A 72089-nucleotide genomic window follows, 5' to 3' on the forward strand; every position below is an offset into this window, starting at 1 on the left:
GAAGCTTTTTCTGCTGGCAATTTTGAGATCATGGAACGCTATTTCTGAGGCTTGTAAATATTGCTTGGTGGTTTGTAATACTTCAGTAATGTCTTGAGGCTTTCCGTTTCATTGCAATTGCTTTTACAGCAATAAATTGTTCAACAAAACACTGAATTTTATTAAACTGGCAAAATATGTGATAAAGAAAGCTAAACAAGCCCACAGTCAGCTGTGCCAAAAGCAAACAAGTGTTTTCTTTTAAATGCTAAAATAATGTGCAAATGAGGCTTGGCAAAACCAAAATGCAGAATAATTCCAAAACTGAAGTGTGTATAAAATTAAAGTTCAAGAGAAGAATAGTCACACCATCCAGCTGCAGTTCACTACAGAAGGGATTCATCATTCCACGTGTAAGGAAATCCTGAGCCATTTTTTTTCTATCCTTGGCTACAGCGTATTGTTCCTTCAATATGGTTGCTGAGCTGCTTCAGCACCCATGGAGTGACCATCAGGGCTCATCCCCTGGCCATCTGCAGCACCAGTGCCATATCCATGTTGATCGGCAGGCAGCTCACCCCACAAAATCCCATGTGCTTTCAGTGTGAAATGAAAAGAATTCTTTCAGTGTTTTGTTTTAAATTAAGTACATGCAGTTTCCCCTCCTTTCCCCTTGTGTCCTGTCTTGAGTATTACAAAGCTACAGTTCGCATTTTACGATTTTATCATGCCTACACATATCCGAGATAGGTAATTCAGAGGTGAATGCTGGAAGGCAAAGCACCTTGTTTTCTTCTTTTTCATACCAATAATACAGGAAGTCATAGAAACATTAACTCCATCCCCTAATGCAATCATTCTTATTTTGTCTGTTCTTAATACCCTTCAGTGACGAAGGCTCCATGATCTGCCCAAGCAGTCTTTTACAGCACATAATGATCTTCACCATTTTTCCTCCCTTGGTGTCCTATCTTGGTGGATAGCAATTTTCCTGTAAGCAGGACACAGTTATGGCTGATATAAAAGATCTCTTTCACTAGTCAGGGCTCCATTGCTGTCTTTCAAGCTGATCATCCTGTTGCAAACATAAATATTTAACAAATTCCTGGCTAGCAAAGCATGGTGGCACTTCACATCAGGGAAGACCTTTCTTCAAAGACACTCTTTTAAAAGTGAGGTGACTGCAAAATATACCCATGAACAAAGGGGGCATGATTATTTCCTTAACTCACTGATTACTAGAAGTATAAAAACTTGCAAATGTCACTTCTTTACAATGGTGTGAGAAAGAAAGAACATCACTGGGGTGAAGAAGTCTCTCAGGAACTTTTTGTTGAGAACTTTAATGACTCACTCCCTAAGAGAGAGAGAGATTTGCTAAAAGCATTGTTTCCTCTTTCCCATTTTCAGTGGCTGTAGCAAGGCTCAAGCAAGGACAGAAGATACTCCTCTAAGGAGAATTCATCTGACTAAACATAGACATTGTCAATGAAGACATCTGCAGCTGAGCTAGATCTCTCGATTCCCTTTACAGTTAATGGAAAGAAAAGAGTTGCTTTTAGGTTGTGATTTAGCTTATGCCTTGGACACCTACTTTTGGAAGAGATGCACCCCACAAATGTGTAATTTACTCCGCTGAGTATAAGCTGAACCTGAGATAAATAGCTTGTATATAGACATCTTGACTGTATGCATTTAAAGTGAGCCAAACCCTTCTGCTGCTGACTTTTAACATGAACAGTTTCCATGGAAGGAGTCATATTATTTGCAGGCAAAATCACAGCCTTGTTTTGATTAACTTTTTTTCCTGAAGCTGCAGTCCATTAACACTCACTCATGCAGATTGTAATGATGTATTGTATATTCTTTTAAAATCTTATGTAACAACTCTAGTGTGTAACAATGCCATGGTAATTAGAATCACAGTTTAGATTATTACGAGGCATTTTCTGCTTGACTGTGCTTTTAAAATGTTATTTCTCTCATTTGGCCGCCATGCTGCCAAGGATGTGGCAAGGTGGGGGAGATGTGTAAATCATCCACTGAAGTTTCTATCCCAAATCAAAGCTAGTGACACCCCAGGAAAGTCAGAATCCTCCTTAACTCTGTTTTTGTTATCAATCCATGAGAAAACTTTCTCCTCTTTTTGAAATTTTTCTTCCAAAATCAAGCAAAGAGGGCAGAAACTGAGACTGCACAGTAGCTCAGGGTACAGCTGAGCCTGCACTACCAAAAGCATCTGCAGAGAACCTCCCCAGGCCATCTCATGGAGCAGGTTCGGAGCACGCAGCTCTGTGCTTGCTGAGGGATACCTGCTATTGTAGTGTCCATTTTCCACCACTGCTCTTCTAGCCTGCTTCTGCCTCCAAAAAGAAGCCCCAGGCTGAAGAACTGGATGAAGCAAACAGTGAACTAGCAAGTATCTAATTCAGGTTTCTGTAGCAGGGTGTGTAGTCAAGGCATTCTTGGCCCTCTAATGAATTTCTTCTGATTCCTAGTTGAGCTATTTCATATGTTTAGTGTGCTCATGGCTCTGGTAGAAAAAAATGCAGCTGAGGAGGCTGCTGCCAATACTGATGTGCATCACTACTGCAATGGTGGTGCTTGGTGTAGCTCCTTCAGACACACCTCATCTTTTGGATACAGACTCTATTTTTCTAACCAGTGACTTGGACTGTGAGAACAATTGGTTGGACTGGTAAAACAGCAGCCAACTGGCAGTATGGAAACTCATAAAGGTTGGCCAAGCAGCCTGGAACAGTTAGTAAGAAAAATGAGGGGTTAAATGACAGATACATTATCATTATGCTTCTAAGAAGTCAAGGCAGGAGAAGGGCTGAAATACCTAGAAAATCAATGTTGAAGTTTGACACCTCACAAACCTACCCTAATTGCAGCAGGACGCGGCAGCGTATGTTGTAAGCCCCGCATAAAACAAAAGTGTGTGAATACCGAATAGCGATACGGCTAAAACCAGGAATAATGACTTTCGAACTGGACAATTAGATTGGGCGTGAATGGGGGTCAAGTCCTTTGTTTCGCTCTAGAAGTTTAGGTAAGTTACATCAGGTCCCTCTATTTTTATTTGCTCACCTCTAATACTGAGATGAGAAACACGTCAATGGAGGCTTCTTATTTTGCTCTGTATGAGGAGATGCCTTGCTCAAGGAACAGCACAGAAGTAATTTCTGCCTCTGCTGAAGTGAGAAAGGATCAGCTCAACAAGCTGTCACTGTCATTTTGCCTCGGCAGGTATGATAACCAGTCCCTGTTTCCACCCTGGTTTACCTTTCTTTTTAATGGTAGAAACACAAACCACTGTATCCATGAATAAAACATGCTGCCCTACAAAGGGATCATTTCCCCTCCAAGTCGAGTGAGTGTCCTGAGAAAATCATCTCAGGAACATCGCTAAAATAACGAGACATAGCTGAACACAAGGAGAGAACTTGGAAAAAGGAGCAAAGTTAATAAATAAGGACTGGGGAAAAGCACAAGAGAATTCTTTGTGAGACAGACATGTGGTTCAGAAATAAGATTTTTAAATGGTCAGGATGTCAAAAGGGCATTAAAAAAACATTCTGAGAGCAGACTTCAGCCTGGGGAGAGCGCTGTAATTCCCTTAACTTCAATACAATTTATTTCAAGTCAGTCAAAAAAGACCCCAGATGTATATGACACAGTACTGCAGCTATGAGGAGATGCGAAACCGGGCTGGGAGCTGGAGAGGTGAGCACAGGAGGGCACATCCCACCCTCTCAGCCGCAGCCTACGGGCATGTAGCTGCCCGCGGTGGCCTCCGCCACCCTTGAAGGCAGCACCCCAGGGACCTGCTGAGCTGCAGCCCCCCACCCCGAGCCCTCCCTCTGGCTCTTCCCCACCCGCTTCCCCTCCAGCCAATGGCTCGGGAGTGCTGGCACATCTGCTGCCCAAGGAGAGGAGCCCTCTCCGGTCCACTGCTCCTTGTCCTCATTTCTTGTGCAAGAGAGAAGTACTCGTCTTGGCAGGCACAGTTTAGAGTACCAAGCCGTAGAGGAAGTGCTGTTCAACTTAAGCAGATTGTTAACCTTGTCAATTCATCAATCATAGAATCATAGAATCATAGAATGGTTAGGGTTGGAAGGGACCTCAAAGATCATCTAGTTCCAACCCCCCTGCCATGGGCAGAGAAATCCTCCACTACACCAGGTTGCCCAAAGCCTCATCTAACCTGGCCTTGAACACTTCAGGGATGGGGCAGCCACAACTTCTCTGGGCAACCTGTTCCAGTGCCTCACCACCCTCAATGTAAAAAATTTCTTCCTTATATCTAACCTAAATCTATCCTCTTTCAGTTTAAATCCATTGCCCCTTGTCCTATCACTACACAACCTTGTAAAAAGTCCCTCTCCAGCTTTCCTGTAGGCCCCCTTTAGGTACTGGAAAGCTGCTATAAGATCGCCCCGGAGCCTTCTCTTCTCCAGGCTGAACAGCCCCAACTCTCTCAGCCTGTCTTCATAGCAGAGGTGCTCCAGCCCTGGAATCATCTTTGTGGCCCTTCTCTGGACTCGTTCCAGTAGCTCCATGTCCTTCTTATGTTGGGGACTCCAGAGCTGAACACAATATTCTAGTTGATTTATATTTCTTGTTTTCCCCAGCTTTCCGAAAGTGTCTCCTCTTTGTCTTTTTTCATGGCACGCCGAATGATGTAATTCTGGCGTGTTCTCCATTTGTGACTGTCAATAGCCAGGAAGATTTATAGCTCAAGAATACAACACTTCTCCAGCTACGGTCTCCTCTTGTCCTTCAGTCTGGTAGTCAGACAGAGGGAACTGATTTTAAGTTGACTGTAAACGCTAATGCTGAATTACAAATTCAAAATGTTACTGCTTTGTTACATGCGTTCCAGTATATAATAGTTTGTGCTAGTCAAAATGACAAGGAAAAAACCTCCAAATTTCTCAAGATGAGTTAAAAAATTTTTACTTGGTGTTTATTATTTGTGGTGATTTGCTGTGATAAAACTTAAAAACGTGTTAAAACATTCTCCTCTCTGTATTACTCCTCATAGTAATCCCTTAAAGCAAATTTCTTCATTTATTTGCTTACCTATTTTTCTTTCATGTTGGGAAATGTTAAACTTGATGTAAGAAAATATCTGGAGTTCCAACATTGATAAATGAATGCCGAGTAGGATCAAGCTCAAAGCAGCAACATTAAAGCATAGAGACCTTAAATCACATGATTCAAATTTCTTGAATTTTCTATATTTTTCGTCCACTAATTTACCTTCTGGGACTGAACTTTACCATCGCTACACAAGTTAGTAGTATCTGTGAACTTTCCATGAATAAAATGAAGTCTGTCCATACTCCTGCACAGTGGGAAAATCCATCTTAACTAGCAAATGAGCCATTTGGTTCACACGGAAGGCAAATTAAGACTTTATTCACTCACAGTATACACAGATCCTATATGAGTACATTCTTCCTTGCGCCACAACTGTTCCGGAGTTGTTTTCTCCTATCTCCTACCTAGTTGGAGGATGCCACCATTGTGACATTACTAAACTAACCTAAACATTACTGAACTAAAATAGATTCTAGACACATTCTAGAAACATCCTGTTAGGTGATGAGCCTAAATTTCTCTGTATGCCCCATATCTCATGCACAGCATAGACTTCCACATGTTGCTGTACTGATAAGCTGTAAATAAAATTCTTACATTCTTCTTCCTTGGTAGGTGTTACTTCTCTGAATTGTAATTCTGAATGAATTATTATTGAACTGACTGATGGGTTTCATAATATGAGAAAGATCTTTTAATAGGAAACTGAGTGAAAAAGGATATATTTTTTTTTAATTTCATTTGGTAATGTGTAGAACAAGCTTTGATACCTACAAAAAGCTTATGGTCAATTTTCTGCATTTTAAAATAGTTCCCTCAAAACACCTTGCATTTATCATTATTATGTGAGATTTGGATCACTACCTTTCTGGTTGGTTCCTGCAGAAGTGGCACAACAGCAAAACATGACAGATCCAGAAAAGAGATTTTGTATGACTATTGCCTTTTTAAAGCATTTTAAGCTTTATTAGCAAAACATTTTCAACTTTGAATTAAGCGATGGAGCTCCTTGGCAGTAGAAAACAGCTTTCAAAACCACTTGTTTAGTTTCCAAGAAGAAAAAGCTTAATACCAAAACCATTTCTGTTTCCAAGTATAACAGTATCTGGCACAACGGGATATTATAATTCCTGGCTCTTGGTGACTGTGGATGGTTTTCTCTTCCCCAATAAGAGCAGAGGAATGCAGTGGAAGGGTCAGTTTTGAGCTCGGCAGAACACAGCGCATGTGATTTTAGGCAAGTCATTCAAGACTATGTCGAAAAACGGCAGCAGGCAACACTCACAGTGCATAATTTCAGGATCCAGTCTCCTCTTACAGTGCAGGTGGAGGGCTACATGTCTTAGGAAGCAATCCAACATAACTGGGGAGCAGTCTAAATCTAGCTAGCTAGCAGAGATCAGAGTTATCACTGAGAACAGTAACTGGACCGAGCGCCTGTGAGGTACCATCGCCTGCCGAGAAAGCGAGCTGTGGACAGGTGCAGAAGCACAGAGATAGATGTCCAAGGAACCGAAAGCCTGAACCCCTTTCAAACACTTAAAACACACATTTCTCAAATTTCAGTTCCTTCAGCATTATGTAGCAGCTGACAGGGCTTTTAAAAGGATGAAAATTTTGGATTTATACGATTGAAAGTTCTGTCTGTGTCCCACATTAGGCGTTACAGCTAGCTCAGCAATCCAGCACCACTGAACTCCTGCAAGGTAACTTCTCATTTTACCTCAGCTGTTTCAGTGATACCCAGTAATGTGCAGAGCAGGTGTGTGCTAAATCCTTTTTGGATCTGCATTCATTCCTTTACCTGTAAAACAGGAGTAATAGTTCCCTACCCATAGGAATACCATGAGAATAAATACATAAATGTCTTTGGAGCTGTTCAGACAATGCCGACACCGGTGTTGTGCAATTAGCTGTAAGTACAGCTGTGCTATAAAAGGTCTAAACAATTCAGTGACATAGAAGATCAAAGACCACTTTTGAGGAAAGAAAAATTGGGCATACGAAGACTTTCTAGAGCACAATTTGAATTCCAGTTGAGGCCTTTTAGCTGTCAAAGTCATGTACCTACACCATAGATTGTATTAAGAATTAGTATTTTATTTTAGTTCAGAGGAAGCAACACAATAAGTACAGAAAGAGTTTTCTCGATACCAGGATACATTTGTTGATGGAGCTAGGGGATTAATTTTGAGCATGGAGTCTGAGGCATTTCCCAGATGAGATGTTGTCAGAGCTGAACATCAGACAAGTTACTTTCTGGTGATACTTTCTAAAAAACAGTTCCTTTAGCATACAGGATGCTCAAAATCCGTCGCCAGTTTTTTAACATCTTCAGTGGAGACACATTTACTTCTTAACAACTACACGGTACTGCAACCAGGAGCTTTCTCCACTAAGAAACCCTCCATCCCCGTGACTGGTGGTCAGCAGAAGCCACAGGGTTGGAGGCGCCCGCAGGGCTTCTCCGCCTCATCGCCAGAGATGTGCCGGCACGCGGGGTGGCGGGAGCAAACGCGGACAAACGGTTGGTTCGGGGCACGACACGCACCGGCAGCTCGCAAACGGAAACCAGCGTCCCGCAGCGTCCGGCAACCTCCAGTCCCCTCCCGCCCGCTCCGCCGGTGCGGGGCGGGACGGGGCGGGACGGCACGGGGCGACGGGACCCCGCGGCGGCGGCGGCGGCACCGGCGGGACTGCGCAGGCGCGCGGCGCGTGAGGCCGGCCGGGCGTCAGTCCCCGCCGCGGGACGCCGCCCGCGCTCCCGCCAATGACGGCCGGGGCCGTCACGGCGGCGCGTCACGTGGGCGGCCGCCAAGATGGCGAAGGTGTCGGAGATGTACGACGTGACTTGGGAAGGTAACGTCGCGGCCAGCCGGCGGCCTCCCGGACGGGGCTGAGCCCGAGCCCGAGCCCGAGCCCGAGACGACCGGCCGCCGGGGCGGCCGTGCCCGTGCCCGCACCCGCACCTGCGCGGCGGGCCCGGGGCCGGCCGGCGCCTGTGGCGGGGCAGCCGGTGCCGGGCGGTGGCGATACCCAGGCGGGACCGAGGGCTGGCGCAGGAGGTTAGGGCGAGGCGGCCGGCGGTTCTGGGAGCTGCCGGGCTCCGCGGGCTGTGGGTGGCCGGCCGGCGGGAGAAGCGGAGCCGGCGGCCTCTGCTCGGCCCCTCTGCTCGGCCCCACATCGCGCAGGGAGCAGAGGGGCCCCGTGCCCGTCCCCGGTGCGCGGTGCGGGGAGCTTCCCTGCGGGAGGGCTCTCTCCAAGCGCCGGCACGGGCGGGATCTTCCAGCCGCTGCCGCCGCTCTGTGGGGCCCGGCCCCCGCTTCCCCGGAGGACGAGGATGGGGTGTTCCTCCCACCCCTGCTTCCCGACTTCCCCAAAATACTAATACAGCGCTTAAAAGAGAAAACGGCCTCTTTGTTGGGACAGCAGTTGGTGTTAGTTCACCTCTTGAAGTGCCTGGTAATTAATTACCTGATGGTTTCCTAAAACTTGGTGATAAGCCTTTGTGGAGGAACTCCCAGAAGCTCTGAAGTGACATGAAAGTTTTCGACAATCCTGCTTCCTGGGTCTTTGTAGCTTTCATATGCTTGATCATAGTGGTTATTTTTCATAAAGCAGTACTTTTTGAGGTTCACCTGACATTCTCAAGGTTTCTTCTCTTGTGAGCAGTACGTGTTCTACTGTGAGTTCATACAGCACTTGAGCCCATTACAGCCTTCTATCAGGAGAAAATTAATGCTTCTCCATAATTTTGGCCATAAAGGGGGAATGTTTAGCTACATGATCCCATATGTTACAAACATTACGCGGTAGAGAAGATAATGCAGAGAGAAGCTGTGTGATCTTAGTTTTGTTTTTTTTTTTTTTTACTGCTTATCTGCAAAGAAATAATTAAGCAATAGAATAATTCCTCAAGCATAGGTTATTGATTAGTTTGGTTTTGTAGTATGGAGATAAGAGGAGGAACATCGCATGGGATGTATTTTAGCGGATGCCAGTAACGTGCCTATCAGAAATAGTGCCCATACTGTCTTTCCTGCACCTTTTTTTGTAGGAAGCTGAAGCAAAACAATGGAATTTGAAGTATTCACTTTTCAGCTCAAATGACATTAATCTCAGAAAATACTTCAGCTGGTATTGAAGAAAATAGTGCTGTAACTGAGCGAGTAAGGATGAAGAAGAGGGCTTTCTTGCCACCGTATATGGTGGTCGATTTGTAGGTAGTTTTGCTCTGATATTTGGTTGCATCGTTGTGATGTTATGAGACTGATTTAGCATTTTGGGAAAAGCTTGATTGCCCGTTCTTTTATATCTCTTGTGAGAAGGTATAGCAGTTGTGAAGCTCAGCTTGGACAGAGCAGGCAGCCCACTGTTCAGGAAGGGAAGTTGTATGGAGCATCACTGGTCTTACTGTTAGGCTTTCCCAGAAGTTACTCTAAATCAACTTGTGTAAAGAACTTTCCCAGGTTTTATTTTGCTTGAACATAAATTGTTACGAAACCCAGAGATTTCGTTGTTTGTTGTTGGTTTTTTTTTTTTCTCCTGATGTTTTCAAGTGTCAGTGATTGGAAAGAAATCAGATTTTTCACAGGATAGAGAACGCGCACTATAGATACGTTTCTGTACATTTAGCCCTAGATAGTTTTGGCAGAGAGTGTGACAGAGCTGGTGTCTTTATCCTCTAACGTAAAGGCCAGGTATAGGATGCTCAAGCTTACTGGTTTTGGACTTGGCAAATTCATTCTGAGGTGAACATCCTGCTCTTAGAAATAACCTCCATATTCTATTTCCAAGAGTTTTCTTGGACATTTGTGGCATTGTGCTAAGTGCATAGTTTTGCATGTGGATATGTTGAACGAGAAATTTTTGGAGACCGGCGGCTTAGAGTTTACGTCCAAATGAAAGAGTTGGAGTGTAGGGGAAGATCTGCCTTGGTACAAGGGGCTATCTCTGCTTTAGGAGCACACATTTAAAATATTAGATATTTCCCCCCCTATTTTAAGAGATGCAAAATTAAATGAAAATGAGTAGTCCTGCAACAGACCGTGCAAAGACTGTTCTCGGAGCAGGTGGCTTTTCTCTCTTCTCCATGTGTACTTTAACGTGTCACTGGTGCAATGAGGCTTTTCATGGGTGGGGGCATCCCAGCAGCGTTGTGACCTAGTCCCTAGCAAAGAACTGGAACACACTTCAAGGAATTTCATTTAGCTCATCTTGAATTTTTCTAAAATGCTTAATTTCTGTGAAACCAGGTGCATGGTTGGTATTTTTCTGAAAAATGTCCTTTATATACTCAGTCCTTTCTGAACAAGATGGTTTCTACTTACGTATTTCTCAAAGATGAAACTGTGATTGGAGTTTGGGGAAGAAGAATAATGTGAGACAAGTGAAATAGAGCTTGTACCTTGCTTCGCTTTTCACTCAGGTTCTTTGTGACAAGGGTGGGAGTTTAACCATAATTAAATTTTCTGTTAGGTAAATGTATTGTGCAGGTGGTTAGGAAAGATAACTGGAAGTACCTGTGTTTTCCACTGTTGGAGCTGTTGTCTTTATTTTCCTTTCTTTACTTCGTTACTGTGTCTCAGGCTTTAAAGTGTATTTTGAGATCTGTGGAGCAGGAAAGCCTTCCATTTAACTTCAAGGTCTTGATCAGTGGACTTGATCCAAATGTGGATTCAGGGTGCTGTGGTATTAAAAGAAATGCTGTTATGCAGATATGCGTAATATATTTTACAGCGTATTTATTTGAGGTGAAGGTGATATGTTGCTCCTTTTTTTGGTCACTGTCGCTAATTATCCTGTAGAAAATGGCATTATATTTTCTGCTTCCTTCATATTTGCAAGAATTAGAAACTACGTGGAGTGACAGGGAGTCAAGAATTATGTTATGTTGAAGGTAACATCTGCAGTGCCCAGCTGAGCTGTCTCTGCCGGCACCTCCAAGGTACCGGACAGGCATCGGGGTAAGGCTGGGGGTCTGGAAACCCACAGAGAGCAGTGGCAAGACGTTGCACTCCCTGTGGGTTTAGGTAAGCTTGTGGAATGGGTGGATTTGTGAGTTTTTTTGTTTGATTTATATTTTGCAAGATGAGACTGGGTGAGGCTGAGGTGCGGTGGAAGATCTGGTGTCTGTAACAGAAGAAAAATTATACAAATAGGCTTTAGAAAGATAATGGTTATGGGGTCCCTGGGTGACTGCTGGTGGCAGCAGCTGTTATATGTCAAGGTAACGTTTTCGAATATGCAATGTATGTCCCTACTGGTAAGGGTGACTGCCTTCATTTCATCAGGTGCTTTCAGATATCGAGGATTTGAAAACCATGATCCAACTAAACAATCGAAGTAAAAGTAATTATAAGAGGATTACTTCTGATCTGGTTGCTCAAGCCAAATTAACTGACGCCTTAGCAGACACACAAGTAAAACACAGGTTATTTCTTTTGGCTTCCTGTAGGCTGCTCCTGCTGCTCCCAATGTTTTTAGGGAACAGCAAACATTGTGGCAAGTGCATCTGCTTCTTTGAACTTTTAATGTTTTGATTTATATGTGCAAAGCTTGCTAATTTAAGAGAACCTGAGACTAAACCAGGTGTGTCGATTGCTTGGGACCAGCCTGTATATGTGACTGCAGTAATTGTAATTAAAATAGACATTTCCTTAACAATTTTTGTTCTAAAATTGGCAATTGCTACGGCCCAACATTGTATTATGTGCTGTATGTAGAGTTACTTCCAAGGCGTAAATTATTATTGGCTCACTCTTTTGATAGCTTTCTTAGTAAAATATTCATTAAGTTTGACAACATTGTAAAAAGCCTTGCGTAAGTTTTGCTGCAGTTTATAGCATTTTCTTTCTTCTTTTACTAAAATTCAGTATTTCTAGAACTAATGAGCCTATAAATGCTGTACTTCAGTGATGAATGGTAGATATGTGTTCTGTTAATATATAATTCAGACACTATTCCATTTGGAATCGCACTGGAAATGAGGCATTCATAATTTCCAAGTAAATGAGTGGGTAGAAAGCAGACAGTTTATTTATTTTTATGCGTTTAGCTTGTCAGCTTTTGTGAATGTTTGTGTTCTCTCACATTCTTGCTGTCTAACTTTGAATTTCCAGGGACCATCATGTGTCTAGAAACATTTAACTTTACCCAGGCATATGAAATGTGACACTGTGGTGGTTTTGGTTGAATTTCAAAATACAAAATGTAGCACAATAACAGTCTTATGAGTGATCCGAGATCACTTCAGGTAGATGGAAGAAAGTTCAGTGCTTAATTTTTTAACTGTCAGTTATGTTAACTATGCATTTTGAAGTGCAAGAAAAACTGACAATGTTTAGATCTATGGTTGTGTTTGTTTTTCCAGCTGTTATAAAGATTAAAAAGAAAAACATTGGCAACAGTTATAGTGGTACCTTCATATTGGTAAAGCCACTGTCTAGTAGTGAAAACTATTTTCCTTAAGTTTCCTCAAAATTTGTTCTTGTATATGGAACATCTATGTGTATATAAATGTATACGTGTGTATAAAATCACATTCTTAGCAATTTCCTGTTCCAGAGGACAAATAAAACCTAGGCTAGGTAGTGCGCTCTAGCTGACTTGAGGAGTATGCTCATGTGCTCTTGAAACAAAAATCCTAATGCTAAAAATAAAAAATAAACAGTCTTTTCTATCTTACCTAGATGAACAGGGATAACATTTACACCTGTGGGCACTTCCCTGGCCTAGAAAGCCTTCACTTCCATGTCTGGCTTTCTTGAGGCTCCTTTCCATAGGAGCGTGTAGACTCTTTCTGCAGTGGCAGTTCACAGCGTTTTGCTTACACCGATAAACATGAGCAGTGATTGAGTTGTCGTAGTTTTTCTAATACTTCAAGTGAAAATTTACTCACCTGGAGCAGAAGTGCAATTTTAGTATTGTTTGTAAATGTAAACGTGAAAGTACTTGGGAGAAATCTCTTGCGGCTTATTTTTCTTAACCATGGGTAATGTCCATTATTTTTTTTTATTTATTGGATAACTAAGTATAAGGTTTTTTTACTGCGTGTGTTACTAACTTGAGAGACTGCAAACTTAGAAGTTGAATCAATTTTATTAGAGCATGAACACAGTTTGTGTGATATGGTTTCAAAGATTTGGTACACCAAATCTTTGGTTCTCTTGTAGTTTTCTAATGTTAGTAGAAGTCACTTTCTTAGATCTATTGCTCTCTGAACCCGTTCTTCATATGCATATTTTCCAGAAATAAAATTCACATTCCATTACTATTTGGAAATCTCAAATTTTGTTTGTTATTTTTTTCTCTCCTTTGCCCTCAGATATGCGTGATAAAATGAGGAAATGGAGGGAAGAAAACTACCGAAACAGTGAACAAATAGTGGATGTTGGAGAAGAGTTAATTAATGAATATGCTTCTAAACTTGGAGATGACAGTGAGTAAACAATCATAATTTTTAAAACTTCTCTCATCTGATTTTGTTTTCTCTTTTTCAGCCTCTATTTTGTACTTTTGTGTTGCCTTTCCATGTCTACTGATGATGAAATATATATTACTTTTTGTCTAATAGGCTGCCAGAATTCCTAGATTTTATTTCTTTCCCAGATATAGGCTACAGTGAAAACATGGAAAAGTCACCTACTAGAACTGTTAGTTTGCGATATTATTAGTTGGACCATTATGTGAAAACTTGGTGTGAAACTGTTCCCTAGCTGTCATTTCATGGACAATCAGTAATGTAAAGCTATAGAGTGGGACTTCAAAGTAGAGGAATAAGACCTTTGGCTTCTTTTGTTTTTTGTTTTTAAGCTTAAACAAGAAAGCCCTAGTACAAATTAGAAAAACACATCCCTCTGGACTGGTTACTTGATTCTCTTACAAGTGTTCTTTTGCCTAGTATCTGACACTTACCTGTGCTAGGGTTAGAGTATCAAAGTAGCGGTTTAATCAAATGAGGAGAGCCATTTCATACACTATAAAATTATCTTATTCTTACATTTAGCATTTTTTAAAAAACATAATATAAATCATGGGTATATGTTATCTGCATTTTGTCTGTGTCTATGTATGTATTTTTACAAATGGAAAAAATGAATACATTATATAATAGAATATGTCTTAGATATAGTTCCAGTGGGAAAGAGAGATTACAGGCAAATTAATGCCTGTTTCTCTTCTTTTGTATACTTAGCAAGAAATAGTATTTTCTTTAAAAGATAGTGGAAATTCATATAATAGAAACTATTTTTAAAAATGAGAGGGCCTTTGTTATCTTTATTTTATATTTTTATTATGGAAGACACTTGCTTCTGTTTCAATTCTATGAAATATTGAGTGCACCTGATTGGATTCACAGGAGTTCAAAACACTTAGTACTTCCAGCACTCGTATTCCATATTTCGCTCCACTGTAACCTCTCTTTTCTGCAGCTTGTGGAGCTACACTGTTAAGTTCTTTACATTCAAGAGCTCGGTAAGCCTAGAATAGAAATAATGTAATCTGTCGTTACGTAGAGAAGTTGTTAAACTCCAGGAAGAAGACAACGTTTGTAGGACTTTCAGCAGTGAAACAGTTAAGGGAAGTTTGTTTTCTTTCTAGCTAAAATGGCTGCTCTTCAAGTCTGATGAGAGAGCAAGTCCTAATGGGGATCTGTTTAGAAGACTTCAGCTATAATGTTAGGAAAGGTAGAGAATTAGAGCTTTTGTGCCTTTGAAGATGTCAAAAGGTACTTTGTTTAAAAGCAATAAAATTGCTTAAATGCATTTTTAATTAATTCCAGCAGTTTCTTAAAATATCCCTGTTTCAGTAGTGATCCATGGGATTAGAAGAGGAAAAACATACAGACAGAATTAATTAATCTTATTTACATTGTAGGTGTTTCCCATTATCTTAAAAAAATAAATTATCTGCATTTAATGTCTCTTTTGTGTCCAGTTTGGATAATATATGAACAGGTGATGATTGCTGCTCTGGACTGCAGTCGAGATGATTTGGCATTGGTAAGTTTTCAAGTTGATTTTTTTCCCCTCAAACCTGAAGTTTTCTTCCTGGGTATCTCTTTCAGATAGTTCTTTGGACAGTCACAGGATGTTCTGAACTCCATAGCTTGGACTTATGGAGTATCTATCGAGAGATACACTGCTGGGAAGAAACTGCCACCACCCAGCTTCTCTAATGTGTAACTTTTGTTTAGACAGATCATGTCTCTTCCAATAGCCATGAAAATATTTACAGCTACTCTGGTATGGGCTAAATGTCAAGAATAATATTGAAATTGCCATATTGTACAGAGAGTGTTTGTTTATTGAAAACCTCTCCAATTATATTGGTTTTTTGAATGTTTTGAGGTAAAACATCCTGTCATGCATATCATATTATATGTCATGTTGGCCGTCATCAAAGAAAGTCATTGACATATTGGAGCAAGTCTTCAAGATGAATGAGGAGCTGGACTGCATAATGTGTAAGGAAAGGCTGCAAGGTCTGGGTTTGTTAAGTCTTGAGTAAGCTAAGAAAGGATTTTATTGCTATCTTTGAATATGTACTGTTGGGAAGGTGTAAAGAAGGTGGAGACCTTTTTTTTTGTAGACGTGCAGCGAAAAACAAGAGCGAGAGACGTAAACTGCAACAAAGGAAATTCCAATTAGATATTAGGAAAAAGTGTTTAACAATGGGGTTAGTGAGTACTTTGGGATAAATGGCACAGAGAAGCTGTAGAATCCCCTTTGGAGATGCTCAGAAGTGGATTGGGTTATGGCCTGGCACTCACTTGGAAACTGGCTCCGTTTTAAGTGCAGATTTGGAGCAGGTGATGTCCAAAGGTCCCTTTCAATCCAAATTATTCAGTGATTCTTGATAAAAACACTGTTAAAGGATATTTGAGCACAGCCAATTTGTATGCAATTTTTTTTGAATTATACAAATAACAATTTAGATAAAATGAGTTGATTTAGAACTGTAACACATGTTCACTGGATTAAAAAAAAAAACACGCCACCGAAACAAACAAACAAAAAAACCCCTAAGTTTAGCTAATCCTTTAAAGGCAGCAACTAAAGAAGACAAAAGTGTGTTTTACAGGCAAATTTTAATAATCTTTTCATCCGTCGATTACAAAATGCTGTGAAAAAAACATGATTATATCTTGCCCTCTGAAAGCCAGCAAGCTTGGGCTTGTTCTAAGTAAAAAGCAAGGTATTTTCAGGAGTCCAGGTCTTTAATGGAGATTACTCTTCCAGTGCCTTGTTCTCTGTCAGATGGCAAAATACCTCATAAAGTCTTTGAGCTTCATGTGATGTCACTTGGGTGAAACTTAATGGTCTGTGATATACAAAGGGTCAGAGTAAAGGATGTGGTTGGGAGAAGGGCAGTTTGAAAGTAGGCAGAACTAGACAAGTTTATCACGCGTCCCATATGTAGGTGGTAAAATGGAGAACACTGGAAAATACGGCACAACACTCTGAACTTGTGAACCCGCTGAACTTCCCTTTCTTTTCTTTTTCAGAAGAAAATACTGTTGTAGTATAGCTGTCTGTTTAAACAAAACCAAATAGACTTACTGTTTAAATAAATATATTTCTGTGTTCTGATGTCTATCTCAAACAGTTTTGGTCTTTATTTTCAGGGTCTTTTTAGGCAGACTTTCACAAAATTGTTGAGAGCGCCAGTGTTGAAAGATCAGTTGTGAAACACTATTTGTTTTTACTAACCCAGGCAGAGATTTCAAATTTCAGTTTCAGTGCTCTCTGAGGATTATTACTTGAGATGAGGGAGTGCAACATTTTATATGCACCTCAGAAAGCAGGTTAAAAGCTTAGAGAGAAACTTAGATTTCTTTTTTTTTTTTTTTTTTTAATTTGGTGGATTTATAATGAAGAAGTAGTTAATTCAAACTGTAGCTTTTTGCTACAGCTGTAGCCCTAAAGTGGACAAACAGGTTTGGAACTTCTGGGTTTTTAAGCAGTGAGCTTTTGACAGCCGTGATGCATTTTGCTTAGGGGGATAGGTCTCATCTGCTCCAAAGGAGGAGGCTGAGGTGATTTTCAGAGTCATTTATCTGACTTTTGTTTTTTTCTTTTTCTTTCCTCTTTTTCTTGCTGTTGTCCTCTCTGTCCTGCACGGAACGACCATGTGCAATGCATGCCTCTGCTGCAGTCAGCCAGTTCTTTCACACACGTGTTTGAGTGCAGTCACCTGCTGTTGGCAGGTGCTTGCACTACCAGTGTTTTATGTGCCGAAGTCCAGGTTTATATTTCTTTGCCTTTCTCAGACCTTTAACATTAAAAACTAACGTGATTAAAAAACTCAGAAAGCAAATTAACTGCAAATTGGCGTTTCACATACAAACGAGATTTGCTGTTGTAACTGCTGTGTTTCTGAGAGAATCTCGAAAGTGGATTATTGGCATAGTGCAGAACCAGTCGTCAGTAACACAAATGATTGTCGGGATTACAAGTTACATTTAAAAAAGGGGACATTCAGTGCTACTGAGTCCAGAACGTTTTTAAGATACAACTAGTGTAGTTCATTCATGCACTTCTGTTTTCTAAAGTGTTACTGTGAGCCTTGCTATATGAAATGCTGTTAATACTTGATTCACTGGAAACTAAGATGATCATGATGAAAATAGTCTTAAGAGAAGATAAGCATTACTTCTTTGATTACTGTTTCCTTTCTTCCTTCTCTATTTTTTTGCATCTGGGAGAGATGTGAATATTTCTCTTTGCTGTGCACTAGCAACCTGTTTATCTACAGAAACGGAGAGGGAACCTACTAATTTCTATTGACTTGCTTCTGTATTTTTGCTTCGACTAGTGGCTGTGATGAGATGGAACAGATTATGTAGATAGGCCTCTGCTAGAACCTTGAGTCTGAAGAACAAGTTTATAACCTGAGTCGTATAAATAAGTGCCTGGAAAAGGAGGATTCTGTGTGAAGCTTTTAATGTCATTAAAACCACTAGTCTTTTTGAGAGCTTGGGAACTGTCCTGCCTCCCACCATAATGAGTCAACTACAAACTTTGCAATGTTGTCTAGCCATGTTCATGATATGGTTAGAGTTAGTTTGTGCTGGGGAAGTTGTGACTCAGTCCCTCTATCAAACATACTTTTTTGCTAATCCAGAGAGATCTGCCTGTGATGAATTTCTTTTATCCAGCCCAGGTGTCTCATTGATTTCAGGAGTTAGAAGCTATGCCTCTTCTGCCAGCAGGCTCAACCCAAGCCAGTGACAAACATTTTCTTTGGATTTCAAAGTTTTATTTTAAAAATAAACACAGAGCATAGTATTAGCATAGTTTGTTCCATTGTGAAATAGCCATTTGTTAAAGAAATATCACTTAAGCTCTTACTGTCTTTATTATTTTTTTTACAATCTTATGTTGTTATGAGGCAACTAAGTAGACTTCAAGTTTTAATAGTATCAGAACTGTTTTAGAAGATTAGCTTAATTTTCTAGACAAATAACTATTTCCAAGAAGGTCTGACGATCAAATGACCTATATGAAAGACACTTCCTAGAATTAGTCTTCTACCAGACAAAGTTTCAGTTTCTGGGCTTCAAAGTACCAGTACGTTTTATTGCTTATTTCAAAATTTTTTTGCCTTTACTCAGAAGTGCCATTTCAAGTTGTTGAATTATCAGCCAAGGACTCTTTTTTTTTTTTTTTCTTCTCTTCCAGCTCCTGTGTAGATAATTATGTTCACAATAATATTTTTGGTTTTATTTGTATAGTTTTGTCTTCAGGAACTAAGGCGACAGTTTCCTGGGAGCCACAGAGTTAAACGGTTAACTGGAATGCGATTTGAAGCTATGGAAAGGTAAAGCATAAATTTTTTAAAGAAAAAGTACTTTCTGCCTGGAAAAGTGCTTGCTATTTCTTATAAAGGCATTCAGGCACTATAAAAACATGGCAGAGAAATGCTGGGCAGTTTCTTTATAGAAACTAATAGTGTGCATGATCATAATATAACGTTTAGACATTTTTATTGCATTTTTGCGTGTGCTATGCAGTGTTACATTTTTGCAATCTTCCTATCAAATCTCATAGATTAAAAAGATCTCTTACTCAACAGCATAAGTCATTATACAGTAAAACACAAGGCACTTTTTTGGCAAAGTCTGTGAGGTGTACATTTCATCTCACAGAGCTAGAGCAGCATATGAAAATCAGTGCCAGCGTTTTTTTGCCTTCATTGTTCTCCTGTGCTCCTAATTACTGCAGGATGCAGCTCTTTTCCCTTGTCTTCTGAGCGTGGATAAATCCAGTAGAACTTAAAAAGGATTAAATCTATAGAGGTCGTTATAGAAACAAATCAAAAAACACATGGAGTAGATTGGCAGAACCTAAAAATCAGACTGACTTTTTTGAAATATCCTGTAGAAGGTTTATAACATACTGAGTTTAACAGGAATTATTAAAAGAACAAACAGCTTGAAAGCTTACAGTTTTCCAAGATTAATGACCTCAGGGCTTGAGATTGACCTTTATTGTCCACCATTCTCCTCGGATACGTCTTTGTTATCGACATTCTGTTCTAAAGCACTTCTCTTCGGTATTGAGAAGGACTTCCAGCACCTTTGAATGCTAGAAAATCTGTTCCATGCCACATTTTGCATACAGAGGTGGTGAGATTTGTAGTTTTTGGGCCGTCTTGATATGAAGGAATTAGAAGTAAACCCTAAGTGCTTTCTTTTTTTAAAAAAAATATTTACTTAGCAGATGATCTTAATCCGTTACATTCTTGCAGAATTAACTTTGAAAATGTTATTTGATGAGAGTCACCAATGAATGTCCATCACTTGGATCAAAAAGAGTGGATAAGTGGACTTCACAACCACAGGGACAGTGTTGAGACAACTAGATGTTCCACATTTCACACTCATTTTATATCAAATACACATTCATGAAGAATTTTTTTAAACTTCTCTGACTACATTGAAGATGTTTTTACATGGAAACATTTGTGGGAGATGAGTACTGCAGAACATTATGTGTTATTTCAGCAATGAAGTGGAGCCACAGTTTTCAGAAAGTGCTCATAAAAATTCTTGACAAAATGCCTCTGTCAGGTTAGATCCTTGAGATTGGAATATCAGGGGAGCAGAGACATTAACGAAAGCTGAGGTTTCATCTTCATAGTTTTTCTCCAGAAGTCAGAGAAGAAAGAGGCTTCAGTTCTGGGTTGTCTTGAACGGGAACTCATCTGCAGGTGCTCTAAGCCACGCCCTGGAGAAGTCTGTCTCTCTCCACTGACTATAGATGAAGCCTAGGGAGACTTAGGCTGGAGGGATCACATTTTCAATTAAAGAAGTGAACTTCTTGTTAAATTCCAAGTGACTTCTATTATCTAGGAAGGATCTTCCCTTCCCCAGCAGGAAGGGGAAACAGTGAAGAATGTCCCCATAGACTGAGACATCTCTGTAGACTCTTACTGATCAAAATTCTTGAACTTCACCCTGTAAAGCTGGGATTATGGCCATCATGTTCAGTCTTGGAAAATACATTTAATAAAGTAGCAACTAACAGAGAACGTGAGTACAGCATTTTACAGCACGTCTGCTCAAGTCTGTAGCAGTCACTTACTCGTTTCTGCTTTTGTGCTTCCTTTCACGTATGTTCTCATACCTTATTGTAATTGGACTGGGCAGCTGAGCTGTGCTAATGTCAGTAGTGCTTAGGGAGCAGTGAGAGTATGTAAATGGGTGTCCGAGGTGTGAAGGGGATATGTAGCATCAAAATCAATCAGCACTACCTCTGAAAAACTACTTGTCAAACTGTACTAGAAGACACAAAGTATGCCCTAGTTATGTGGTGATAGCAAAACAACTGTAGAGTCAAATGTGGTTTGAATTGAATTATTTAATTTGTCCAGTTTGGGTCATGTACACAGCTGGCTGAAACAGATCTGTTTCCCAGAAGGTTTAAAGCATTTATAGCAGCTGGAGTAACCTGTTTCGAGCATACTTCAAATAGCAGAATTAATTAGTAAAGCCTATGTAGTGATGGTGGAAAAAATTTTCTTCCAGGATTTATGATATAGTCTAGGGGTGGATTCTTGTGTGAATCTCCCCAGTTTACTGTATGCAGCTGCTTACACTTTATAAAATCGTAATAGAGGAAACTTACAAGAAGTTTTAAATTACGGCAATGAAGTGAAAAGTCATTATTTTGGATGGCCTTTCAAATTTGGGGGCTTTTGTTTCTTGGGAGAGTTGGGATATGATGGTTGGACCTATTGGTATGGAAAAAGAGAGGACAGACAGGAGAGTAAGAAATCTGATGTAAAATATAGAAGTTGCTGCTGAAACAGTATTTCATGAAGCAATTACCATGTATTTTTTTTAACTTGGTGACACAAAATACTTGCGTTCATGTTTAGCACTCTCTCAAGAGAATTTTGTATGAATAATATTTGCTTAAATATATTCAGTATAAAAAGTGCAAGAGGATTATTATCTATTGGAAGGACAGTCAAGTAGTCAGGAGTTCTGTCTTAGCAGAAATAAATGCAAATGATTTCTTTGAACAGGTATGATGATGCTATCCAGTTATATGATAGAATTTTACAAGAAGATTCAACTAACACAGTAAGTTTAAAAGATTTTTCTGAACTGCAGTGGTTGGTTTTTTGGAATTGTGATTATATTTTGTGGGTTTTACTGTGGAAAAGCGTGTGTTTGTATTACTGTATTTGCTTCCTTTCGTTTCTTACTGTAATAATTTTAAAATAGTCAAATAATTAAATGTAATTGTTTAATAATTAATTATAATAATGGTTTAATAATTAAATGTAATTGTAATAATTGTTTCGTGATGAGAACACGTGATGAAATACCTGCGTAAACAGTGAATTTAGAAGACAGGATTGTAACTAGCAACCTTTCCAGCAGTCTTAGTAGGGTTTAGGTTGGGCCTTTCAGCTTTTCTATTTTCCCTGAATATTCCGTATTTGAAGGATCAATGTAGTCTGCTGTGTGTCTTCTGTCTTCTTAATGCTTAATCTTACTTACAGATTAAGTATGAATACACTTGAGAGATGCTTGAGTAGCAGTTATTTTGATTTACTGTCTGGGACACTTTACTAGCTTTTGAATCAAAATGCTGTAAAGCTTGCCAATCGTATAAAACAAAATCTGAGACAGACTGTACTTTTCTTTCAAGCATTTTTTGAATACTAGTTGTGTAAGCCACCTTGAGCTATTAGATGCCAAAATGAAAGTCTAGGGAAACTTGTAGCAATATATTTTCATGCCTTTTTTTTTTTTCCCCACAAGGAGAAAACTAGAAATATGAAGAAACTGTGGAGTTTCAAATTTTTATATCACATGTTGCAAAATCAGTTTGTTGTTGTGAATCATTGTCTGTTTGAGGATGTATGTTTGTCTGTGTTACTCGGTTTCAATGAACTGGTTCTCCTTATTGGGTATACTTCTATGTGAATGGAGTACTTGGGCTATGCATATGTTTTGGCAGTCTCATGTACATCTTCCTTGGTGCGTTTTGAACCTCTGCCTTTCTTCAGTCAGCTTATTTGCTGCAGTCTGCTATTCAGGAGGGGAAAACCCACAGAAACACAGATAACTGGAGTTAACTAAGGTATGCCAGAGCTGTGTATAGATGAAGTGCCATCATGTAAACTAAGGAAACCATTAAAAAACCTTCACAAAGCAAATTGAAAAAACAAACACATAACAACAGCAACTGAAACACACCAAACCAGCAAATTACTTTCAAGGCACCACATTTGAAAACATTAATACCAAGTTAAGCGCTTGGACACCAGTGGCAGATTAAAGTCTGGATCTTTTAGCAGTGATACAACTCATATGTTTTGTGCAAGGGTGAAAAGAACTATTTCAGTTCTTCACTCTTATTTTTCGCTCTCCCTAGAGCAGTACTACTTGAACTATGTTCTGCGAGACAAATGTAGGCGATCTGCAGATGGTCCTTTGAAAGTCTGTAGTGTTTTTGAGTAGAAGTTTGAACACAAGGTGCACAGCTGTCTGCAGTAAATGTTGGTGGATTTTATCAGTGTATGGCCCGAAGAGTTTGAGAGACGCTAAGTCTTCAGAGTCATGTTAAACCAAGATGGAACCCATCTACGGTGAAGCCACAACAATAGGTCACATAGGTGCTCGGTTTTTGACCTTTTGCTGAAGCCAGTGGAAAATGAGAGGATCATACTGCAGTGACTTCTGTGGACCACAGAATTTTGAAATGTGCATTTTTGGCAGTTTTACTCTTCAGCTGTCTCAACGTGGGTAACGTCATCTGAGTGGTTTGTTGGACAGTTTCATAAAACAAAATGATAGATTTAAATAAGTAATATGCATGACTATTACCTAATTTGGATTTCCTCCTTAACGAAATCATAAAAATCCATAAAATGGTAACATTTGGAAGCATAAGATGTAAATATTAGAACAGCTGCGTGATCTATTGGATTTCTTAAGATCTGAGAATAGAAGCGGAGAGTGTTAAATGCAAAGCAAAGGTTCCTTGCTATATAACTACAGAATAGGTTGGCTAAGCCTTGCATATGAAAAGTGAAAGTTTAATAGAAAGTTTTGATAAATTGTCATGTGCAGATTTCTGTGTCTTTTACCTGTTAATTATTTCCATGCACACATGTGGCTGCCGTAGGAAAATAAATAGTTCAGGATTTTAAGAAAGAAACTGTTGCTGAGTTTGTCTTGGCACTCACCTTACCTTATAGCAATTTCTTCTGGTCTGCTGACACATGGAGTTGCTTATATACATTAAACGTTTTGGCATGTGCTATAAGTGAAACATAGACATTTGTTCACACGAATCATGTAAAAATCATACTTTGCAGCGACTGACGGTTTCAAATAGAAGCATGGAAAAGCTTTTTCAAAAAATTATTTGTTTTAGACACCTAGCAGACTTTTCCATTATGAAAAGTGAACTTTGAGCTCAAATTATGTAATGGACATTTACACTTTTGGATGAGGTTTTGTTGCATGCAAGAGGATGAAATTAAGATAACAGTAATTATTTTATTTCATTTCATTTCTTGGGATAGAATTCAAAGTAGTCTTTGTTTTTAAAAGATGACTTGCTGAAAAAGATGATTCATTTAACAATGGAGCAATGTTAATGTTGTCACTTCAGAGATCTTGTTTCATTTTTCAAAGCATGTAGGTGTTGAGTAAGAGTCTATCCCTTCTCTAAAGAGTTTAACGTTAATGAATGAAATGTGACTCCTGTGAAAAGCACGAATCGTGTGCATTTTCATAGGATGAGAATGGGAATCTTTTCCATTCTCATCCATTTTGGTTGAAATTAAGGCTTATTAGGGCTGTAGCTGGCAGATTACTCTGTTATTAAGGCTGCATAATGTTTTCCATTGTAGGACCTTTTTTAGTAATTAAAATCTAATGTAGTATCCAATTGAAAATCTTTATACTGATGCTGAGCAGTGGCTGAGTTGTTTGTAGGTCTTCAGATAAAGTGCTTAGTCCGTTTCTCAGAGTGAAATAAGAGGGGCATTGTTTTTTTTTAGCAGGGTTGATAGAAAGGACTTTTTTGTTTGGTTTTGCTGTTAATGTATTTTATTGAGAAATCCTCATCCTGCTCTGCTTTGGAGAAAAGCCTTGGATACTAACAGGAAAAGAGCTCTTGATAGAATGCAGCTTTTATAATAATACAAGAAAAACACCCAAACTGGCTAAGTTACAGGCATTTGAAAATCTTCACTTCATGTTCTCAGTAGAGACTGCTGGAATTTTTATTAAGTACATCTTAAAATTCCATTTGCATTGGGCATAATCTGTCCCAGGCTACAGATACGAAGCAGGACTTCCTTGCAGTTGCTCCTCATGGCTGTAGGGCTATGGGAAAGGGGCAGAAAGTAGAGAAACTTGTTTGTTTCCTGAGTTGCACCCCAGTGATGAGCAGGAGAAGGGAGAAAAGCATCCAGAAGGAACTGAGCGAAAAAGAAGGAAGCAGAACTGTGAGGGCGAAAAGAAAGAGGGACAGGTAATGGAAGGTTAGGTGGTTAGTTAACAGGAGAGGTCAGGTCAGATGTAGGGGAACAGATGGCTTGAAGAGTGGGTAGGAGATTAGAACAGAGGGATTTGTATTAACATTGAAGTCTTGGGCGCTTTTTTTTTCCCTTAAAAAAAAAAGCTAAATTAAAAAAATCACATTTTGCCTTGAGGCATTTTTTTTCTACTGTCAGCTTTGAGGCCTCCTGATGAAATGTCTCTACTTCCCTGTAGTACCTGATGTATATTAGTTCTGTCAGTAACTGTTCTAACTCTAATAGTGAAGGCATATACCATTTGAATGCTGTGCGTAACCAAACCTGCAGTTCTGCAAGACGGAATTTCTGTTCTTTCACTAAAGAAAGCCCAGGTACATTTCAGACCTTCTGGAGGTAAGGCAGAATGCTCAAGGATGGTACTTAAAAAATGCCAGAATCTGCCTGCCCTTAAAATGACTGGTAGTCCTTTGAATTAAGTAGTTATTGTTTAGCGATATCCTATGTAAATTCAGCTAATACAACGGCTAAACTTTGATATAATCTTATAATATGAAACGTAATGCCACATTCAAACTCTAGGCCTTTTTAAATCACAAGTTGAGCTTCACAGTTTTCTCAGTATCTTTATTAGTGGTCTGAATAATTCGTTAGGGTTTACGTTTTGGATGGGTTGCTTGTGTGAAATTAAGTAGGAAATTTGCGCAGAATTGATGTATCTGTGTTTTCTATTTGATGTGAAAGTCTTCGTTTCTGGGAATGGGGCTCTTGCATAAGAACCTTACAAATGGAAGTGCTATATTGAATGTTTTTTTTCTCTCATTTGTCTCACAGCAATCATGTGAGGTGAAACAGTACTGACATTTTACATATGGAGAGCAAATGAAAGCCCAGCTCTGCAAAATTATTTAGGACTCGCTTCCTAAGCAGGCAGTTAGCTCTCTGATTTTGCTATTGATTTCAATTCTGTAATGAATATTAAATGAGGAAATTTTAAGCTATGTGTATGTATCAGATTAAGTTGAATGCCTTTTTGCATTGTTTTATCCAGGCAAAGACTTTGCTTTTGGGGAGTAATTTGAATGTAGACTCATCTCATCTAATTAAATAGCTAAGTATTTTTGTCATTCAGTCCATTCTGGAGGTGACCTGTCCAGGAGTGCAAAGAACATTCATGATAAGAAAGAAATTCAGTTCATGCGTTCAAGACTTAGGTTGGTGTCTAACGCACTCCACTGTCATCCTAGTGCATCTGCAGTTTCTCCTGATTCTTCAACTGAAACATCAAGAAGATTGCAAAGCACTTGGTCAATGCCAGGGGAAAGTGAGATAAGGCACAAAGTTACCTTAATTCTAATCCACACAAAATCTGATGTCTTTATTGGGACAATTCTTACGCTGTTTTTCTTGCCATTTTTTCAACTAAGCTTTTAATACAAGACACTGTATATGCTTGGTTAGCTTAGTGCATGTGGATAATCTTATTAACTTCATGGGTCTAGTAATATATTGTGTGAATGAAGAATTAAAAATAGAATTTTCAGAACAAGATAGTGTTCTGGGTGAAGCTGTTGTCTTTCAGGGTTTGTAAAATACTTCACAAACAACTCTGTTGTTTAAGGAAATGGGCAGGAACAAGTGTATCGTCAACAGCATGGTCATCTGTTCCTCAGCTCCTTCTCTCTGTCAAACAAGATAAGAATAACGAGCACTAAGTCTGAGTGTTGGATACCTATTTATCATCTGAACAGTGATAATTGTTTAAAACTCCTGTAGTAGCTGTGCATTCATTTTAAACAGACAAGAGACCTCCCATTAACTTCTTGCAGATTTGTGCATTTATCGACAGGACACTTTAACATTCAAAAAGGAAAATTGCTCACCAAATGAAGTGTCTACTAACGGAGGGGGTTTTCTCAGATAATCATAGAATCACAGAATGGATTGAGTTGGAAAGGACCTTAAAGATAACTGAGTTCCAACCTGTCTGACATGGGCAGGAACACCTTCCACTTGATCAGGTTGCTCAAAGCCTCATCCAACCTAGACTTGAACATTTCCAGGGATGGGGCATCCACAGCTTCTCTGGGCAACCTGTTCCAGTGCCTCACCACCCGCAGAGTGAAGAATTTCTTCCTTAGACCTGATTTAAATCTACATGCTCTCAATTTAAAGCCATTACTCTTTGTGCTATTACTACATGCCCTTGTAAAAAGTCCCTCTCCAGCTTTTTTGTAGGCCCCCTTTAAGTACTGGAAGGCTGCTAGAAGGTCTCCCCAGAGCCTTCTCCAGACTGAACAACCCAACTCTCTCAGCCTGTCTTCATAGGAGAAGCCCTCAGATCATCTTTGTGACGCTCCTCTGGACCCGTTCCAGCAGCTCCTTGTCCTTGTTATGTTGGGGTCCCCAGAGCTGAATGCAGTATTCCAGGTGGGGTCTCACGAGAGCAGAGTAGAGGGGCAGAATCACCTCCCTCGACCCTGCTGGCCACACTTCTTTGGATGCAGCCCAGGATACAGTTGGCTTTCTGGGCTGCCAGCGCACATTGCCGGCTCATGTTGAGCTTCTCATCAACCAACACTCCCAAGTCCTTTTCCTCATGGCTGCTTCAGTCCATTCTCCGCCCAGCCTGTACTTGTGCTTGGGATTGCCCCGACCCATGTACAGGACCTTGCACTTGGCCTTGTTGAACTTCATGAGGTTCGCGTGGACCCACTTCTCAAGCCTGTAAAGGTTCCTCTGGATGGCATCCCTTTGCTCTGGTGTGTTGACCACACCACACAGCTTGGTGTCATCAGGAAACTTGCTGAGGGGGGTGCACTCAATCCCACTGTCCATGTCTCCAACAAAGATGTTAATCAGCACTGGACCCAATACCTAACCCTGAGGATCACCATTCGCCACTGGTCTCTACTTGGACATCAAGCTGATGACCGCAAGTCTTTGAGTGCGACCATCCAGCCAATTCCTTATCCACCGAGTGGTCCACCCGTCCAATCCATGTCTCTCCAATTTAAAGACAAGGATGTTGTGCGGGACAGTGTCAAATGCTTTGGACAAGTCCAGGTAGATGACATCAGTTGCTCTTCTCTTATCCACCAACACTGTAACCTCGTCGTAGAAGGCCACCATATTTGTCAGGCACAATTTGCCCTTAGTGAAGCCACGTTGGCTGTCACCAATTGCGTCCTTATTTTCCTTGTGCCTTAGCCTAGTTTCTAGGAGGTTCTACTCCATGATCTCCTGGCCAGCTTTAATTGTATCCGAGCTTTAGCTTTCCTAACCTGATCGCTAGCTACTTGGAGAATTTCTCTGTATTTCTTCCAAGCTGCCCCTGTGCTTGTTTCAGCCCTCTGTAGGATTCCCTTTTGTGTTTGAGTTTGTCCAGGAGCTCCTTGTTCATTGATGCAGGCCTCCTGGTGTTTTTGCCTGATTGCTGCTTTGTTGGGATGCAGTGCTCCTGAGTTTGAAGGTGATCCTTGAACATTAACCCACTTTCTTGGCCCCCTCTTCTCTCCAGGGCCCTATCCCATGGTACTCTGCCGAGCAGATGCCTGAGGAGGCTAAAGTGTACTCTCCTAAAGGCCAGGGCAGCGAGCTTGCTGTGTGCTCTCCTTGCGCCCCTAAGGATCTTGAGAGCGTCACCATTTCATGGTGGGTGCAGCCAAGGCTGCCGTTGCGCTTCATGTTCCCCACCAGCCCCTCCTTGGTAAGAACAAAACACAGACACATCATGGACCTTATTAATCATGTTGCTAGCACTGCCAGGAAATACACAACTAGTTGTAAACTTAAGTTTGTTTGGTGGTAGTTTTAAAGGGAATTGAAAAAGATAGCTGGGCACTGTGTCTGATGCAGGGTGGAGTTAGGGAGAGGTGCGAAGAGCTGCAGCTGCCGCTTCAGATATTTCCCAGGGAGGCTGGATCATTAAGCTGGGGAAGCGCTACATGGATCCTAAAAAAATTCTTCTTTTGACAGTGAGAGCATCATTTACCTTTGCTAAGTTATTTCTGCTTCTTGTTGAATCATGATTGGTGAAGTGAGAGAGCAGAGTGTATTCCAGCATTTTTCCTGCATTTTACTTTAGTAAGTGTAGCACTTTTAAATGTTAGGAGAGATTTTGTCCCTTGAAATGAGAATCATCATAGAATCATAGAATGGTTAGGGTTGGAAGGGACCTCAAAGATCATCTAGTTCCAACACCCCTGCCATGGGCAGGGAACTTCTTAGGCAGCCCTGCCCTGGTGCTCAGGAGTGGGAGGCTGGGAGAGCATGAGGGACGTGTTGCCTGTTGCAGCCCTTAGCTGAAGGGAAATCATGGTGCTCTCCGAGAAATTCTCCCCTTTGGCTTTCCCGCACTGCCAAGGCAGTGATGGAAAGCATACCCCACGGTCGGTTGCTCTTTGGTCATGAAATACACACGTCTCAGAAAGGACAACGATGTTTATTGGATGCAGAAAAGGCGGATGCCGAGGGGACGCAGCTGCACCATGCTATTGTGTGGTTCTGGAGCAGCAGCAGGGCCAGCTGCACGGTCTCCTGCACCCGAGGGTATTGGCTCCAGAGAAGCGGTGGGTGCGGGAGCCTGCTGGGAGGCGGTGTCAGAGGGCCCCAAAGCTGCGTCCAGCCTCAGTCCACAGTCAGGCCCTGGAGCTTCTCCCTGCCTTTATTGGTGACTGGGCCCCGGAGACGCACCCGAACTCTGCCTGTGGGCATCCTCCGCAGCTGCGCCTGGCCTCTCTTCGCGGTCGGGCTGCTCAGGCCTGCTCCTGCCAGCCAAGGAGCGTCCGTGTCCATCCATGGGCTGACTGTACAGGTCGGAGCGTCGTTGCGGGTACCAGCTGCAGGCCCTCTCTGTGGCTGTTCTCCTGTGCAGGCTGACAAGCAAGGGCAGCCTGTAGGTGCCACCCTCTTGCACCGAGTGCAGCAGCACGTTGTGAGGCTGCCTGCGGACTGGGCAGTTCTGCAAACTCCTGTTCCTGTTCCACTGCTGGATGCAGGCAAAGCAAAAGCAGTGCATGCTGTTGGCCCTGTACGCTGCATTTTCGCTGCTTTCCAGGCAGACGGGGCACTGCGAGTGTGCTGGTTCCTCCGCTGGCCCTGCCTGGGGCTGGCCGCGGGCCCTCTCCGTGGCCAGGTAGGGGCCTGATGCAGCTCTCTGCCTCTGCCTGCGGTCAGGCCCCGGAGCTGCTCCCTGCCACTGTGCACGATGAGGCCCCAGAGCTCCTCCCTGCCTCTCCTCGGGATTGGTCCTGGGAGCTGCTCCCTGCCTCTGTGCACGGTCGTGCCCCGCAGCTGCACCCAGCCTCTCTTCGCGGTCGGGCTGCTCAGGCCTGCTCCTGCCAGCCAAGGAGTGTCCGTGTCCATCCATGGGCTGACTGTGCAGGTCGGAGCGTTGGTGCGGGTACCGGCTGTGGGCCCTCTCTGCGGCTGTTCTCCTGTGCAGGCTGACAAGCAAGGGCAGCCTGTAGGTGCCATCCTCTTGCACCGAGTGCAGCAGCATGTTGCGAGGCTGCCTGCGGACTGGGCAGTTCTGCAAACTCCTGTTCCACTGCTGGATGTGGGTAAAGCCGAAGTGGCGCATGCTGTTGGCCGCATACGCCGTGTTTCTGCTGCTTTCCAGGTGGATGGGCCACTGCGAGTGTGCTGGTTCCTCCGCTGGCCCTGCCTGGGGCTGGCCGCGGGCCCTCTCCGTGGCCAGGTAGGGGCCTGATGCAGCTCTCTGCCTCTGCCTGCGGTCAGGCCCCGGAGCTGCTCCCTGCCACTGTGCATGGTCGTGCCCCGCAGCTGCGCCCGGCCTCTCTTCGTGGTCAGGCTGCTCAGGCCTGCTCCTGCCAGCCAAGGAGCGTCCGTCCATGGGCCAACTGTGCAGGTCGGAGCGTTGGTGCGGGGACCGGCTGCGGGCCCTCTCCATGGCCATTCCCCTGTGCAGGCTGGTGGGTGAGGTGAGCCGGTGCTCCTCGTAGGTGCCATCCTCTCGCACCGAGTGCAGCAGCATGTTGCAAGGCTGCCTGCAGATTGGGCAGTTCTGGGAACTGCTGGTCCACTGCCGGATGCAGGCAAAGCAAAAGCTGTGCATGCAGTAGGCCACATAGGCTGCATTTTCAATGCTGTCCAGGCAGATGGGGCACTGGGAGTCTGCTGCTTCCTCTGCCGGCCCTGCCTGGGGCCGCTGGCTGCTGCTGCCGTCCCTGGCAGCAGAGCTGCTTTTCCCCATGTCTTCCTCCTTGCCCGACATTATGTCCTGCCAAGAGAGAAGTGCAGAGTGTTGGAGCATGTCTGATGGGGGGTTTGCTCTCAGCCGACCGCAGGGTGCATGGGTAGCAGAACCGGTGAAGGCACAGCATCGCAGAGCTGGCCTCCTCCCAGCTGTTCAGGGACATGGGACGGCGCTTCTCCAGCTCTGTGGCCAGGCTCTTCACGTGCTGGAGAAGAGAAGCCACTCACTCTCACCGGCATTGCAGCAACGGGTGTTGCGCAAGAACGGGAAGAGAGGCCACGATCGTGGGCCGGCCTCGGCAGAGGTGGAAGAAATACCCAGGTCCCTCAAGAAGGACACCCTCCCAGCTCCCCAGCATGAGGTTGCCCCACACAGCAGCTCACCTCTGTTACTGCGAGTGTGCTGCCTGCCTGTTCTGACTTCCTGAACCTGGCAGGGCCAGGGAAAATCCTAGGGAAATGGCTCTGGGGTCGGGCACTGAGAGTTGCAACAAACAACTTCCCGAGCACAACGCCAGCACCGAAGGCCTCACTCCCCACTCCAAACCTCGCGACCTCGCTCAGCTGGAGTGTGGGCGCAAAGTGGCCGGGTGAGGCTCAGCGCGCTAATGTAAGCGGCGAGGGATGCATGGTATCGATCCGTCGCTCGGTGATGTCACAGTGCGTCGCTGAGGGACGTCACAAAAGGCCATCCTGGCCCACGGCACTCGGCAGTGCTGCGGCCCTGGCAGCCGTGTCCGGGGTTACCACAGTGCCGCCGCCCACTCCATGCCCCCGTCTCTCGTCCTGTGCTCGGCATCGGTGTTTAGGCCGGTCACCAAGGCCTCGTCCGTGTCTTCCCAGAACCCTGTCAGGTGTACTCTGGCCGTGGCAGATATCTTCAGGCACGTACGGCAATAAGGTTCACATGAGAACACCTCACACCTCCCTCGGAGGCTGTAGGACAAAGTCCCACAGGCTCTCCCCATGCTCCAGTACTGACTGGATGACTATGATGACTTTGCCAATGTGTCAGTATTCTGGTTTACAGTTTGATTATTTACAGACTTCAGAAATTAAATGTATTCATGTGATGTGCATGCACGCACAAACCTTGCGTTATAGTATTAATATAAAATATAAATTAATATATACTATAAATCCTATCTTATACTGCAAGATTAAAGCTCCAGCTCTGAACTCTCCAAAAGTAGTAACTGTTGAGTAGAGTTGCCTGTACTTCCTAATTCACCACGTGCCTTTAAATGAATAGATGTTTTCCCTAGAGAGAAGTCATAACGTGACAGTAAAATGGGTGTAGTTGGCAGGATCGCCATGGATAAACTGCTGCGAAAACATAAGTGTGCATAACTACAGATTTCCCTGTCTCCTCAAAACGAATTGCTGATGTAGAATATGCTGCTTTAAAATCATAAGTTGAGACATTGAAATCATCACTAGCCTTTGAGAAAGAGACAAAAGAAAAACTGGGAAACCAGGTTGATAAAATTTTGGTTGAAAATGATAAACTTGTAGCTAAAAATAATCATCTTAAAAGTGGAGTGGATCACCTTAAAACTGCAGTGGACCACCTTAAAACTCCGCTTGCTGCCGTTCAGTGCAGCAAGAAGCAATTGTTGGAAAAACAATCCTCTGTTTCGGTCAAACAAGTCCGTAAGTCAGTACACTACACGGACACTGCGACTTAGGACGGGGACATTTGGAGTGATAGTGATGACAGTGAAATCATGGGGACCCCTGATCCCAACTCTCAGCCACTTCCTTTAAGACCTTTAGTCAAGACCGAAGCTGCTGTTGATAACAATGAAGAAATTCACACCACTGTGCATACAGTCCCCTGGTCTCCCACTGAATTGGCAAAATTAAAAGAAAAATCATGGAATCATAGAACGGTTTGGGTTGGAAGGGACTTCAAAGATCATTTAGTTCCAACCACCCTGCCATGGGCAGGGACACCCTCCACTCCACCAGGTTGCCCAAAGCCTCATCCAGCCTGGCCTTAAACACTTCCAGCGATGGGGCATCTCTACAGCTTCTCTGGGCAACCTGTTCCAGTGTCTCAGCACCCTCTGAGTGAAAAATTTCTTCCTTATATCTAGTCTAAATCTGCCCTCTTTCAGTTTAAATCCATTGCCCCTTGTCCTATCACTACACGCCCTTGTAAAAAGTCCCTCTCCAGCTTTCCTTTAGGCCCCCTGTAAGTACTGGAAGGCTGCAATAAGATCACCCCGGAGCCTTCTCTTCTCCAGGCAGAACAGCCCCAACTCTCTCAGCCTGTCCTCTTAGCAGAGGTGTTCCAGCCATCAGATCATCTTTGTGGCCCTCCTCTGGACTCGCTCCAGCAGCTCCATGTCCGTCTTATGTTGGGGTCTCCAGAGCTGAATGCAGTATTCCAGGAGTGTTTGAGAACATAAGAACAGCTATGCTGTTCCAAAAGTCCATTTTACTTGTCCTATTCTGACAGTGACCGATAGCAGATACCAGGAGAAGTGTGTAAGAACAAGGCAATCGTATGATATGGTCTGGTCTCTTCTGCCAGTTTCTATTCCTCTTCATGTTACGATTTTCCTGTGCCAGAGGCGGTAACCGTTTTTAATAGCTCTTAATGAAATTTCTGCATTGATTTTTTTTTAAAGGCTTTTTGAACTTGCATAAATTTTGTTGTGTGTGTCTACAACAACTTCCAAAAATGAAATTTCATCATTTATTCATGAATTGGGCAAATCTCTCCTCATTTTTTTTTCCCAAACCTTCAAGCTCACAATTTTATTTGATACCTTTATTTCATCTGTTGCAGCCAACAGTTTGTTTTCTATGCACACAATTGTTTTCTGTTCGCTTTATTTATGGTCACGATTTTAGGAATCTTTTTGCATTTTTCTTCTCTCTAAGCTAAGACTTCCTAATCTGTCTAGCAATTCTTGTTGCCATTCTGCGCCCTGAGACCCGGCTGCTGTTCTGAGTGTCCTTTCTGGGTTTTTTTTTCTATATTTGGATGAGGAAGCAGAGGACAGAACTGCAGTCAGTGTGAAAAATACAAGAGCATTTTTGAATTATACAGTGGCAAAATGATGCCACTGATGTGTTCTGTTTTGTATTCTTTTCTGATAATTCCAGCATCACAGCATTGTGCATTTTGGGTTTGCTTTTTAAGACCTCTTCTGAATGTTGAACTGACATTTTATAGAACTGTTTATTGCAACTCCAACCTCTCCTTCCTCACAGGGAAAATTCAGAGAGCTTTGCTGTGTAAAATAAGTTAGTAGTGTTTTACCCTATGTGCAACCCTTTATCTGGATTAAATTTCAGGGGCTGTTTTATCATACTGACGTTCACTGTTGTGAATGCTGTTGTTTGCAGTTGACTTTTGTTCTTTATACTTAAATAACTCACTATCTTCAATTAACTTTAGCACATCACTGTTAATTTCCTTGTCAGATCAGTTATGAAGATGCTGAGCAGTAGTTTTTAGTACAGGTGACTGATGTTCTTGGTGCAGAGAACTCACTGCTAGACAAGAACTCTTTCCTCCTCTGTTTTATATCTTTTGACTGACTTATTTATCCATGTGAAGACTTTCCCCTCTTTCTCCTACCCTGTGGCAACTTAGTTTCCTTCAGAGCTTTCTGCGAAGAGTAAAAGATCTTGTTGAAGTTATTTTTGAAGTCCAAGTTGACTTTTAAATGGGTCTTTATACATCCACACTTTTGGTTACCCCTTCAAAGAACTCCAGTAGATCTGGGAAGCCTTATTTTCCTCTGCATAAACCGTTCATACTTTTCTTTGGTGTATAGCATTTTTCATGTTTTTCGGTTCCAGGCTTTAACTTTTTAGCCTTTATGACTTCTACCAGTTTGCTTTGTGCTGGTGTTACCCTTTATGGGCTGTTGTTTATTGAATTCCCCCTAGAAGCCTTTTAAAAGTTATTTTGAGCATTGCTACTTAACGCTTTGACCTTATCCCTAAAGGAGCTGCTTCAACTCAGGAGCTCTGTGCCTGCATAGATTAATTTGCAAAACTTGGCCTGATTTAACTGCCTTCTATGGTTAACTATGAAAAAACTCTAAGTCTGGTAAGAGTACATTCATTATTGTGGTTGTATTCAGATTATGTGGTATTTTTTGACGTCTGTGTAATTCCTTCCCTTTATCTTTGTTGTTTATACTTCTGTTTTGATTTGCATATTGCAGTTTGAAGGAAATTATTTTAATGTGTCAAACTCTTAGATAAAATGCACATTTTCTAGAATGTTAAATACTTGATAAAAACCAATTTTAAAAATTGAAGAATTTAATTTTAAGGTGGAAAATAGAATTTGTTTCATGCTGCAGCAATTATACAGACATGAAATTGTTCCTTTCTTAGAGGTCCCTGAAAATTCTCCTACTAATACTTTCTTTGCAACCATGAAATTTAGAAAAATCTTAGACTCTCTCTTGGTATGTTTTAGTAATCAAACACAGAAGTTGATAAATGTTCAAATCCTCACTTCGCTTTGAGTCTACTTAATGCTAATTAAAAAGAATCATGACAAATGGAGGATTAGTTCTTGTGCCAGATTGGGGATTATTAGTCTTTAAAAGAAATAGCTTGGAAAGTTTCACTGTTTAATAAATATGTGACATACTGAAGTACCTTAGTCCATATGATAATGATTAAGGTATAAGTGTTTCTTTAAGATGGCATATATCTTTCCATTAAGAATGCTGGATTTACAGAATCTGCCAATAACCATTCCAGCGTTTTATTTTAAACACTGGAAAATTGATAGGGGGGAATTCCATGTCATAGGTTCTGCATGATCAAACACTGCAGATCTTGTTGCAGCACTGAAATTTTTGTCTTTTCCTTTTGATTTAAGGTGGAAGGAGAAAGGAGATTGTGTTCACTTTTGTATGAGGCTCGTTCTTAAAAATCTTACTTTTGTGATGTGAAGAGCTGAAATGTAGCTCTTGAACGTTACTTTTCTTTGTTAATAGAATTACTACAACTATTTCAGTATGCTTCAAAATAATCTCAAATCTTGTAGTTAAAAATATATTTCTCATGACAATTCTTAGTGGATTTGAAATTAATGATTGAACAGATTTGTACTCTGCATTCTGCAGTTTTTTGGTATCTTGCAGTAGGTCCCTTAAAAATGAGTTTATATTTTGATATGTGAGATTTTTACTAAACAAAGCCCTGAAACATAATAAAGAGTATGAAGTGGCCTGTTTTTCTTGTATCGGCTGATACTAAGGCAGATAATAAATTGGATGTATGAAATAAACGCTACGTAGAGCTTCTGTAGAATTGGTGGGTGTCTGCTTTTCCTGATAAATAACTAGTTTTTGTCTGTTAAAGTGATTGATAGTGTTGGCAGCGGTTCTGTGCAGTAAAATAGTTGGTTTAATTTGATGGAAATAAAGAAAATTTGATGCTATGTGTGTAAATTGTCGTTAGTTCTGCTGCTTTCCTCAGGATGCTCAGTAAGTATACTGAGTGTGAGCCCCAGCTCACTGTGGAGGAAGCTGATACTCACAGGGAGCTAGAAGGGGCTCAGAGACAATATAAATCAGAACAAGAATTAGAAGTTTACAGCACACAAAGTGGCCCATGTCCTGGTTTTACTGTAGACCTTTTAATATATGTTTTTCTTAAAGCATTGACTTGTGGAGTCATATTGAATTTCAGTTTTTATTAAAAAAAATAACCCGCCTAACTGAATCATGAATCTTCATTATTCACAGAACAGCTAGAAAGTCAGATGGGAGAGTAGTCTGTGAATATAAATAAAAGCAATAGTGGTTTGTCATAGTTTCTTTATTTTTTAGTCTTTCTTACCACTCTTAGGAATCACAGATCTGAATACTTCAGTTCTAAACACCTATGTATATGTCTCTTGGTAATGCATTCAGAATATGTGTGTTACAATTTTATTTGTGTGATTGAAAAATGTTAGTAATTACTTTAAAAAAAAACAAACTACATCCTCATTGACTTCTCCCCAGCGGTTTTAAAGAGACTTTCAAAAATGCTGTGCTACTATACATTTTGTTTATCGTTTGAATTTCAGTGCTGTTTTGAGTGTCTGAGCCTCTTTTTTATAAACTAAGAGTTCTCTGTAAATAAACTGACTTATCCTGGCACTTTTGAAGGTTTATTTAAGGGTGAGGAGAGTGCAGATTTCCAGCCCAGATGCTGCTTTATTTTTGGTGATAAGGAAGGTGGTTAAAAAAGGAAATTCTAACATCTACTTTTCTCAAATAAGAAAGAAAAAGTGTAGTTTTGAAGAAATACTGTGGGATTTAGTGCAGTTTGGAAGCAAATAAATCTCATCAAATGTATATGTAATTCATTTTACTCCTAAGTACTACCCTCAGAACATGTTAATTATGTGTAATCTTTTTATCCTCATTATTTGATTGTGTTAGATGTTGTGCTTGTTATAGGTAAGCATCAGTTTATGTTTGTGACTAGAACTAGTTGTTGCTTTTCCTAAATTCATGTCTTGAGGTTACAGTGATTTACATTACTTGGGAGCGCTGTGGTTAAGAAATAAAGCAACGATGGGGAAAATCTGTTTCCGGACTCTTTTGGAGGACTGACTTGCATGCGATTGAAGGAGTTGCATTAGGAATGAAAAAGGAGGGTGGCTTATGTAGACTGTTCCTGTTTGCCATTGCAAATTAAGTTGTCAGAGACATTGGCTGATTTTATATGTTAAACAGATGATTTCAGTTCTCAAGCGGTTTAGTTTTGATCAATTCAGTCTCTTGATTGTTTTTTCTTTAAATTGTGAAAATAACGACTGGATTTTTAATCCAAAAGCTACATTTTAAAGTAGGTAGTCTGTCATCTGCAAAAATAGCTTCTGTCTTCGTAAGCCGTAATTGCATGATGCGCTCCTTTGGCTGTGCACGCTGTTATCCCCACTTTCCCTTCTTTCAGTTTTCGGGCTCAGTGAGCAGGTCACTGGGCTGTGTATAATATCAGCCTTGGGTAATGAGTTTAACACTGCCCTGGTGTTCCCACCATAGCAAGGGTGCTGACCTGCTTTATGAAATGCTTTGAGACCTCTTCATAAAATCTGATAGAGAGCAATGGCAATGTTTGTTCGAGTTTTGTTTTGTTTTGTTTTGTTTTATTTAGTGGTAGTAGCAGTAGTACGGTGAGCCTGCGGGATCATTCTTTTTATATTAAAAAAAAAAAGAAAGTTTAACTGTGCTGTTACCTTTATTTTAAAAACTCAAAAATAAAATAATCACTGTGTATTATTGTTATAGTGACAAATGCGGTCAGCCGTTAAAATTTCCAGAGTTAGTTATGGCTTTTAGCCAGACGTCTCCCAGTAAAAGCAGAATGATGAATGTAACTTCACAGGTTGCAGTTTGACAAAGAAACAGTGGAAAACAGAATGACTGTGGGTAAACCCACCACATTGCCTGTGTCCTAATTTGTCTCTTGCTCTTTCTGATGAATTTTCTCTCTGCGTGTGCCTTGTGTTTAGCAGAAGAGTGAAATATTTTTTCCTCACTTGAGTCATTTTCACTGAATATTCATTGATAATATGTTTGTGCGGGAGGTGAAGGGGATGAACTCAAAGGAAAGAATAAAGCTTTCTAGCTATGCTCTTCTGGTAGCTTGAACTAGTTTACTTAAATTATGCACTCTCTTCTTCCAGAACCAAGAAATTTGTTCGAATGATCAAAGGATAAGAAATTATTTTTAAAAATAACGATGTTTGAAATACCGTAAAAATACAAGAACTCCTTCTGGGTGTAGGTGACTGTGACCTTAGGAAGGTACATCATGAACAAACTCATTTCAGAGCTATCTTCAATTCAGAGATTAAAATCGTTTAAGGTTTTGTTGAAGAGTTGTCCATTCCTGTGCTGTCAAGGCTTCTGTAAGGTGGTGCTCAGTCGTGTAACCTCTTTATAAGATATGAAATAGGGTGAGAGCTACGAGGGGAATAAGCAGTGGGACTTCGCTACCAGAAAAGTGTGCTTTTTTTTTTTCATTAATATTATCTCACGGAGAAATGGCATGTAGGGGGGTGTGTGTACATACAGACATATCATGCACACCGGACCATCTGTCTTCTCATGTCTGACTACAGTGGTTGTGATCACCAGGAGAACAGGGGTTATAGACAAGGCAGGAGGCTGATAGCGTTTGTTCTTTGAGGCATGTTGCACTGGAATTTGGTTTTACTTTTATTCTGTCGGATTCCCGACAGAATGGTGGGGAGGTGGGGGAAGGGCTCTTTACATTAGTGTTGGGTGATAGAACAAGAGGAAATGGGTATAAGCTTAGTCAGGGGAGATTCAGGTTGGATGTTAGGAAGTATTTCTTCTCTGAAAGGGTTGTCAGCCACTGGAATAGGCTGCCCAGGGAGGTGGTTGAGTCCCCATCCCTGGATGTGTTTAAGAATAGGGTGGATGATCTACTTGAGGATATGGTTTAATGGGGATTAGGGATGGTTGGACTCGATGATCTAAGGTCTTTTCCAACCTAGAAATCTATGAAATCTATGAAATCTATGAAATCCCGGTCTGGTGACTTTCAGGCTGGGTGAAGTGTAGTGCTGTTTGCTCCAAACTCTGTCAGACTGCTGGGAAGGTGTCCTTTGTTTTGAATTACACCTCAAGTGTATCTTGATTCTCAGTTCCTAGAGGTCTGAAAACTGCTTTTAGAGAACTGTAACCAACATACTTCAGAAACTGGAATATTGGATTGAAGTACAGAATAATCAAGTGTTAAAATTCTGTGTTTCTTTTCTCCTGGTGGTCTGTAACAACTTTTATGGAGTTCAAAATCTAAATACATTATTATTCATATAAATCATTCTCGTTTGTATTTAAATATATTTTTCACCCACATAACAAAGTATTGCTCAGTTTTGCCATTAAAATGGCTATTTTGTGTTCCCTTTATGTTGAAGAACCTACTTTGCACTCTAAGAACGACGAGAAACTTGTTTATGAAATTGATGTGTATTCAATGTTAATTAAAGATGGCATTCAGCACTCCAACAAGAATCTTTAAAAGTGACTGAAAGCCATGTTTTTACAGTGGCAACCAAGATGCATCTGTAGGATTCTCCTAAGACTCAGTCACCATCTCTCCTCTATAGTCATGGATCTTGTGAATGACAAGGTGGGGGTCTTTGAAATGGCTGAAGATTAGCATCCCCTGCTGTTTTGTAATTATCAGAATCTGGACAGTCATTTATTTGAATGAAATAATGCATACAGTTTGTGCCTCCAAAGAAAAGCATACATCATGTGATTGTAAGCAGAGGTTTTCAGTCTCTCAGTGGGATGTCATAGGGTATGTTTATAAACTTCAACCTAGCAGTTGCTCTGCAGTGGAATTCCACTGGTATTGAGATAATAATTTGCACAGTCAAATTGCTTTCTTTACAAAAACCCAGGGAATTATGAGACCCTAATCCTTTATTAATGTCAACCCATAGGCAGCAAGAAAGCGTAAGATTGCCATTCGAAAAGCCCAGGGGAAAAATCTTGAGGCCATCCGAGAGCTGAATGAGTATCTGGAACAGTGAGTGTCTTACAAGAATACAGATTGTGTTTTGCTATTCCAGTAAATCTTTTTAATTAAAATGGAATTTGCATTTGATTTACGCTTTTGCTTCCGTGCTGATCATTTGCAGAATCCCTTGAACATTCTTTCTTTTTTCCCTTTTTTCCTCTTTTGTCTTCTCTGTACAGATTTGTTGGAGACCAAGAAGCTTGGCATGAACTTGCAGAACTTTACATCAATGAACATGAGTAAGTTGTTTGCAAAGTCCACATAAAAACTGTTAAATTGAAACCTACTCTGTGTAAGTCAAAGATCTGAGTGATTTTTTTTTTTTTAAGGACTAGTGTTAGAAAGTATGCTGTCTCGTTTCCAATACAACAAGCGTCAAAATGAAATAATAACCGACCTTACTTGACTACCAAATGCTTTAAGAAAGGCATTTGTTTTTAAAACAGAAACAGTTTATTAATTACCTGTATGTTTCCGTTATTTTTTTAAATCAGATATTTTAAGAGAAGTGGTTTAAGTGTAGCAGGGAACAGCACTTATTTCCCATGATTTTTCATTGAAGTGATGTTTTTTACTAGTTATAAATTTTAAATTCTTTACTTCTAAAATCAGTTGAGCACGACAACTGATATTCTGATTTTCTTCTAGCCTACCTCTGCAAGAACTTTTATTAACCTTTAAAAAAAACAAACAAAACAAAACATGGATCCAGAGTTAGAGGCATCTGGTCGCCTGGGTACAAAACCCAATGCAATCAAGAATGCTGAGTGTTGTAGTAACTTGCTTATTGGATATTTAATGTTTTTGTTAGGTTTTTTTTTATTGCTTTAGTGACAGGAGGAAATCCCAGTGTGAGAGGATTAGCTCAAAGCCTTAGTGCAAGTTTTCTAATATCACAGCATTAATTCTAACCTCCACCCAAAGGCGTATCTTTTTTCCCTCTTCTTTAGTTCTTCAGCCCAGCCTGAATTATATCACATTGTTTCCTTCCTTCCTTTCTAGAGAGTAGTAAAAGAGTCAAATTCTCAAGGAAGAAATAGTCATTCTCACTGTGATGAAAAAATTGTTCCCCCATCACCTCTCCTTCCATTTCGTTCTCAAAATAATTATTAAACTCTTCGAAATGCTGACTTAAGGAATAATCTAGAATTTTGATATCCAGATTTCCATTTGTTTTGGGATATTTGCCAGCCACTTTTCCAAGAAAATAGCTTTTTTATAAAAAAAAAAAAAAAGGTTAGAAAGATATTTAAGCTTGTCAAATCTGTCGGTACAAAAGTGATGATAGCGTGATGCAAACATACGTATTCCATTACTGGTGGGGTTTTTTGCTATAATCTTTATTACAAAATTGTGTAATAAAACCTGAGAAAGAAATTGCTTTTGCTTGTATTTTTCTTGGTCTGTAATTCCAATAAAATATAATATGTAGAACTTTCTCCAGTTCATTGAAAAAATTGCCTGTGCTCACTGTACTTTTATGAGCGTCATTATTATTACTATTTTGATGATTAAATGGGGAAAAAAACCAAAATCTTGGCTAAAAAGCAACTGAAAGTTAATTTTAAAAAAAGGAAACAATTAATCAGCTTATTTGTTTTATCGATGTCACAAATTTAGTCTCACCTGGGAAGTCACCATGCTGTTACCATTGTTCATTAACACACCTAGATGTACGAGGTTTATATAGTCCTCAGTTCTGTGCTGTGTTCCATTGCGAGGAGTGTGGCCTCTGCTTCTGGAGAATGAGGTGGCCATCCTTTTATCTGCAAATTAATGTTTGAAATACTTAAGCAACTATCATAACGTGCAGAAAACCACAACATACTCATTTTAAGAAGTAAGGTTTTACAGATTATATGGTTTAAAATTGTCTCATAATTGCTAAATTGCTTTTACTCTGATATAAATATCTACCCACACTGTCATTGTAAGCATTCCAAAGTCTCTGAATTTTGGAATCCTATCATGTGAACTCTGTGCAACAGTGCAATCACATATCTCTAGAAGATGCAAATTCTGCAGGAAACCCTATTAGTTTAAAGATTGTGAAGCTGATTTGTGTAATTAAATAAGCCTACATTTTGAGTTTGACTTCTCAATTCTTTCTGAAAGCTTTCATTTAAAGAACAAGTACTAGCCTTTTCTTTTTCAATAACAAGTTTTTGCCCATTTGGACTAGTATGATGCTATTTTTGCGTATAGATTGGAACTGTTAAGATTTTTAGAACTGTTCTTAGTATGTGTTTTTGATCTCACTTCTGTGGTTGACTGAGCAGATAAAGTTAACTGACAGTGTAAGTGCTTTGGTCTGTAGCTTGGTTTGTGAATCCTCAGGTAGCTGAGTTTTCTTGTAGAAAAAAATGGACTGTTTTGTAGTCTGAGTTAAATGTCTTTATAGTACCTAGTGCCTGTTTCTACTCATCACTTCTGTTGATAAGAAATGACACTTATTAATGAGTATATTAAGTGCTTTCCATGAGCTGTTCCATATATACCTAGACCATTAAATGTTATATATTTTTTCGCTATGATGTAAAAATAAGTAGCATGAGGTTTCAAGCATCATTTAAAAATAAAACTTTTTTCTCAATGGTGAATAATTTGAAGTTGTGGGGAGGAAAGTAAGACTTCTTTTATTGTTCTGTAAAGAAGCTGAAACAAAGAGCTGTATACACTTGTTTCATTTGTCACTGTTTTTTATACTCCTCAGCTATGCAAAGGCAGCCTTCTGCTTAGAGGAGCTTATGATGACTAATCCACACAACCATTTATATTGTCAGCAATATGCTGAAGTAAGTATTTTCAGAAAAATCAATTCTATTTGGATACATATTCTGGTTTTATGTTACTGAAGTGGTGAAAAATGGAATAAAAGTGGTTTCTTTAATTTTTCCCAGGGAGATTTAAGAGAGTACACAGAGAATGTTAACATCTCGTAGAGCTTAACATGTTAAGAAAACTGTGCTTTGTTACTCGGTGTGACTAAGCTAAATGTAGGAGTAAGGGCAGGAATTATTAAAGATAAAAATTTGTTTTTAAAGGAGCTATTCTTGTTGAAGTGTTTATGCACTTTTCAAATTAAGTGCATGAGAAGTTAAACTTTTCCACAACAATGCTGTCTAGGAGGTTCTGATATATTGCCTGTTATTGTGGAGCCAGATCTTGAAATCCACAAAGAAAGTTTTGCCTGAAAGAGCACTGCGAGGAGGGGGGGCCCTTGGAAGTTTTAGCTCAAGGTTTTTAGCTTTTTACACCCTTTTTTCAGATGTATATTATTTTTTTCCTAAATTATACTGTTAACTGCTTAGAATTGATTTAATTTAATTTATTTTGTTAATGTGAATAAAATTAAATTAACATTAGAACTTAAAAATCTAAATAGCTTTCTGGTAGAAAGACTGTGAAGCATGTCTTCTAGTATTTGTCTCTGTTGATCTAATAACAGGCAAAATGAATAAAAAAACAATGGAGTAATCTTCTAAACATTGTGCACTATTTTGCAGTTGTATAGATAATGAAAGGCATTGTATCGTTTTGTGTACTGTTGTAATGCTGTGCTGAAGAAGTATAGAGTTAGTATGGATTTATGGCAGTCAGAATTTAGCTTTAGATTTTTAGGTTCTGTTACTTTTTCGTAAGAGATGATCTCAATGTTCTAAGTATATATAGGACTAATGGCTTTAAACTGTAAGAGGGGAGATTTAGATTAGCTCTAAGGAAGAAATTCTTCACTCTGAGGGTGGTGAGGCACTGGAACAGTTTGGCCAGAGGAGCTGTGGATGCCTCATCCTTGGAGGTGTTCAAGGCCAGGTTAGATGAGGCTTTGAGCAACCTGATGTAATGGAAAGTGTCCCTACCCAATGGCAGGGGGGTTGGAACTAGGTGATCTTTAAGGTGCTTTCCAACCCATGGCTTTAAACTGAAAGAGGGCAGAGTTAGGTTAGATATAAGAAAGAAATTCTTTACATTGAGGGTGGTGAGGTACTGGAACAGGTTGCCCAGAGAAGTTGTGGATGCTCCATCCCTGGAGGTGTTCAAGGCCAGGTTGGATGAGGCTTTGGGCAACCTGGTGTAGTGGAGGATTTCCCTGCCCATGGCAGGGGTTTGGAACTAGATGATCTTTGAGGTCCCTTCCAACCCTAACCATTCTATGATTCTATGATTCTATAGGTGAAAAATAATCACTTTTTATTCTTGTAGCAATAAATTAATTAAATTAATGCTGACTTTTTTTCTCCTATAGTTAAATATTTTAAAATTTCTATATTGAAATGAGCTTGGATTTCTCCCAAGCCAGTATTTGGCCTTTGATAGGACTCGCCTGATTTGAAATACTGTGTGAAACAAACCTGAAAGGCAGTTTCATAATATGTTTGCTTCAAGAGTGAATGCCTGAGGTATGGATGACGTGCAATTCTTAGGAGCTTGTAATTTTTACAGATTAAATACACTCAAGGGGGGCTTGAAAACCTTGAACTATCAAGGAAGTATTTTGCACAAGCGCTGAAGCTTAACAACAGAAATATGAGAGCTTTGTTTGGACTTTACATGGTAAGCATGATTATATCTTTTTCATGTTATCATTTTGAATGTGTTTTTATGCATATATATTATCCTTTACCATTTTCTATTTTTTTGTGTGGATTTTTTCTTTTGGTTTAACTTAATAGCTCAGATTATCAACACTATTTTTAAATACAGAGTATGGACAATTTTATGCCAGTAAGTACTCCTTACATGAAATTCTTTTAACCTTTAAGTCTTGCCTGCGTTTTTTCAAAGAATTACAATTATTGACACATGAAGGTAACTTCTTGAAAAAGCACTGAAGTCATACTCCTCTCTGTGGGATGGTGAGCTGCTGAAGAGTACCAGCATAGTATGACGGCTTCTTTTTTTCCTTTTTTTTTTTTATTTTTTAACCAGCCTGCATTTTTTTATTTGTTTTCTTGCTCACTCCAGTTTCTATATACAATTTTTTAATTTGCATTTCAAAATTAGTCTTTAGCTTGAGCGTGTCCATTACTACAGTAACTGCAGGTCGCACGTACTGGCAGCAATTCTTCAGTTTCTCCAAAGGTATGGAGGCCTCTATTGAAGATCTTCCTTTAGATCTTAAATCTTAGATCTTTTAAAAAAATCTCTTTAGATCTGGACTAAACCAGAAAGGTTCCATATATTTAAAAAAAAAAAAAAATTCTAGGCCACCTTTTTGTCTCTTGGGAGGGGCAGTTTACAGAAATGCATCAGGCAGGTAACTTTGAGACTTCCTATAAATACCAGGCAATAGACACTTCCTTTCAAGGACTTGTTAGGCATCGCCTTTAAGACTCAAAGAGACTTGTATCTAATCTTCTTAGCCCATCTGCAGAGATTCTTGGGTTGGTGATTGTATGTTCAAGGAGGAGAAAGGACTGGCTCCTTGCTGTTCCTTAGGTCATTTAGCTTTTTAGGAGTAAGTTTTGTAGCACGTCTGTTCGTTGGCTTAAACTGATTTTTAAGGTGTGTATACATCAGACTTCTGCATTGATTCTGAAACAGGCCTGAGGGTTTATTATGGCCAGTCTTGGCTTGTCCTCTATCAAATCTTACATCCTGCCTGTTATTTTTTTTCAGTCTGTAAAGTAGAATTAGAGCCTGTTACCTATGATCATCTAGCTGGCAACCTTGAGCTAATATGACCCAAGCATTTGAGAAACTTTTTGATTTGGCAGTGCCTGAAAGTCACACACAATAACTCTGATTTGCATAATGCAAGTTCCTTGCTGCAAAAAATGCATGTATGGTGTGCTTCAGTTCCTCAGTTTTCCTCGGCTGGCTGCTGCCACGTTTCACTAGATGGTTTTTGCAAGCACAGCTTGCCATCGCTGCCTCTGTATCTACCCTTTGGCTCCTAATTTCTTTGCAATGCTGTTTCCAGGCTTTAGGATCTGGTCCTGCTGTGGCTGCTGCTTTTGTACTTGACAGACATGCCTAGTGTTTGTAGTCCCCAAAGAACGTCCATAACTCTGGTAAATTCTCCACAAAGGCTTTCAGCCATATCTGCTGAGGAAACTGGTCAGTACTTCATCGAATTCAGGAAACCAGAGAGAATGATGCCTCATTGTAGGACCCTGACCCTGTACTAGATCACAAATTCAGTTCATGCAGGCGTGACTTCAGAGAATGCTTTCCTGCATTTGTGAAGGCTGCTTCTTTGACAATCCCACTCTCCTCCCACTTTTGGAGGTAGTTTCAGGAAGGAAGGGAACATTCTTTGAGTTTGAAGTGTAGCATGGAGGTGTTTGCTTCCCCGCTCCTTTTTAAAGCCTTCTCTGGAGGATCTTCATTGATGGGTGAGAGTAAGGTTCTGTGGTTCTTTGCATTCAAGTACTTTTGCACTCATAAAGATGTTCTGGGAGGGAGTAGCAATGATTCTCTGTGAAGTGGACTTATTTATATAAGTGGAAAAGTCTCTGAGATGAGTTTCATTCTTAAATAATATTTTTTATTTTTTCAGGTGAAGATGGGCATAGTTTATTTGTTTTCTGATGCCACAGGAAAAAATGTCATGTTTTTAGTGGCAGTTTGGACATCCAAGTGATGTGTGTTTTATATCAACTCTTGTAACAAATAGAATGGGGAAAACTAATAATAACTCTCACTTTAGGAAAAGCTGATCATATCCAGGTTTGATTCCTAACTCAGTACAGAACTGAACTGAAGTCTAGTTTAGCTTTAATTAGAAAAAAAAAAAACCAAAAGTTTAGCTAATTCTTAGTTGGATGCTATTTACCAGTAACTGTTTTTATTTTTTCTGTTTTTCCACTATCACTGTGCGTGGGCCTCTGAATGCAAAGGTGTTGAACGCTCTCAGTTTATTTCATGCATATGTATTTTATAGTGACACTATTTTTGTTTTTGTATTCCTAGTCTGCCAGTCATATTGCTTCCAATCCAAAAGCAAGTGCAAAAATGAAAAAAGATAATATGAAGTATGCCAGCTGGGCAGCTAACCAAATAAATAGAGCATACCAGGTTAGTACATCATTCTTTTACGATACTCTTAAAGAACATGTTCTTTTCTGCACTTCTGTTGACTGCTGTTCAAGAGGTTAGATGCGACATTTAAATCAGCATAATTTGCTTGGATTTTTTGCCTTCTGCTTCTGTTTGATTCCCTTGAGCCCTTAATTAATACAATGTTGATCTTTTACAGTTATTGATTAGTATTCTTTACTTATTAGCTTTGAACAGATTTTTTTTCTACTAGCATTAGCCAAATGTGCACTAGTGTAATGTTGACCTCCAAGACTCGGTTCTGCAGCTAAGTATTTTAATAAAACTTGATGTATCTTAATTCCTACAGTCACTTGGTCATCTACTTCTGTTTTACTAGAAAACAAACTGAAATTCTAGAATTTTGTTTTCCTTTAGTTTATTCTGACCTTTCAAAATCATATTTAATGGTGTTCCTAATAATTACCTTAGTAATTGTGAGTGAAGTTGGTTTTGTGTAGTTTTGTAGAAAAATGCCCATTGAATTGTGAAAATGTAGATTTTGTAGGCCATAATCAAAGCTTACTGAAGTCATTAGGAGGCTTTTCAGCTATTTGAAAAGTTATGCATAAATACCTGTATTTGCCTTTGTATTGTAAGCCTTTATGACGTAAAACAAGTCTTGGCTGTGGAATGGTGGCATACCAAGATTAAGGCCTAGAAATAGGCATCTCATGGTTCTAAATATAATGAAAGCTTAATTATGACAGTTTGTAGTTACTTGACTCACAGCCAGATAAACTTGCCTTTTTTTTTTCTTTTTTCCTGTCCACATGGCTTTCTGTTAACGTCACATTATCTTTAATAAAATATGACTTACATTGGGAGTGGTGGTAGTGTTGCGGGAGGTTCTTGGGGTGTGAAGTTTTTTTGGTGGTTTGGTTTTGTTTGGTGGTGTTTTTTTTTCACTGGAAGGTGCAGTTTCACTCTTTCTGTGAAGCTCTTTTGGATCCTACGTTAAGCATTTTTGGTTAATGCTTACCAGGACAGATCACGTTAACACAACTAACATATATTTAAAACGCACATCATAATTTCTTTGTGACTTCATACTTTTGTGGTATGTTGCATACTTCAGCTGCTCTTTTTAGCTGCTTGGGACATGAAGTGATGAGTGCTCTATCTGACTGGAGTGGTAAGGGGGAATTTAGCTATACAGAAAACATAAGTGCTGAAGCTAGCGTTTGGTGAGCAAATGGCGTGAACACCCCTTTCCTCTTCACAGAAGTACCACAAGAAGCTGTAGTGACTGGAGTTGGACAGGACTGCCCCAGCCCAGCCCTGCTGAGCTTGTTACATGGCTGCAGAAGGGTTTGGCCACTCCAGTGTGTGTCACAGGCTTACAACATCCAGCTGCTACAGCAAATAGTGTTTGGTGATGTAGTAGGTGGCAGTTTCCCCTATGAGTCAGTATTGATTTGTTGCTCCCTCAGCATGTTGAACGGTTGGAAATTGTCATCTTTTGGACCTAAGCATGAAACCTTGGTTGCTTGTGCCAGTGGAAGCCCTTAGAGCGTTCTTCCATTAGTGGAAGGTTGCCTAGCCAGGTTTTAAGCTAGATACTTATATTACGTCTATAAATCCTCCCCACTTTCCTTGCATTATCCGAAGCGCTTTGTGAAGTGTAATAAGAGCCTTAAGAGCCTGTTGAGTTTGGCATTGACTTATTTTATTGGTTGGACCTTCTTATACTGTTAAAGGTGATTTTTCCTGTGGTCATGTTCTAGAGAATAAGATGCATTTAGAATCCTAACTTGGGTGCCTAGACAGATTATACGAATTTGTAACTTTAAAATATGAAATTACTAATTCAAAAAGTTACTTTCGAACAATTGTCTTCAGTGAGATCTTTCCCCATTTTCAGTCTGGATTTGAACTTGAATTACCAGCAGTTTGAGAGAGCTGGCGGATGTCATTGCCAAACCCCTGTCCATTATCTTTGGACAGTCTTGGCTCACTGGGGAAGTTCCGCTGGACTGGAGGCTGGCGGATGTTACCCCCATTTACAAAAAAGGGCGGAAGGAGGATCCGGGGAACTACAGGCCTGTCAGTTTGACCTCGGTAATGGGCAAAGTCATGGAACAGGTTATCTTGAGTGCTATTAATGAGCACATACAGGTTAACCGGGTGATCAGGCCCAGTCAACATGGGTTTATGAAAGGCAGGTCTTGCCAATCAAACCTGATCACCTTCTATGACAGGGTGACCCGCCTGGTTGACGAGGGAAGGGCTGTGGATGTAGTTTTCCTTGACCTCAGTAAAGCCTTTGATACAGTCTCTCATAATGTTCTGGTTGAGAAACTGGTAACTGCTGGCCTGGATAGGCACACCCTCCTTTGGGTTAAAAACTGGCTGGATGGCCGGGCCCAAAGAGTGGTGGTAAATGGGGCTAAATCCGGCTGGAGGCCGGTCACCAGTGGGGTTCCCCAGGGCTCAGTGCTGGGTCCAGTTCTGTTTAACATCTTTATCAATGACCTGGATGAGGGGATTGAATGTACCCTCAGTAAATTTGCGGACGACACCAAGGTGGGAGGCTGTGTCGATCTGCTTGAGGGTAGGGAGGCCCTTCAGAGGGATTTGAACAGACTGGATCGTTGGGCTGAGGCCAATGGCATGAGCTTTAATAAGGCCAAGTGCAGAGTCCTTCACTTGGGGTATAAAAACCCCAAGCATCGCTATAGGCTCAGGGAAGAGTGGCTGGAGTGCTGCCTGGCGGAGAAGGACCTGGGGGTGGTGGTTGACTACCGGCTTGATATGAGCCAGCAGTGTGCCCAGGTGGCCAAAAAGGCCAATGGGATACTGGCGTGTATCAAGAATAGTGTGACCAGCAGGAATAGGGAAGTGATCCTGCCCCTGTACTCGGCACTGGTGAGGCCGCACCTGGAATGTTGTGTCCCGTTTTGGGCCCCTCGCTTTAAGAGAGATATTGAGCTCCTGGAGCGAGTCCAAAGAAGGGCGACCAAACTGGTCAAGGGGCTGGAAAATAAAACTTATGAGGAGCGGCTGAGGGAGTTGGGGCTGTTTAGCCTGGAGAAGAGGAGGCTGAGGGGAGACCTGATTACAGCCTACAAATACTTGAGAACAGATGGTGGGAAGGTAGGGGAAGGGCTCTTTACATTAGTGTTGGGTGATGGAACAAGAGGAAATGGGTATAAGCTTAGTCAGGGGAGATTCAGGTTGGATGTTAGGAAGTATTTCTTCTCTGAAAGGGTTGTCAGCCACTGGAATAGGCTGCCCAGGGAGGTGGTTGAGTCCCCATCCCTGGATGTGTTTAAGAATAGGGTGGATGATCTACTTGGGGATATGGTTTAATGGGGATTAGGGATGGTTGGACTCGATGATCTCTAAGGTCTTTTCCAACCTAGAAATCTATGAAATCTATGAGTAATTTTGGAAAACTGCCTTTATTTTTTCAAATTGAGCACTGGCTATAGTTGCATTTTATTTTTTTCATATGCAGTTTATTTGAAATCTTTTCACTGGTCCCCTTCTTTCAATCTATTCTCTCATTCAGGCAGTTTGCTTTGGCACTTGATTTTTGCTTTTCCTGAGTGTTCTTTTATGAAATCAGAGGAACTTTTTAGTTTATTGTTATTTAAAGAAAACAATCTTTTGATGTAAAAAGAAAATCTTACTTTCACCACTGTTGGTTAGATTGTACAGCAGTTTCATTACAGGAAAATATGGTGATAAAGAATAGTTGAATTAAATAATTTTAATTCAAAAAAAGGTCAAACTTAAATTCAAAGCACAGGTCTTTGATGCTCCATCTGGTCAGTATACTGATTTTAATGTTAAATATGTAACCCTCTGTGCTGGTTGGTTAGTCCTTCTCATCTGTGCCTAATCTAGGAGAAATGTAAACTTTTGAAGGAAGACAGAAAGTTTTTGTAGCTAGGGCTGCTGCATGGAGCTGGAATTCCTGGCTGCTAACACATGCTCTGAAAAAAAAAGGTCATTATTCTCTAGGCCACTTAAATTTAATTGACCCGGTGAATAAAATAAAAAAACAAACAAATAAAATTTAATCTTTAATTTCAGATGCTAGAGAAGTACTTATTATTCAAATAATTATTATAAGTTTATTATGATTATAAGTTTAGTTTTGCCTTATCACTGAGAAGGGAAACTGGATTATTCTGTCTGTGCAGACCCTGTTAAGAACGTGTGTCTGTTCTGACCGAGGACATGAGTCACAGTTACTTTAACATCGAAACAAAATATGGCAACCTAGTGCTCTTCAATTAGGTAATTGGTTTAGCATGTCCTCTGGTAGAAGCGTTTCAGCAGAGGCAGGCAAGTTTGATTAATGCTCACAAAAATCTTTAATGTGATCCTACTCGTAGTAATTTTCCAGATACATGCTTCCCGGGTACATTGCTAAATTCTTCTGTGTTAGCAATCCACATGTTATTTATGGTTGGAGAGGTGATTTTGTTACAAACCATTTGGGAAACAGAAAATTAAATCATGATTTTAAGAAATGGATTCCGGCTCAATCAGTCAAATTACTGTGTAATGACAGAATAGACAAAATAATTGTTCGTCAGGGCAAATTTGAAGTGATTACATTTCCAAGTATACTTCTGTTTGTTATGACGCAGAGTTTGGTTTTATTTGTTCAGCTTAAAGTAGACGTCAGTATCATGAAGGCAACCGCTCTTGAAATTAGCAAGTAACATTTTTTAAACTAATGTCTTATGTCAGTTTTACTTTCAGTGTCCCTGAAGAGAAGTAAAATAAGTAAAATTCATCTCATTTTGAAGCTTTACTCTGCATACTTTCTGTGTGTCTTGCCAAGTGTGCTTTTTGACCACAGTATATTCAGGCTTCTGCACTTTTTAATGAAATCTCTGAATGCTTTGAACTTGAAACAATTTTTTAGTCGAGGATTTTGAGTTCTGTTTTTTCATTTGCTTGTTTTTATCTGCTTGAGACTGTTCTTGCTTAGTGTGATCAAATAAACGATATTATATTAAGTCAGATCTAAGCAAAAGTTAGTTCTTTCACCTAGGAGAGTGTAAAGAAATCTGATTTTCCTGTGAAGTTGACGATGGCAGGTCACTGGAAACTGCACAACCTGAATAATGAGTTTATACATACTGCTAGAGTCAAAACATGACACATCAGTTCATCATCTGGAAATATGAAATAGGAAAATGTGGTGTTTTCAGTATGTCTCAACTATAAAGTGTTGTCACAATAAACAACATTTCATTTTCCTAACTATTTAATGTGAAATAGCTTTTCATTTACTGTGCTAAAACTATAAGAACTCGGTACTGATTGGGAATCTCAATGTTAGATTGTAGCCTGGGGGTCAAAAGCAGGTTAACAGGTTCTGCAGCTTGTTGCTGGTGTGATATTACCTGGGTTTGATGACTTAATCTTTCTTAACAGATCATGAAGGGTTTGCTAAATTAAGTTAATTACAAGAGAGAAGGGACACATTATAAATCAAGGACTAACTGTGCAAGACATCAGTGGTATTTGAAATAAAAAACATGAAATTGAAAATTTATTGAGTGTTTAGATGTTAACATTTAGGTAAAGAATAGGCTATTTTACTAGCAGCAAGGTATAGTTACTACTTCTGTAATTTCTTTACCACCCCTCACAACCCGAAATGCAAAACTTTTTAATGCAGGTGTATTAAAAATGGTTAAGAGTTTCATTTGACTAAAGACCAACCTAGTGAATAAATCTACTGTGTTAGATGTGGCTGATGAGTGATGGGAATCATAAGTACAGCCAGAAAAACTCTTTTGAGTTCAATGTAGGGTGATAAACATTTCCTACCCTTCTACCCCTTCCTTTCCCAAACTTGACTGCATGTGTCTTAGAGAATGTAAAGCCATAAGTAGTATTTATTAAGCTGTGTCTTTCTCTGTCATCAAGACAGACGTTTCAAATGCTTTCTGAAATTGCTGTTGTAATGGGAGGTTGCAATCAAATACAAGGGCATTACTCGCAGTTACTTTGAACCATAAAACATAATTATATATGACTGGATTATTTTATAGTAGATTTTGGTAAGTAGAAATTTCTCTGTCTCGCTGTAACAAAAATAGAAAGTAGATTAGCTTCAATAACGGGTCCAAATCTTGCCACCATTTAAATTATGAACATAATCTAATTTGGATCACACAAAAAATTCAAGTCTGGAATAAAAAATGATGTTAAACTTTGTGGAGCAAACAAAACAACAGGAAGATCCCTATTCAGATAAAGGCTAAATTTGAAAGTAGGGTATTTATAAGTGCTGAGTATTCAGATTCAGAGCAAATGAGTAAAATTAAGGAGTTCCATTGTATTTTTCATTACTTATTAGAGGAAGCTATTAGATGTAGCTTGTATTCTAGTAAAAATGTTGAGTTTCAGTGAAACAATAAAGAGGCTGTGCTTTTAGGTTTGTAGTAATTAGAGTAAATTTTTGGTACTTGCTGTTTAGGACTGTTATTTATACAGGCCCTGTGCACAGAATTTCTGATCTACAACAAATAATAATCCTTTTTTGTTTTTGTTTAGTTTGCAGGTCGCAGTAAGAAAGAAACTAAATACTCTTTGAAGGCAGTGGAGGACATGTTGGAGACTCTGCAAATCACTCAATCTTAGGTTGGCATAGAGATCAAATATGAAATTTTCCAATTCCATGACCAACCTATAATGACCTATGGGTTATGTTACTCTAGTGCTGTTAAAAGTTGATTTTGTACTGATTAATTTGCTATCTAAAATAATGCTTTATGAAAATTAAAATGTCTATTTATTGCTGCTATGAGATGAATACCCACTGAAATGAATAATGTACCACAAAGACAATATAAAGAAATGATGTGCTGCACATCAGTCTCTTGAGATTTTTGTATTTACAGTACCTGCTTTTAAGCCATAATTTGTAGAAATAAACTTGTTAAATGATTAAAAAAAAGACAGTGATTTTTTTCAACTTTTAAATGGAAATTGTGAATTTATGTATGTAGACGAGTAACGTATGTTAGAAATTTTTCTCGTTTGCGTATTTAAGAGTAAAAGCATGCTACAGATGTACACTTTCTGGTAAATATATGCCACACAGCAAGGAGTGATTATGAATACACTTTATTACAGAAAAAACTTGATGCTAATGGTTTTATTAATCAGTTGATGGCCAGTACTGTCGAAATGGAAAAAAGTTATTCGTGTACTTTTTTTGAGAGGGGCCTTTGTACTGGCTTAAGGCCAAAGACATTCTTTGCTGTGGCTTTGTGAGCAAATGCTTCCATGTCCATGTAGTTCTCCAATCAGTGTATGTATGTGCACTTCTTCTATTCCTTCTGTGTGTCCTTTGTTGTACATATGTTCCACATCATGAAGTTCAAAACCGTCTGAACGCAGGGCTGCATGCTGGTCCATGCTAATTTTGTACCTACAGTATGGGTCCCCCTTCACTGTGGTGTGAGCTATGGTATATTAGCTTCTCTGCAGTAACCAAGTGTCATGGCACCGTAAGGATGAGATAACTTGTTCAACTGCTTTGTATTTACTGGAGGATAGAAGTGGGTTTATGCTGTTAGCATGAAGCATCTAGTACACTGTAAATCTGTATCTTGTTTGTATTTTAGACACTTGTTTATTTACTCAGATAATTAGTCAAACACCCTATTTCATGAATTTTGCAGTTCTGATCATTCTGAATGTTGTTCAGATGTGTACTGTGGCAATTCAGGTGCACAGCTATTATTTATTACAGCTTCAGTAAGATTGCATTACAGCAGCAACGTACTCTAATAAAAAAATTAATTTAAAAAAAAATAAAAAATAATAATAAAATAATAATAAAAAAATTTAATTTTATTAAATTCTAATAAAAATGCTGCAGTGTCTTTTTGATGACTGTGTGACCAGCATCCAACCTGATTTGAGTCTCAGATTTTATACTACCTACTCTAAATAGATGGGTAGGTTAAAGGCTGTATATTAAAATGTCCTTTTTATGACCCTGAACTTGATGTAATAAACGAAAGCTGAGCTCCTGCTTAAAAGCAAAGCAGCATCAAAAACTTCATAGAATGGTTTGAGTTGGAAGGGACCTTAAAGATCATCTAGTTCCAACTCCCCTGCCATGGGCAGGGACACCTTCCACTACATCAGGTTGCTCAAAGCCTCATCCAACCTGATCTTGAACAACTTCAGGGATGGGGCATCCACAACTTCTCTGGGCAACCTGTTCCAGTGCCTCACCACCCTCACACTTCCCCTGTGAATTCAAAGCTTGAAAAAGTGTTTAACTGAACTGGTTGTTGCCTGAGATTGTGCCATTAAGAAACATGTAAGATCTCATTCGTGTTATCCACAAAGTGGGTTGGAGTATGATAGTGAGACGGGATGGGTGCCATGCCATGAGAATTAATTGTATCTGTAATCTTAAATTAACTTAATTCAGTACTGTTGAAATATAAAACTGCAAATACTGCATAGTATTAGATTAAATCACCCAATTTTAACTTGGGGAAATGGTGCAGATCCTTTTATAATAGTCATTTACAAACTGGCCTCAGAACGGTATTTGCAGATACGTTTCAGGTGGAAAACCAAGAAAATCTCGTAGGTGAACCTGTGTATTTCTTTTGAGCTTTATAGTCTTTTATTGTATGAGTGTGCCATCTAGAGTTTTAAACCCTCATTAGTCTTTTTCTGTTTTACCTACATCTCAAATAACTTGGTTGCATTCTAAAATTAAACATGCTGGGAAGCTGTACTGTAGACTAAAATTACTTAGTGATGCATAACATTTTACCTCCAAGGTATTAAAGAACAACAGTGCAGCATTCTCATGCAGCAGGCATCTATGCTGCTGGAAAGCGTCCTATATAATGTTTTATTCAGAGGCAACTTTTAACATAACAATGCCAGACTTGGGCATATAATATATCAGTTTCTCTCTAAGGAAGTTTGTTCTGTTTCTTGTTTTCAGTGATTTGATGACAAATTTAATCTCCTTTGGCTGCTTAGAACCTTCTAGTGTTCACTACTAGCATTTTTTTGACATTACTATTTAGGACTCTGATTTGTGCTTGTATTTTTGGCATAATTCCCACATAGTAGAGCTTACAAATTGGCCTAGCACATATTTCTGACAAATTTGTATTTACTTCAAAGATGAAATAAATTACTTCTATGAAAATGCATGGGCAGTCTTTGATAGAACTATTGAATTGCAGCAATGGAAATTCAGGGTGTTTTCCATATGCAAATGAAAAAAAAAATATAAAAAATCCTGAGTCTGCAGGAGAAGTAACTATGAAATGCCCTGCAGTCTCAGCAAGGGTACAAAAGAGAAGCTGTGATATAATGTGATCTTTATAAAAGTCATTTTCCAGTTCTAGTAAATGATTTTGTAATATGTCACTGGCACTGTCTTGCATTAAAGAATAGGTTTTCAAAGAATGGATTACTTAGTTAACAAATGAACTTGATTATGTTCTGTATTGTGCTCTTGACAGTGACAAATGCTGCACAAAAATATTACTATCAAGCATGCAGTCTCCTCTTTTCAAAATAAAAGGCTAAGTTTTGATACTGCTTCAGTGTACCGCAAAAACTTGAGACCTTTGCAATGCCAAACTGTAGCGATGACTTGAATATTTATTTGTTCCAGCCACACTTTGATAATAGGCTTGATAGGGAGAGCTTAATGGTGGTACCTGTTGAGGTAAAGGCCATTGAAGAGCCAGTAAAACCTGTGATTCTGCCTTTGCAATACAAGTTAGTGGTGACTTCTTAAAAACCTTTTCTCTAAACGTTATACAGTTCATATTCTGTACTTGCAAAAAGCACATCTTGTTTAGAATATATCCCTAAATCTCTTCGGTTCAGTGCCCAGAATATCTTGCAGTTGCTATTGGAAACTCTGTTATTAGTCAATGGAGGACTTCCTCTTGGCAGTGCTGTATTTGTGGTGGCATCCATGTTTGCTAGTCGCTGCGTTTACAGTGGAACTTGTACTTCAGCCAGCTTTAGAAGGGAGGGGAAAAGGAAAGCAAATTAAACTTGACTTACTGGCATGGATTTGTTAGCTTCTTGTTACTTGCACCCTCATCTTCCAAGAACTCCAACTGTAGCTGTAGTCAGGTTTGCAATAATAATTCTTCTTCTTGTAACTCAAGAGCTTCCATATATTCAGCTCTAAAACCAACACTCCATTAAAATCTAAACCATACAGATTCCAGTAAAATAGTGCTCTGCAATGTGCATGTACCTCGGTATGCAGGGAGAGGACATGAATAGAATGAATAAAATTTTAGGACTAACTACAGGTACTTGAGTCTACATGGAGAATAAAGTGCTTGATATTAGTCATTGTCTTATCTGGAATGACTCTGCACCCTTGCAGATCTGTATCCTCTTGATAGGCACCAGCTGGAAGTTGGATTCAACCCAGAGACTAGTTTTCAGAAATAAATGGTCATTAATCTACCTTCCTCTTAAAAAAACAGTCAAATAAAAAACCCCAAACAACAAACCCTCAAAAAAAAACCAACCCACCATGCAAAAAAAAAAAAACCCACAAGAAAAAAAGCCCACTCAAAAAACCCCCGAGCACCACCCCACAAAAAAAAAAAAACACCAAACCAAACAAACAAAAAACCCAACACCACTCCACCCCATCCCAAACCACCGCAAGTAGAGAAAGTTGTTTTTCAACTGCTGGATGTGAAATGGAAAATCTTTATCGGTGCACTTCATAGGTGAATTTATTTTGTTCAGTGATGAGGAAATTTGCAGTGCAATCCTTTTCGTGTTTGTCTAGAAGGAAGAAAGGCTGGAGAGAAGCACGAAGGCCTGCTCAACCCGTGTGCTATAGTAGGACTTCCTGTGGCATGTTTCAAAGAAAGTGCCGTTCATCTGCAGTTGGGACCCCAAGGCTAGCGTTCTTGGTGAGCAGGCGCCGTTGCAACTGGAAAGGGCTAAATAAGACTGGACCAGCACAGCACGGGAGTCTCCACCCAGCCGTTGGTAGGGCTGTACATCGGCGTGAGTCTGCCTGCAGGTTTCTGCTCCTGCCAGGGACTGTCCTCTGCATCTTTTCTCCGCGTGGCCTCTGCATAGCAGGAATCTTGCAGAAGAGTCGTACCGATGTGGTGCCCTACCAGTTTCACTGGGGCTAGATGCGGAGGTGAGGGTACAGATGAGTCAGTTTGCTGGATTGATCCTGAATCTGGGAAGTTTTTGCACATTCTTAGCTTCGCTGCACTCAATTACCAATGCACACCTAAAGGTCAGCGTATCAGCCTTTGCCTTGGACTGAGAGGACATCAGACAACAGACCTGTCCTGTTCAACATCTCCAGTCTGCTTAGATCATTTGTGGGTGCTTCACAAAGAATGTTAAGAGGATGGATTTCTTCATCCAATGCTGAATGACATGCAAGCGTATAGAAAGATGTATTATTCATGGTGTCATGGTGACTGCAGTTTAGTTCTCAAAGTCCCTGGGCCTGTGTGTGTGCGTGTGTGTGTGTGTGTGTAAGAGCACGAAGTGAATAACTTTGGGAAAACACTTCCAGATGGGAGGCCCTTTATCCAAGCTCAAAGGGATGGCTGGAAGGAGGAAGAGCCGCCTTTTTAACTTGCGTGAGTCAGCACAGGTCCAGTAGTTCTCTTCCTTGTAGAGGATGACAAAATATGCTGTGTTCTGCATTGTGCAAATAATGAGAGGTGTAAATCTGAAATGTAGCGCAAAAATATTTTTCTCCTCATCCCTATCTATTTTAACTGCTTTCAGTGTGACTTTGTTGATGTTGGGGTTCCACGTGCTGTTTGGCTGGCACGTAGGCATCTGCCTCAGGGCTACTGGTGGAGAAAGACACGTTTAGAGTGACTGCTCACCAGGGAAAAGTTCCCGAGGGGCTTCCATCATGGCAGGTCACGACCTATTTGCATCGGCAATCGAAGTACTGCTTGTCCCACAGACGGTGCTTGCTTAAATAAGATTCCTTGTAGGATCAAGGCTAATTTTCCCCAAAGAATGAACGATCTTTTCCCAAATTTATACAGATTTTCTGTAGCAAGCTTTTAGGTTTTGGACATGGTATTTGGAAGTGAAACTTTAAACTAGGCAGATGTAATCCTTCCGGGAAGAGATGGCAAAAATCAACACTGAGGTAGTTTCAAAAAAAGCAAGCAGCAAGTAAAATTAACCATTACTTCTGTTTATTTGGGTAATTGAGCTTGGCACAGTGATGTGTCTGACAAGTTGGTTTGTGTTTTTTATTCCATTAAATACAGATACAACACTCAAAGCTGTCAGTGGCTGTCTGAGAATATTTGTTTCAGTTTAGACTTTGGAAATTTTGTAAATGTGGATAGATCACGATGTGGGCAGTGGCATAGGAAAACTACCCAGTAGAACAGTTTCTCTTTCCCTGGACAGCTGCTGCAGTTTGTTCTGTCAATAATCAAGAATGGAATCACGAATGAAAACTGTGAAAAATTATTGTCTATTAAAAGTCAATACCTGCTGCGTCCTTTAATTCTGTAATCAGCACTGTTACTCCTTTTTTTTTCATTGGTTATTGTATGGGCTGCTTGGGCATTATTAGCAGGCTTTATTGTAAGATGGAAATACCTTTGAAAGATTGAAAAGGAGGATGAATATTCTGACAAACGTATAAGTGCCGTGGTCTTGCTCACTGTATTTGAGATAAATTGTATGTAAAATGGACACAGAATTTCTGTTTTAAACATATCAATAACATTTAGTGACTTATAACAATATTGTAGTTGTAGCCTTGCCAAGCTTTTTGATCAAAACTTCCCAGAAATGTGACGTCTGTATGGAGCCAAAAGCTCTAATAAGCTTTTAAGTGAACTTTGATTTAGTTAAGCCTGGACTGAGAAAGGAGCCTTTGCTAATTCGGATAATTTCCTCCTCTTGGGAAGCTCCCATATTCAGATAATTTTGAGCCTGACTAGCCGTATGAAAGAAGCAGCTACACCTATTATCAGAGAAGTTTCAAGGAACATCAAGGCTTTTCCACGTACAAACCTTCTCAGTAAAGCAGAGATGTAGATGCTGCCATTTGGGAGCAAACTTTGAGAGCAAATTGACACACGATACCATCACTTTGGGAGGGAATTGGATGGAGAAGCCTAGCAAGAGATTGATGTCTCCTTTTTCCTTAGGCCCTTTTTTTAATGTAAAATTTGCTGAAGAAAAAGCCCTCTGTGAAGAAGGTTCATTTAGGTTGGCTGATATCTCTGTTTCAGCTGTTGAACGATGTAACAGAAAGTGAATTTTTAGGGGTAGGAGCCCAACAGGCCGGTGGGTGGCCGAGGTCAGTGCAAGGAGCAGTATCTTATGTGGGTTCCAGGTGGAGAGCACCTGGGCATTTGCCAAGTGGTGGAGCCTCTTACCCCGCTCTCATATCCATCTTTAGGGCAAGAACAACCTTTCTGACGTCCTTCCACTGCCCGACTGTTGTATTCAATCTTCTGAATGCCTGTATCATGTGAATGGTGCTTTTTTGAAAATTCCAGTGATTTGCCAGTTCAGAGGGGATCAATGATCCGATTTATTTCCTCCAGCTCTAGCCAGCATACATACAAATATTTTGTTTAAAATGAGCTCCCGGGCCCTATTCCTGGATTGCTATTTAGGCAACAAAATAAGGGATGGAATTCTCCAAGTCATCGGCTCCCATTAGGCCTTACTGGCACTTTTTTGATTCCAAATTTTTTTTAAAAATCAGACCACAGATTTAAGTGCTTAAGTGCTTAGACATGGATTTGATTCTTAAATTTAGGCACCAAGTTTTTTCTGTCTTTTTTTTTTTTTTGAGTCCTTCATTTGCCAGACTCCTAAGTGGAAGCAGAATAGATAGTTGTCTAAATCGCCCTGGCTGTGTATTTGTAAGCAATTGAAAAATGCCTTTTCATATAGGCCATCTATGTGTAAAATCATAGGAAGAAGGCAACAAAAGTGACTAATGCAGTAAGAGCAACACTTTAAACAAAATTAACACAAGAAAGGCTGCGGAGGCTGGAAATGGTAGAAGTTAGTGAGGTAAAAGGTCTACTTGCCATGGGGAAAATGTGAGGAAGCCTGTGCTGTGTCGGGCTCTGGAGCCATGTGGTCTTCCCGTTCCTGCAGTCTCTCGCCTGTCACCTCCCACCTCACATCTTTTGTGGTGGTTCTCTGAGGCAGGGTTTCTGTCCGTATGCTGTGGCCAACCATGACATGCGTGAGAACCAAGGGATGACGTCAGGTCACACCAGGGTGGTGTTTTTTCTGTTGTTTTGTCCTGTTTCCTTTTCAGTGGTGGGTGAGAACCACGGGTGTGTTCTTTGGCAGTGAACAAAAAAAAAACAACAGAAGGCTGCCAGATATTGGCTATGTTCACCTATTTCTGATCACTTCAGGTAAACGAAACAGAAGAGCAGAAGGTGTCAGGAGGATGTCTGTCTGCCATCAAGTCTCCACTGATCTGAAGAAAGCTGTGGAATGAGCTCTTCAGTGGCACTTGAGGGTGGGAGGGGAGCACAAACACCCGGAATGAAGAAGACCACTTAGAACGGGAAATAATATTACTGAGGGCTGGCCAGAATGCAAAAATTTTGTTTTACAATAAAATTGAGGTTTGACTTCTGTATTTGTTCCATATTAGAAGAAAACAGAAACCTTTTCATTGCTGAAACAACCATGCCCTCAAGGTCGAATACATGTTGGATTACGAGTAACCTAATGACTGAGTCATTTCCCTGGGTTGTAGGAGATTGAGGTTTAAGTTAAGCTGTCTACCTGATTAGGAGAGAGACTTTGAACTTGAGTTTCTTGTATTCCCAGCAAGTGACCTAACTGTCATGTTGCTGAGCCAGCCTCTGGCCCACGAACAGTTGGAAAATGAGAAGATTCAATAGGAGAGATGAGCCATTTAGATTTGATAGGTTGGGTTTCTCTGTCACTGAAACTCCCTAAAATAAACCCAACCCTGAGAACACTCCAGTGAAACAAATGCCTTTCTACGGAAAGCATCTTGCTGTTATGGGTCCTAATGACTACACTATTCATTGTGATCTTTTGCAACCGGGACATGGATTTTACCATTTATTTAATATACAATGGCTCAGAGGCATTAAAAATAATCAAGTAACATGCATCTTTTTCAGCTAACAAATCTAGAACTTTACAGGGAAAGGAAGACAAGAATCTGCTCTCGGTGCTTGCTCCCTTTCTTTGCTTGCTAATGCACTTCGTGATACTGTCCTGGTTTCAGCTGGGACAGAGTTAGCTCTCCTTTTTAGCAGCCAGAAGAGCTCCGTGTTTTGGTTTTAGTCTGAGACTTACTCTGAGAAGAACGCTGACAGCGCACTGATGTTTATAGTTGGCACTGAGGCCTCAAGGACTTTTCAGCTGCCATGTTCTTGCTAGTGTGCAGGAGCACAACAGGATAAGGGGCAGCATAGCTGGGACATGGGGTCCATGACTCTCCTTATGATTTGTACTTAGACTTAGGATTGAGAGCCAAATTAGCCAATTAGTATTCCATATCATGCAGCGTCATGCCCAATAAAAAAGGGCCTTTGCTCTTCTGGGGCTCTCACTTTCGGACTCTCAGAGTGCTCTCTCTGTCTCGCTCTCTATTTTCGGGCCTCTTACTCGTCTGGGATTGCGATATCAGGATGTATCTGTTTCAGGATCGTTAGTTTGGGACGAGATGGGCCTCGGTCAAGGGGTGGTGAGCAATTACACCGTACCTCACTCGTTCGTATATAATTATCCTTGCACATATCCATAGAATCGTAGAATCACAGAATCATAGAATGGTTAGGGTTGGAAGGGACCTTAAATATCATCTAGTTCCAACCCCCCTGCCATGGGCAGGGACACCCTCCACTACACCAGGTTGCTCAAAGCGTCATCCAGCCTGGCCTTGAACTCTTCCAGGGATGGGGCATCCACAACTTCTCTGGGCAACCTGTTCCACTGCAGCCATTCCCTCCAGCGTGTCCAGAACACCGCACAGCTTGGTGTCATCTGCAAACTTGCTGAGGGTGCACTCGATCCCACTGTCCATGTCTCCAACAAAGATGTTAAATAGCACTGGTCCCAGTACTGACCCCTGAGGAACACCATTCGTCACAGGCCTCCACGTGGACATTGAACCGTTGACCACAACTCTTTGAGTGTGACCATTCAGCCAGTTCCTTACCCACCGAGTGGTCCATCCATCAAAACCATGTCTTTCCAGTTTAGAGACAAGGATGTCGTGTGGGACAGTATCGAATGCTTTGGATAAGTCCAGGTAGATGATGTCAGTTGCTCTTCCCCTATCCATCAATGCTGTAACCTCCTCATAGAAGGCCACCAAATTAGTCAGGCAGGATTTGCCCTTAGTGAAGCCATGTTGGCTGTCACCAGTCACCTCCTTATTTTCTATGTGCCTTAGCATAGTAATAGGGAGGATCTGCTCCATGATCTTGCCGGGCACAGAGGTGAGACTGACTGGCCTGTAGTTCCCTGGGTGCTCTTTTTTCACCTTTTTAAAGATGGGGGCTATGTTTCGCCTTTTCCAGTCATTGGGAACTTCACCAGATTGCCACGACTTCTGAAATATGATGGATAGTGGCTTAGCAACTTCATCTGCCAGTTCCCTCAGGACCCGCAGATACAGCTCGTCTGGTCCCATGGACTTGTCCACCTTCAGGTTCTTAAGATGGTCTCAGACCTGATCTTCTCCTACAGTGGGCGGTTCTTCATTCTCACAGTCCCTGCCTTTGCCTTCTGTGACTTGGGCTGTGCAGCTGGAACTCTTGCCAGTGAAGACTGAGGCAAAGAAGTCATTGAGAACCTCAGCCTTCTCCATATCCCGGGTAGCCAGGTCCCTCATTTCCTTCCGGAGAGGGCCTCCATTTTCTCTAGATCTCTTTTTATCACTGTCATATCTATAGAAGTTTTTCTTGTTGCCCTTGATGTCCCTGGCCAGATTTAACTCTATCAGGGCTTTAGCTTTCCTAACCTGATCTCTGGTTGCTCGGACAATTGCTCTGTATTCTTCCCAGGCTACTTGTCCTTGCTTCCACCCCTATAGGCTTTCTTTTTGTGCCCAAGTTGGTCCAGGAGCTCCTTATTCATCCACACAGGCCTCCTGGTGTTCCTACCTGACTTTCTCTTTGTTGGGATGTAGCAGTAGTAGTAAATTATTCTTATCTCACCCCACGGGTCTCTTTTCCTTTTCTCCTTTAATTCCCTTCCTCATCCCCAGGGGGTGGGGGAGGGTGCATGAGTGACTGTGTGGCATTTAGTTGCCGGAGCCGCCTAAACCACAACAGATGTAGATGGGAATGGTTTCTTTGAGCTTTGAGGTGGCTCAGGACAGCAGGCAACACAAGCAGCTGCATAGAACAGGCAATTTTGTGGAGCTTTGCCTGTGTCTGAAGAGGCAAAAGTGGGTTGTTACACTCTGAGCAGCCCATCTCCCTTCTTTGAAGGAGCAAAGCTTTCCATTCCAACAGAATCTAGGGAGAGAAAGGTGGATTTGAGCAGCTCTGTTTCCTATATCCCTCTCCCTTCTCCTTTCTAGCTCACTGTAAGAGCAGCACCCAGCTGCTCATCCTGGCCATCTTGTTTAACTCTATGGACAATGAGACACCTCCTGCATTGTGGCTGCCCTTGGGAGGAGGCATGAAGAGAAGCATCACTTCTTTTTTCGGAGTAGAGTCAAGATGGAAGCAGGAGAGAGCAGTGGCTGGTGAGAGCAAGCTCGTGCACAACTGGTTCTGTCCTAAAGAGTGAGTGAAAGAGAGAGCGCCAGGTGAAAATCCGAGAGAAGGTGGCACGGACTGAGCTACCTACAGGGACCAAAATCATCCCGATTTCCTCAAGTGCTGATAAACTAGGTGAAGAAACTTCTGAAATCCTTGCTGTCTCTGTAGAGCCTGATTCCCAGCTTTATCCACTGATGGTCACCCAAGAAAGTCAATGCACATGTGGACATTTGCAGGGGCAGGCTGCAGCTCAGGTAATAGCCCTGGAAAAGGGGAGAAGCCAGGAAATATGTTGGCCTCGCAGAGATTTCTTTTTAAAGAGTAACATAAAGAAAAAAAAACCTTAAAGAAATTATTTAAGTGCTTCCGATAATTTAAATTAAGTTCTGTATTGTGTAAACAATAAATGGAAAATTACTTCTAAGGAGCATAAAGGAAGAGAAAGTTGAGAAGAGGTCCTTGCTTCTGTACGAATTGGGAGCTGGAGATGTGGGCCAGCCTAGTATGTCTTCTTCCTTCTCTTGGCAGTTTGAAAGGAGAAGAAACATTACTTAGATACTTTGCCTTTTTTTCATGGAGAACTTCATATAGAATCATAGAATCATAGAATGATTAGGGTTGGAAGGGACCTCAAAGATCATCTAGTTCCAACCCCCCTGCCATGGGCAAGGACACCCTCCACTACACCAGGTTGCTCAAAGCCTCATCCAACCCGGCATTGAACACCTCCAGGGATGGAGCATCCACAACTTCTCTGGAAAACCTGTTCCACTGCCTCACCACCCTCTGAGTGAAAAATTTCTTCCTTAAATCTAATCTAAATCTACCCTCTTTCAGTTTAAATCCATTGCCCTTTGTCCTATCACTACACTCCCTTGGAAAAGGTCCCTCTCCAGCTTTCCTGTAGGCCCGCTTTGTGTACTGGAAGGCTGCAATAAGATCACCCCAGAGCCTTCTCTTCTCCAGGCTGAATAGCCCCAACTCTCTCAGCCTGTCTTCATAGCAGAGGTGCTCCAGCCCTCTGATGATCATCTTCATGGCCCTTCTCTGGACCCGCTCCAGCAGCTCCATGTCCTTCTTATGTTAGGGCCCCCAGAGCTGAACACAGTATTCCAGGTGGGGTCTCACAAGAGCAGAGTAGAGGGGCAGAATCACCTCCCTCGACCTGCTGGCCATGCTGCTTTGGATGCAGCCCAGGACACGGTTGGCTTTCTGGGCTGCCAGCGCACATTGCCGGCTCATGTTGAGCTTCTCATCCACCAGCACTCCCAAGACCTTTTCCTCATGGCTGCTTCAATCCATTCTCCGCCCAGCCTGTATTTGTGCTTGGGATTGCCCCGACCCACGTGCAGGGCCTTGCACTTGGCCTTGTTGAACTTCATGAGGTTCTCACAGACCCACCTCTCCAGCCTGTCAAGGTCCCTCTGGATGGTCCCTTCCCTCCAGCGTGTCCACAACACCACACAACTTGGTGTCATCTGCAAACTTGCTGAGGGTGCACTCGATCTCACTGTCTATGTCTCCAACAAATATGTTAAACAGCACTTCAGCAAAACACTGAAGTGGTAACTGAGCTTGAAATAACTGAATTATCTGTTGGGTACATGGAAGCACATTCACTTCTTTATAATCAATTAACAGAGCACCTTGCTGCTGGTATTGTCACTTGGCTCAGAGGAAAAATGCATGTAGCTTGTGCTGGTCAGGAATACGCATGCCATTTCAGCAATGACAGATCTTAAAACATCTGTTTCTTTTTCTTACCTGCTTAAGGTTGGTGGATTTGGGATTCTGTATATGATTATACCTAGATTGAGTTTTCCTTATTATGCTGATCTTTGTGTCACTAGTAACATGTCTTATCTCCCAAGTCATTCAGCCTGTGGGGTTATTACTTTTTTTCCCCCTTAAGTAGTTTAAAATCTGTCTGATTAAATCTATACGCAGAAAATAGATAAGTTTGCTGGAAATTATTAATTATTTTTCCCCTGTGGAGTGGAAGGGGAGTTACTCAAGCTGTTACAATGAGAGAAATCTTGCTAAAAATGTGAGCAATGACATAGTTTTGTGACAAGCATGAAGCAGCCTGCCACTTTCTGAGTTTTGTTATTGACTTGACTCTGCAGCATGATGCAATTCGGTAGTTCAGGCTTTTTCCGCTTTCTCAAATGTAAAATAGGATCAATGGAACCTGTTGTGTACAAAAAATCACTGCTCATAGGTGTCACCATGAAATTAATACAGCGCTTATCAGTTTTATCCTGCTTAACTTCATAAATATTATATTACTAGTTAGCTGATCGACCAACTACATCTGCCTGGGGAGAGAAGTAGTTTCTGTGTCCAGTCGTTTCTCACAGGTAGCAAGAAATTTATGTCATGTGGGTCACCCCAGTCAGTGCTTTGGGTGACAGGAAAGTGTAGGGTAAATTTGACAGGATTCGTGTACATTTTATACAGGCTCTAGATGTTTTAAGCATTCTACGCATTCATTTTTAAAAATGGTCTTTTAATATTTGAGATAGTTATTAATTTTTTTGCTCTAACTCAACTTTAATATGAAGTTGATGGATATAGGTTAGCACGTCTTGCTAACCTAAAACTTTCATTAATTATTGGTGGTTTGTTTTCTATACGTGTCAAGAGCTTTTGATCCTGTAGTCTTCATTGAGTTTATAAAGGATAATCTGCCATCTGGATTAACAAAAGAAATGTCATTGAAATATGTTCTATGCAGAATTTTTATGTGATCAACTGCAAAATGATGGCTCACACAGTAAAGGAATTTGGAATAAAGTATAAAAAATGCCTGAAGGAAAAAGGAGAAGTGTTTCTGGATGTTAGAAGGGTCACAGCTAATCCCGAGATGGATTATTCTGCATATTGGGAGTTGGATTCAGCTCTGATTTAACTCAGCAGGAGGTTTTATTGTGATCTAAACCTGAACTTAGTGGTGTGAGTTTTAGGGCAATGATTATATCTGTTCAAACTCTAATTTGTATTTTATAGATCTACTTTAGGCCATTTTCATTTATAATCATAGTTTTTATTATATTGAAAAGGCTGTATTGCCAAGTACCTTGCAATGAATCAGACACATAACAATTCAAGTATTCAAAGTGCAAGACAAAATAAGAAACTGATATAAAAATTTCTTATTTTTAAACTATTTTTCCATCACAAGTCTGGAAAGTAAGCGACTGAATTTTTTTAATTACCATTAGGCAGCTCTGGTATAATTTATGTTAAGAGGTTTTGGCCTGTTTATGTGTGCTGGAATTTGCCAAAATTAGTAATGCGATATTCCATCTTTAGCAAGCCTATAGAGCAATAAATAATGACACATGACTGTATGTGAGTGTTGTTAGTTTAATTTTTTTTTTGTGGTGTTCCTGAAATGCAACAATCTTCCAACCCAAACGCTGCAGTATTAGGCAGCAAGTTGTACTCTGAACTAAACCAGATGCTGATCAGCTCCGTTCCTGTTATCGGCTCGGGGCAGAGATGGTAACCAGACCTTATTTGCAACGTTAACATTTGGAACAGATTAACAGCAGTTAGGCTGAAACGAGAAACCTCCACTTTACTGAAAAGGTTCAAAACATGTAACGCTGTAAAACTCAGGACGTCTGTAGTATGTTAGATAGGAATAAATAAGTTAACTGTAGTCCACACTTTCCCCTTTGCAGGATGTGTTGTTTCCAGTTTATGAGTGGCTCTTTGAAAGGACATGTTTATGAGATATAGTGAGGTTTAAGTCCTGACAAACCATATGCTCGATGAGGTATAGGGCATCCAAACTGACTGTGCTTGCTCGTTGGGAGGGAGCCCTCCCCATGGCCAAGCTGCACAGAAGATTTTTGTCTGGGGGACAAATCCCTGGAGCTTGGAGGCCCAGGATGCTTTTGAATGGCTGCTGCCTGCTAAATTCATAAGCAAACCCAACGAGGAATGTGTCCCAAAGGTGCCCAGCAGACTACATGTAACGCGTGATGGCCCATGCGCTGCACACTGGGCTGAAGATGTTTCTCTGTGCCTGCTCATGGTATCTCAAAGGATTCAAATGGGCTAAGCCTTATCACCTATTTGTGAGGGTTGTACAGTTATGACTGCAACCATAAACTTCTACAATGCTTTATTTCTGGTGCTGTATTACCTTACTCCTTGTATCCTGTGCTTTTTTATTGGGAATATTGCTTTAGCAGGAATCGAATAGCAGGCTTCAGGTCTAAGGAGAGAGTCTTCCTGCAAAAGTCATTCAGAGATGTTGCTGGATTCTCACTGTGTCCCACACCTGCTGCGTGGTTTTTCCGTGCAACTGGTTTGAAAACATGGTATTCAGGTTTGCAGAAAGTGAAAGCTTTTTGAAAACTCACATGCAAGGCTCCTATTTAAACGTAGTTATAACTGCTGTATGTATGGATGTTGAGGGGGATAAAGCTAGGACATTAATTAATCTGGTAATCTGGTCAAATTGTTCATATAGTAGCCAGGTCAGCCAAGGAAATCCCCATCCGCAGCTGCGCATCAGGAACTGCGCTGGGAAAAGAATCAGCAGCGAGATGCTTCGTTCACGGGTGGAGGCTGCAGCGGTGGTGCTGAGCACTCGCTATGGTAAGCTAAACGGGAAATTAAACCTAATCCACTGTAATTACATTGGATAAACTACTGCAGGAATCTCAATTGAGTTTGTGTTGACTTGAAACAGGTTTTGGTTAAGCGTACAGTGTGGCTGGAGGTATGTGCTGGAGCAGTAGCTGTGGTTTGACTATGATGAGTTGTTACATGTGAGTGTAACTTTCTACATGTGAAAGTTATAGTTATCCATATCAAAGTTACAGTCCTGTCTTTTGGGAAGCCACTCCTTCCTTTGTCCTTGGGAAGGGACAAATTTGTCATGATGTACCACTCTGGCCAGGTGAGCAGCCAGGAGGGATGACTTTGGCCTTCTTCTCTGTAGGACGGTGAGAGGAGCCAAGGTGTGGCCAGGTGGAGCGAGGAAGCATTGTCAGGAAGGTAGCTGGAAAGGACACCAAGGCATGGAAACGTTTACTCCATGCAAGCTGGTTAGAGTTACGATCTAAAATATCTTTAACTGTGGACAGCAAATGAAGGGATCCTGGAAGCACAGGGTGACTGCCAGTCTGCAGCGTTGTGTCCACGTGCGGCAGGTACACGCTGGTGTATGCATTGACCCACGCTGCTGAGAGCCTGGGGTTTCCCTCCTATGTTCAGTCGCAAAAAAGAGTTGCCTTCTATCTCTGAGCAAGGGCTTGCTTGTGTCCACCCAGGATGGATGTGAGGCAAGTTCTGGTTTGTGAGTGGGTTCAGGCCTGCCTTGGACCTAGTTCTGTAGAAATAGGCTTTGTATTCTTCCCTCCAGGAGCCCATAGATGCAGCTTACAGCTCCTAAGTGAATCCACTTACAGGTCACTCTGGGGTGTAGTTTTATGCCATTATTTATACTCCTTCCAAAATTTATTATAGAAAGTATGCTTGCTGTCTTTTTAACCCTCTGGCTATTTTGGCCTTATGAAAATTGATCAAGATTTTCTTGAATTACGGGTCAGTGTGAAGCCATCCCTGGCCATGGTGTTACCTAGAAGCCGGTCTGAACTTCAGGTTGTAGCTGGACCTCTTCCATACTCCCTGTATTTCAAATCAGGAAGAGTATTTTCAGATGGAGAAGAAAGGCTGTGAATACTTTGCAAGTAACAGTATTTTCCATGTAAAAGTGAAAAAGTAGTGAAAGAATAAGCTGTCAGTATTTTAAAGCATGACCTTCTCTTAGATGGTGTGTATGGGGAGGTCAAAGGAGGGATCGATTTTCCCTGCCAGGTAAGATCCCATCGCAGAGGAGGCTTGGAGGGAAGCAGCATATGGCACTGGCACCACCGAAGCAGGCAGGTGGGCAATGCAGGGGCTCGGTGGACGTAGCTGTCTCTGCTTAAAGAAGATTTTGATCTGAGACTGAATTTAGAGTATCCAACATAAGTGTACAGTGCAAGATGGTAAAGCAAGAGCATAATGTTAGCAATTAATCTGCAGCTCAGCATGCCACTGCTCACTGCTGCATGGCCGTGGTGGTAATATCTCCTACGCCGAAATGGCTGCAACTGTTTCGTAAAGCAGGAATATTGCTTGAAGCGAGCGAGGCAGGGTTTTGAAAAGAAAACCTGCAGTGACGCTGTTGCACAGAAAGGTCTGTATGCCCAGTCTTTCACCTTTTCAGTCCTTCACCTCTCTGCAATTCCTCACCTCTGAGACAGACCGTGGGTGGAAGGTGGCATAGCTCAGCTGTCATTTCAGCATCTGCCTGACCTGTTACCAAGTCTCATTTATTGGTAGTGACATTTTTGCTCATCCTTTGCCCTAGTCACCTGAAAAGTTTTGCTGGGCAGTGACATATTTCCATAGGCAATCTTCTGCTCTGAAGACGAA

At 40.8% G+C, this 72089-nt stretch overlaps 1 protein-coding gene across 2 annotated transcripts; it reads left to right on the forward strand.

Annotated features, from left to right (window-relative positions):
* Window positions 1-7874: 7874 nt before the first annotated feature.
* EMC2 (ER membrane protein complex subunit 2) lies at window positions 7875-55663 on the forward strand. 2 transcript variants are annotated; one of them, XM_086608788.1, is made up of 11 exons: window positions 7875-7947; window positions 13415-13528; window positions 15028-15092; window positions 18827-18912; window positions 21625-21682; window positions 40784-40869; window positions 41040-41099; window positions 43574-43655; window positions 45304-45414; window positions 47776-47880; window positions 54430-55663. In XM_086608788.1, exons 1-11 carry the CDS (start codon window positions 7908-7910, stop codon window positions 54514-54516), a joined length of 894 nt encoding a protein of 297 aa, XP_086464914.1. In that variant the 5' UTR covers window positions 7875-7907; the 3' UTR covers window positions 54517-55663. The 2 variants fall into 2 exon arrangements, with proteins under 2 accessions (XP_086464914.1, XP_086464913.1); XM_086608787.1 differs by lacking the exons at window positions 7875-7947; window positions 13415-13528; window positions 15028-15092 and adding an exon at window positions 15205-15335.
* The last annotated feature ends 16426 nt before the right edge of the window (window positions 55664-72089 follow it).

The sequence above is a fragment of the Tauraco erythrolophus genome, chromosome 3 (assembly GCF_009769465.1).
Source record: "Tauraco erythrolophus isolate bTauEry1 chromosome 3, bTauEry1.pri, whole genome shotgun sequence".
NCBI classification, from domain to species: domain Eukaryota; kingdom Metazoa; phylum Chordata; class Aves; order Musophagiformes; family Musophagidae; genus Tauraco; species Tauraco erythrolophus.

Bases quoted from the DNA above. Each gene is read 5' to 3' on its own strand.
- EMC2 (XM_086608788.1), top strand. From the start codon at position 7,908: ATGGCGAAGGTGTCGGAGATGTACGACGTGACTTGGGAAG. The intron at 18,913-21,624 runs GTAAAGCATAAA...TTCTTTGAACAG, and splicing joins CGATTTGAAGCTATGGAAAG to GTATGATGATGCTATCCAGT. The intron at 47,881-54,429 runs GTTAGTACATCA...GTTTTTGTTTAG, and splicing joins AAATAAATAGAGCATACCAG to TTTGCAGGTCGCAGTAAGAA.